Source organism: Gossypium arboreum, chromosome 9 (assembly GCF_025698485.1).
Source record: "Gossypium arboreum isolate Shixiya-1 chromosome 9, ASM2569848v2, whole genome shotgun sequence".
Classification (NCBI taxonomy): Eukaryota; Viridiplantae; Streptophyta; class Magnoliopsida; order Malvales; family Malvaceae; genus Gossypium; species Gossypium arboreum.
In genome coordinates this window covers 5,617,882-5,689,970 of record NC_069078.1, presented here as the reverse complement: position 1 = coordinate 5,689,970, position 72,089 = coordinate 5,617,882, and the positions used below count along the sequence as shown (strand labels likewise).

The 72,089-nt window shown below is 31.3% G+C and overlaps 2 protein-coding genes across 3 annotated transcripts; one reads left to right on the top strand and one right to left on the bottom strand.

The window, feature by feature from the left end:
- Positions 1-17,237: 17,237 nt before the first annotated feature.
- On the bottom strand, positions 17,238-23,409 carry LOC108456889 (ABC transporter B family member 19). 2 transcript variants are annotated; one of them, XM_017755623.2, is made up of 10 exons: positions 22,795-23,409; positions 22,648-22,702; positions 22,163-22,338; positions 21,819-22,019; positions 21,450-21,709; positions 21,038-21,354; positions 20,720-20,943; positions 19,826-20,645; positions 19,504-19,745; positions 17,238-18,660 (listed from the first exon to the last, which is right to left on the bottom strand). In XM_017755623.2, the coding sequence occupies exons 1-10, from the start codon at positions 23,038-23,040 to the stop codon at positions 17,452-17,454; spliced, it is 3,750 nt and encodes a 1,249-aa protein (XP_017611112.1). In that variant the 5' UTR covers positions 23,041-23,409; the 3' UTR covers positions 17,238-17,451. The 2 variants fall into 2 exon arrangements, with proteins under 2 accessions (XP_017611112.1, XP_052875166.1); XM_053019206.1 differs by lacking the exons at positions 22,648-22,702; positions 22,795-23,409 and adding an exon at positions 22,520-22,562.
- A 16,673-nt stretch (positions 23,410-40,082) lies between these two features.
- On the top strand, positions 40,083-40,962 carry LOC128280774 (transcription factor PRE3-like). Its single transcript, XM_053019205.1, has 2 exons — positions 40,083-40,421; positions 40,503-40,962. The coding sequence occupies exons 1-2, from the start codon at positions 40,287-40,289 to the stop codon at positions 40,647-40,649; spliced, it is 282 nt and encodes a 93-aa protein (XP_052875165.1). The 5' UTR covers positions 40,083-40,286; the 3' UTR covers positions 40,650-40,962.
- Positions 40,963-72,089: the final 31,127 nt, after the last annotated feature.

Sequence of the window (72,089 nt, the reverse complement as noted above, 5' to 3'; positions counted from 1 at the left end):
GAATGAGATCGGTTTAGCAACAAATTCACAAACTTCAACAATCAATAACATGAATAGGCATGAATAGGCTAGAATAATTACATCTATCAACTTAGTTCATTTTTATCATGCTTAATAATGTTCTGGAAAATATTCCATGCCAACTCAATCATTCATAAGCTTAAAACCAATATTAAGTCCTTTCGGAATCTTTTACTTAGAAAACATGCATATTGCTGATCATATTTAACTAAAGGTTTTTTAGAATTCATGTGAAGTAACAGGGACTGGCTAGGTTTGAAACAATTTAATCACATAAGCCTAATAGCTATTCAAGATAACAGAGCTATCTCAAGTTATTATGAACCTTTAATTTAGTCGAGCTAGGATCTAAATTAAACATGTGTTTTTCAATTATTGCGTCCATTAGTCATCGTCTAACTACAATCGCTCAACTAATTCTAATGCATTAAATTACATATGAATGACATACATGCTTGAGTTTAATTGAAAATATGAACGATTGAGGCACAGAACATCATAAACAAAATTTAAATAAACATTATTGAATTAATGCAGTCACTCTAGCTAAACAAAATTAAACTACCATTGTTGATGACAATATAACAAAACAAGTTGCAAACATGATTAAAATCAAAATAAACAAAGATAAGGGAGAATAATCTTTGATTGATTCGGCAGTCTCGCGGAATCTAATCTAAATGGCTTACTCCAATCCTTGTGTTTCCTTCTTTACAAGTTACTTCTCAAGGTGACCAGCCAAGAGAGTATATTCTTAAGGATTTGCTGGCTAAGGGAAAGGGAAAATATGGATGCTTATGTGTGGAAATAAAGAAAGCAAATGGGAAAATGAAATGAGAGTGAGAAATGAATGATGTTTTAAAGATGAGAGGTGATGGATATGAGGAATTGGAGTAGGTATTTATAGTGAAGGTTGGTAGGTGAGTTTACTAAAAATGGTGAGTAGAATCCCCTAATTTATCCACTTGCTTGGCTGGCTACACATTGTGGAAGGAAGTGGTTTTTTGGTTGCTTGATTCAAGCATGAAATCATAATAACTTAATCGAAGTTCAATATATTTTTGTAATAACTTCCTCAATCTTTAGTTTTCATCCTTATAGACTTGGACTTGTGAAAATGAGGTTCTAAAACCATATTTTTCAACACCATTGAAAATTAGGTCGTTACAAGGTACCTTACCTCCAAAGGAGAATGGTAACCAAGATGTTTGCTACTGAAGATGGTCCAAAAATAGTGTTCTAACTGCTGTGGAAGGTTATAAGCAACATAATAAAGAGATTGGGGCTAGAAAGATAAGAAATGGAAAAAGGAGTAGAGCTTTGAGGGACAACAAAGAGTAAAGAATTTCCTTTGGATTGCTAGCCATGAAAAACTCTTAACTAATTTGGAGTAGTGCAAAAGAGGTATGACGGACAACCCAATTTGTCAAATTTGTGAAGTCGCTTAATAATATATCATACACACATTAAGAGACTATAACATAGTAGATTTGGTATGTCGCAAACTCATACTCGCTTCGTATAGAACCATTTTTTAGTGCTCATCTTACTATCTTAGATCAATGATATTTTGAAGAACTAGGATGAGGAAACCGTGGAAGGGATTGTGCAGGGACTATTTTTCAATTTGGCCACTTAGAAAATTTGAGAGCAATATAGTACCATGTCGCCTAAAGAATGTAACTCTTGGTCTAATGTAACCATTTCCTATTATTTGATGCCTGATAAATGTGTGATCAAGTCAATAGAGAAGAAAGAAAGGGAACACCAAAATTGAAAGAAAGATTGGATGGAAAAATACCTTAGAAAGATAAATTAAACTAAATTCTGATAGAGCATTTTAGACTTTTACTAATAAAGCTACTACAAGGGCTGTTGTGATATGGTACAGGGTGTTGGATTGCAGGCTTTAAGCATAGTAATGGGATAAGCATTATACTTAAAGCTGAACTATGAAAAGTTTATGAGGTTCTAAAGCTTGCATGGGACAAGGAATTTCACAAAGTTATGGTGGAAGTTGATAGCAAAATGGTTTTCAATTTATTATTAGAAGTGGGAAACATTTTCTTTCTCATTTTCACGTAAGAGCTAGAGATTTATCAATAAATTTTCTCTCGAATTCTTCTTACTTTTCTCCTTAATTTTTTTATTCAATACTACTAATCTAATATGGTAAGTTCATCTTCAGTTCATTTCTTCATTTCAATTCTTTAAACACATGTTTTCACCATTTTATTCCTTTTTTCTTGTCTTTAACATTAAACATAAGGTTTGTAACACCCTAGACTCAATTCAAATGACAATCAAATAATAGTCAAATCATAGCTCAATAAAAAGAGTAGATGGTATCCTATCATTGGCATTGTATGGAATATGAAAATGGAAATGGCCATGGGTCATTTTTCTAGGACAAACAATTTTATCATTATTGGTTTAAGTAATGATCATTTTCATTGCAAAAGATACAATGGTAATCATAAGATAAAAATGGCTTGATCAAGTGAATAGATTTAACCTAAAAGGGTAACTCACGAGGGACAAGGTCATTGGACAAAAGCTTGATTTATGTAGCTTTCATAATGGTATATAATGGGGAGTTCAATCATGGTACTTTTAATGGATTGACTTCATGACTAAATAACTTTGTAATTAGTAAACGAAGAGTTAGAACTTAATAACAAATTATTTTAGCTCTAATTTTATATAGCTAATTATATATATATAGTTATGGCTTAATTACGATTGCATGATAAGAGGTGTGAATGAATGTATAAAACCAATGAGAAATAGATTGCATGTATTATTATTTTAGTAAATATATTTTCTCAAGAAGGCGAGAGATAACTTAAAATTAATTTAATTTTTTGGATTATTTTTAACTAGATGAATAAATTAAATAATTGAGCCCAAAGTGAAAATTAAATTATGTAGCCATCGTAATTTTATTTCATTTGGATAATTAAATAGGTTTGCCCATAAGTTATAATACAATAAAGTCGTCATGATCTTAATAGAACTGAAATTAAATTGTGTAAATTAATTAATTAATTCTCATTAATTAATTTGAAGGAATATTTAATTATTTTTAATTAAGTATTTAGTAATAATTTTTTATTTAAATCAAGAGAGATGACCTCGAAAACTTGAACCGATTTTGGACCGACCCAATTTAGCCCAAATGGTCATGGGTGTCCAAAGTATAGGGAGTGCTCTCTCTTAGTGTGCCACCATTGGTTTTCCTTGGGTGTCCTAATTGGACTCAAATTACCCCATTTTAATTAATTAAAAACTTTGAATGAAAATTAAACTCTTGTATAGTTTTCTCTATAAATACCCAAAGCTAATCGAAAATTATATAGTAGAAAATACTAAGGGAAACTTTGTGCATATTTAGTGATATTTTGTTTGAGTAATTTATCTTTTATTCAAATAAATTTTATTTTTTTTGAGTTGGACTTTTAGATTGGGAGCAATTATAATTGCAGTCATCCAACGGTTATAATTAGAAACTAGAAGTTAAAAATTCGGTTTTAGATTACATAAAAGTTTATGCAAGGAACTTTCTAAGAGAGTCTTGGTTTTTGTCCTATGTTCGGCTCTTTGAATAAGGGTCATTATTTAAGTAATTGTGAGTTCAAGAATAGCAGAAAAGATCAATTAGTTGGAAGCTTAAAACATTTAGACTTCAATTCAGTTTAATCAAAATGTTCATGCACATTCCTAAAAGTCTTTCACGATACAAATTTGATCTGATTGATTACTTTAATATCACAACAAAAACTCGTTTTAGACCAATTTTAAATTTTCGATCTACCAACTTTAGTATATTTTCTAAGCAATTTTCTAACAACGATGATTATTAAAAATAAAAAGGGGGTTAGGTACAGTAACAATAGGGTTTTTGAAAGGACACACTATAAGGTGTGCATATTTGGGTATTTATATCGAGATTCCTTGGTACTCTTAAGTTGTTGATTGCATGAGAGTGCTGGAAAGCCAAGTCATTTCTTCCATGTGCTTGCCTGAGGATGTTGCTGTCTTTCAAACAAAACTACTCCTCCAACCCATTTGTTGGTCCTATTTCTTGACCCATGACAGAGACTAGGGTTGATGATTACTTATTGCCTATAAATCATGCCCCAATTGGATATTTGTGAGGCTTTGCCTTCTTGGGCTTGCTAATTTCTTTGGATTTCTAGTTTTTTCTCTTCGGCTTAAGACTTAGTCTCTTGGACTTGATAATTTCTTTAGATTTGAAGCTTATTGTCTTTTGCCCGAGACTTAAGTCTCTCAAAATTAATTATGAAAAAAATTAAAATAAAATATTATTAATATATTTTGAACAACAAAATGAAGGTCTTTTTGCCACAAAACCATATTAACTTTGAAAAATCTTGCCATAATTTCTTTTTAAAATGGTGAAAAGGGAAATTTTTAAAGGAGAAATATAGGTGAATGTATCTAGCTAAACCCTCTATTATAGGGGTCAGATCAAATTAATCATTTTATTATTAAAAGGGTAAATTTAATTTATATATTATTAAAAAGAATCAAATAAGTTCAAAATTCAAAAGATTAACATTTATTGTTTAAAAATAGCATTTGTTGTTCAACATAATTATATTTTGAAAGCTTTTATTATTCTACTATGAAATATTTTGTTTGAGTCAAACTATAAATAAAAATAATATTTTTATGTCATTTTTCAAGCAATAAGGTTACGCTCGATTGGATGGAAAAAAATTTATGTTTTTCATCTTTCTAGTTTTATTTTCACTCTATTAAGTAAAGCCTAAATGTTGACTCTGTTCCAATTTACCCTTATTTGACTTTTTTTTATATAGTAGAAGGATTAGATTGATTTGTTTAATAGTAAAGGGACTAGTTTGATCCAATCCCTATAATCAGGAATAGACCTAGAGGGCTGGTAGGGGTCTCGGCCTCCCTAAAATAAATTTTTTTCATTTAGGTCCTTTATAATTTATAATTTTAGATTAGCAATGGTAAAATTTCACTTTGACCCCCCCAAAAATGATAAAATTTTGATTTAATCCTCTAAAAATTATAAAGATATATACTATTAAAATAGCAAAATTATATTTTTACTATTATAAATATATATATATAATTTAATTTGGACCCCTCCAAAAAAAATTCTGACTTCGCTCTTATCCCCTAGGTTGTATTGATGGATCGTATAATAGAAGGAATTTTAAAAATATGAGACTGAAAATTAAAAGGATTAATTATATCTAGCTAGGGCAAACTGCCCTCTCATAATAAAGACAATTCAATACAAGCCATAAACTTGATGAATACGATCCTTAATAAATATAATATATATATCACAAAATTAATCAGCCGAAAAAATTCTGCAAACTGAAGTGGCCCATATATTCTAGATAATGTCGGGTTCTTTAATAATGCATGAGAATAGAATTCGATTGTACATTTTAAATATAAATATATCTGAATAATAATAATAATAATAATAATAATAATAATAATATATACTCCACGAATAGTAATCATATAACTTTATATATTTTTATAAGATAATGAGAAAATATTAGTGAAAAATAAGGGATTATGAGTTGGTCTCCGACAGATTATGTCTTTAATTTCGCATGCATGCTCGATTTATTAGTAATAAAGCAAAGTTTAAAGTAGCTTACATATTTTCTATGGAGGATGTTTAAGAAAATAAGACACCAACTTCTTTAGTTTCTAATGCAATCTTATTTTATTAGCTTGGGTTTTCACCCTGTTGAGGTTTCTTTAAAAATTAAACTAGTTTTTTATACTTTCGTAATTATTTACATGTTTAATATTGTAATGATCCAATCATTAAATTTATTAATATAATTGTACTTGTCATGCATGTAAATTTTGAACTGATCTGATATCTTTATCATATCTGTAGTAGCCCAAATTTGACCGGGCTTAAATAAAACAAAAAGAAATAAATAAATAAATATTTATGTAACATCCATTAAAAGTCCAGTTACAAAGCCCAAACAAGAGGCCCAAAATCGAACTACCCAAAGGACCCATTACCCTATACCAGTTACAATCTTAACCCAAATAACTTTTAAACCCAAACCTAACCTAAACCTACAAAGAGACCCAAACCCAAGGCCCAAATAGCAGGGCCCAAATGACTTTCAGATAGAGTTAGAAACCCTAGCTCCTTTCTCCTCACACAAGAATAGAAGGTTCCAAGCCAAGCCTCACGACCCTTCGATTTCGTTGCCCACCGCCTTCCATCAATGCCACGATTCCAGGCCCCGAGTCACGCCGAGATCAACGCCACCGATAGACCATCGTCAAGCCCTCGTCACTACCGAATTTCTCGCAAGCACCTGCAAAAGGAAAGGAACCGCAGCAAACAAAATAAATATGGAAGGAGATAAAAAGATTTCTTCCCTAAATGTAATAACAACAGTGGCTATAAAAGCCCGAATCAAAACAATGTAAAGGATTCGACTTTTTTGACAAAAAGAGAAATACATATACTTATTCATAAAAAGGGTTCAAGCAGTTTCTTTAAGAGGTGATATACTCTTTCTTTGTTTCATTTTTCTTCGTCTTCTCTATATGCATGCAAATACCATTAAAATAAAATAAATTTACAGTCGAAATCGCGTTGAAAATCGAGATTTTGGGCCTCCAACCACCGTACGGGGAGGAGTCGGCGTGGGCGCGTGGGCGCGTGGGCGCCTGAGGTCGACGACCGGGGCTCAGCTCGACGGAGACCGGAGCCTAGATCTCTCTCTCTCCCCTCTCATTTCAGAGAGAATTTTAGTTTTTATTTTTTAAACTCGGGTTGTAAATGAATTTAAAACTAAAAGTTTGACTTATATAGCATAATTGAAACGGTACCGTTTTGGCTTAATCTAATAAGCATAAAACGATGTCGTTTCTAGGCACAGGATCCGCCCGTTGACCCGTGACCTGGGGAGGATCCGCGTGTTTTTGAAAAATGGGCAATTTGCCCGATTGATCCTCCCGTGTTTTCTGAATTTTCAGTTTGATCTTATTTTATTTCTTAATTTAGCCTAATATTCTAATTTTGTTTCAATTTGGTCCCATAAGTGATTTTTAAAACAAAATCCAGAAAACGACGTCGTTTAGGATTAGGGTAAATTGCCCAGTGAGTCCTTTGACGTTTTTAATTCTTGCAAATAAGGCCCAGAATTTTTACTATTTTGCAAATTAGCCTTATAATTTTATTCAATTTTAGCCCTTTCTTTATTATTTTAAATTTTGTTATTTTTATATATATAATTTATTTATTATAAAAAAACTATACATATATTATTATTAAAAGTACTATTTATATATTTATATAAAATTTTTATTTATCATATATTATTTTCCTATATATATTTATATTATATTTTATTATATAACATTTATTATATTTTTATTATATATTACTTATTATTTTTTATTATATGTTATGTATATCGATATTATCTGTTATGTTATTTATGTTTTATATTATTCATTATATTATTCATAATTTTAAAATTTGTAAATTATTATTTTTAAATTATATTTGTAACTCATATTATATACATATTTCACATATTAATTATTTATTTATTTATTATGTGTTATTTCATTTTAAATTGATATTTTTATATATTATATAATTATTTTATAAATTCTTTTACATACTTTTTTATTTTATATATTATTTTTAAAAAACCAATATATTTTTATTTTATATATAATTATTATTCTTTTGTGAAATTTTTGTTATTACATATTATATATTGTATATTAAATCCTATTTTAAAATTATTATTAAATATCATATTTGTATTATAAGTATATTTCGTTAACAATTACTCACTTTATTTTATATTTTATATATACTAATTCTTTTATATATTTTTATATGGTATATATCATTTATGTATTAAATGTTATTTTATAATTATTATTTGATGTTATATTTTATGAACATGTACATTGATATTATATTACTATTTTTTTATATTAAATTGTGTATCATGCATCATTTCTTGATTATTATTATCTATGTTTGTATGTTTTGCTTATTCATCTTCAATATATGCTATGTATATCTTTGTATATATGATGTTATGTAATTTTAAGCATGTATGTATCTAGTATATGATCTTTGTATTATTGCCATTGTATCGTTTAAATGCATGTTTTATTCACTTATTATTGCAATATTCTATTCCATAATGATAATGTGATTCCTCATGCATTAATTAAAAAATAAGATTCTGAAGTTTTCAAAAATAAAAAGGCAATGCTTAGTGTTTGGATGCTTCGAGAAAAGTAGTGCCCTAACTTACTGGGTTGCAACTTTTCACGTTGAGTTCGAATAGTCAAGCATCCTTCTAAGTTTTCAAAAAAAAATTCAAAATACGAGCAACTGTTTTGGAATTTCAAAGCGTTGTGTCTTAACTTACTGGATGTGGCGTTTTGTCGTTTCAAGATAGGGATTTCAAAAAAGGGCTAACTTAGTGTCAAATATCTTAAAAATATTGTGTCCTAACTTATTGGATATAATATTTTGATTTATTCGATACAAGTAAACCCTAATTTTCAAAAATCAAAAATATTAAAAGAGGATTGCATCTCAAAATTTTTAAATTTCCGACATTAAAGACATTTTGATAATCAATTAGGTACCAATTTTTTGGGTGTTATGAGGGTGCTAATCCTTCCTCGTACGTAACCGACTCCCGGACCCGTTCTTTTATTTCGTAGACCAAAACTAATGATTTTAAAACAAAATGTTTTAAAAGTGATCCAATCACACCTAAAAAGATTGGTGGCGACTCCCGTTTTCGTTTTTTAAAGTCGATTCCCATTTTCCTAAAACTCGGTTTTAAAAATGGTTTCGACAATATCTATCTAAAATACTCTATATATTGAAATTTTTTAAAACAAAATAAATAGTTAGGAGTTTTAAATTTACATCAGATTTGACATGCATGATTTACATGAACAGACCATGAAATATAACTATTGAATTGTTAAAATATTAATCATATAAATAGGTGCAAAAGTATGTAAAACTATGTTAATTTTTACACTGCGTAAATAGATCCCTTACATCGATGTAAAACTTAAGTGGTTTTACACACTTCGTAACTTTTATACGATTAATATTTTAATAATCCAATGGTTGGATTTTGTAAGATATTTGTACTTGTCATGCATGTAATTTTTAAATTGATCGGATATCTCTATCATATCAAACTCTAAAATATTGTTTATATTAATATATATTTAATGATTGAAAGTTTTTACATAAATGAATAGTTGAAAATTTTAATTTATGTCTAACTTGATATATATTATTTACGTAAATAGAATATAAAATATGTTGGACTATTCAAAAAAAATTAAAGCCACCTTTTAAAATTTTATAATGTATAAATAGGATGGATTAAAAGTAATATATTTTTAATATATTTATAATACTACTTTATTTTTCATATATATTAGAGGATCTCAAACTCATACACCCAAACGTGCACCCATCTATCTTACTATATAGGCACAACTTGCAAATCAATCCCACTTCCTTTGAGATATGGTGAATACACTTGACCAATAAAATTTAAGATAATAGATGCGATAGTTAACAATTATTTTGATGAATTTAAATGTATTAATTAAACGTAATAAATTATTTAATATGAATATAGTAAAAGGACAATTAAGATATTAGTTAACAAAATACATCATTATTAAAGTTATTGATTAAATTAGTGTCACAAATTAACCAGATACCAACTCAGATTGAAAAATTAAAAAAAAGTTACAAATGAAAAATATGAATTAATAACCTTATAAGAGAAATTTAATATTTATAAAAAAATAAACTAAAATTTACTCTTCTGCTTTTTCTCTCTAATTTTTTAATTATTTATTTACAATTTTTATTTTTATCAATAATCATTATTTTTTAAATCATAAATTAAATATTTTTTTTATCTTGGTGTGCAAAGAACTAGTATTTATAATTCACATTTCTCATCTACTTTTTTCTCCTCTTTAATTGCCCCCCAAAAAAAAAAAAACAAATTAACTTGATTAATTATTTCTAAGCTATTTTTTCCTTCTTGCTAAATATCATTGGCACAGTGCCTATTCTCTTTTCTTTTTTGGCTATATGAGAATATCCCTATTTAATATATATATATATACACACACACCCAACATTTTCTATTTTTTCACTTTTTACCTCCTTGATTTTCTAGAGTTAGATTGATGAATGAATATTTGGATTAAATATTTTGTGTATATATATTGTTATATAACTATTTTTTATTTTATATTCAAATTTATTAACAATAGTTGGACTATACTAAATATAATTAATTTTATTTTTTCTATTACATTAGAAGAATACAAAAATATCTTATACATTGATAATGAATTTTTTATTTTTTATATCTAAATTTTAGAAAAAGAAAACTAATTAGCAGTAAAGGGTTCTTTTTTTTCCTTAGTTTCTTCTTTTTGCTTGAAAGGTTTAGAATTAAGCTTAATTACTCCAAAGATTTATCACTTAACCCTCTAAGTTAGGGGTAAAGGTGGTTATGTATCGAGCTAGATTAGATTTAGATTCATTATATTCATGTATAATATCATCATTATAAATATTTTCTAAGCTCAATTGAATCCAATTTACTTCTTTTAAATTGATATTTGTGTTTGGATTTGAACAACTCGATCAGTCGAGCAAAATAAATAAAAAATAAAGAGTAGGTACACTAGTCTCCTAATGGGGAAGGAAATAAATATGTTGATTTTCATTTTAGTGTAGTAGAAAAGAAAATGGAGAACAAGGAAAAAGACACTTAGGTAAAGCTTTATTTATATAGATAAAGCTTGAGCTCATCTATACCATATATATATATATATATATATATATATATATATATATAGAATTTTGGGATTTAAAATTAATTCATTACATATTAATGGAAGCTAAAATTATTTGAAGAAATTTATTTATTTTAGCGTGAATATCTTTATTTACAATTATTTTCATTATCCTCAAAACCTCTTTTATATATATTAGTTAAAAAAAAGTAAGAAGATAATGAAAATAACAATCAATAATTGATAATCTTTGACTCTAAGAAAAGAACATTAATTTTGTTTATTATATTGTCTATGCTTAGTGCTTACACCAATTTGCATTACTCTAAAATTATCCACTAGTGTCAAAAAATGTAGTTCTTTTGTAATTTAAAGGGTGAGAAATGTATTGAAAATTTTATGGGATTTTTAAAATTAAGTAAAGAATATAATTATATTATATTTGATAAAATTAACCTTGTTTTTAAATTTATTTATTTTTAAATTGAATCTTTTAATTTTGATATTTTATTTTGTATAACTTTTATAAAAATTAAATATAACAATTTGGATATCTCATTCTTTTAACAAAAAGAGATAATTTTATTTTAAAATAAAATCAATTTAACATTTTTCAACATTAATGATATAGAAAGGATTGTATGAAACGGACGCATTATCATTTGTATCCTTTCCAATAGTTTTATGCCACATCAATTTTATCTCAATTTCGTGATTTTATCCTCAATTTCAATATTTTAATTTGGATTTGATTTTTTTCAGGATAAAATCTTGAAATTCAAGATAAGAGTACTGATGTGGCATAAAACTATTGGAAAGGGATACAGATGACGTGGCGCCACTGTTTCATACAATCCTTTCCCAATGATACATCTCTATTTAACAACAAGAAATTATTTTATAGACCCTTCCAACCACATTATTCATGGTCCTTTCCCAATTATTTAATGTCATTTCAGCAAATTTTTTCATGTCATTAACACATAATTTTGGTAGTTTTTTTTACCCTAAACCTCGAATCTTGAACTCAAAAATTTAAACCCTAAACCTAAACCTTGAACCTAAACTCAAACCAGATGTTCAAGGTTCAAGTTTAGGGTTCAAGGTTCGAGTTTGGATTTGGGATTCGAGGTTCAGGGTTCAGGTTTGAGGTTTGAGTTTAGTGTTTTGAGTTCGGGGTTTAATGTTTGAGATTCGAGTTTAGAGTTCTAGGTTCAATATTCAAGATTCAGAGTTTAGGGTTCATGGTTCGAGGTTTAAGATAAAAAAAAATTCCAAAATTATGTATCAATGACATGGAAAATTTTGCTGAAATGATATTAAATAATTGAAAACGGACCATAAATGATATGGTGGAAATGGTACATAAAATAATTTCTCATCTAACTACTTATTTTATTTAATTTTTTTAAAAATATTTAAAAAAATTACCAAATATATTTAAGAAAATATCATTTCATTGAAAATGAAAAAACTAGTTTGGAGTGATTTCACAATAGGCTAAACCCATGGCTGAGACCAGTTTGTTCCCATAACTAAGTTAGGGTAGAAGGCTGGGCTTAGCCCATATAACCTACTTGGTTGGACTTTATTTTCATGAAAGTTTTACCATTACAACATCCATACCTTTCCTCTTTAATTGGATTTTATTTAGGTAAAAACTAAATTAGAAATGAAATTTCTTAATTACATTGAATATGTTAAATAAATATATGATTTTTTATACAATACTTATTTCAACACATTGTTGTACGTAGAATAGATTGTGGCACCGAGGGATTTCTATGAGTCCTCAAAAGAGGATGCTTTCAGAAAGAATTCTTACCCAAATATTAATTGGTCGAGTATTAGCCGACGATATATATATATGAGTCCACAGTGTACTGCCATTCAAAATCAAGATATTGGGCTTGGGCTTGTCGATCGATTCAGAGCCTTTCGAACACAACCAATATCTATTCGAACTCTCTTTACTTGTAGGAGTACATCTTGGGTTTGTCAATTATGTTATGGTCGGAGCCCCACTCATGGTGACCTGGTTGAATTGAGAAAAATTATAATTAGAGAAAAATTACATTTAAACACGTTCGAACTCATCTCTTCTTTATTGTTACAATAACAATAGTATTAATCAAAATAAATAGATGAAATTATATTTTTAAATGTTGAATCAGAATTTGATTAAATATATATAATATTATAACTTGGGCTGGTTTGATTCAGTTGATATCTAGGACTTGACCCATCACTTTGACAAAAATTCAAAAACTAAACCATCAAATATCACAATACAAAATTTTGATATACACAAATTAATCGGTCATTAACTCAATTAGAGAAATGATAATAAAATCTAATTTTATATATAAATTGTAAAAATGTTTACTCTTTTATATTTTTAATTAAAATTTATAAATAAACTTATTTAAAATATTAACTACACTTTTAATCATCAAAATATCTTTTGTTAATTTGATCTTCAACTTTTTAAAAAGTCAAATCGTTTTCTTAACGAAAATGTTGACTAAAACATTATTATTTTTAACAATGTTCCGTGGTAACCCATGTGTTAGTTTATGAATACTTCATCCTAACATGACACTATTTGTTTTTTGTGTCACACCAACAAATAATTTTTACGAATACTTCATGCTAACATGACACTATTTGTTTTATGTGTCACACCAACAAATAATTTCAAATTTATAAAAATATTCAAAATAAAATAAAAGGTCCACAAAAATTCAAAAAAAAAGTACACATGGAGTGTCATTCGAGCTACCATGTTTAAAAATTTAACGTTTAAGTCAATAATTTCTGTAAGAAAACAACAATTCGAGTCTTTTTAAAAGATTGATGATCAAATACGACTATTTCTGAAAAGTTTAGGATTAAATTTAATTAAAAAAATTAATAATAATTAAATTGATAAAAAAATTATAAAGACTGAAGGCTAAAATCATTATACTAAAAAATAACAATTCGAGTCTTTTAAAAGATTGATGATCAAATACGACTATTTCTGAAAAGTTTAGGATTAAATTTAATTAAAAAATTAATAATAATCAAATTGATAAAAAAATTATAAAGACTGAAGGATAAAATCATTATAAAATTATAATATATGAAAATATGAAGAAAGAATATCCATATATAAAAAAATTTAAAATATATATACACAAAGAGACAGGCAATTATCAATGGAACATTTAATCAAATAATGGTACCAAACAAAATTCAGCCAAAATTAGGAATATAAGAGTCTTGTCTGTGATTGATAAAACATGGGTTTTGGTTGAAAGATTTGGTTGGTTTCGCTTCTAATCTTTTAAGATGACATATGCTTTTATTATAATAATACTAACCTCATGGTTTTCAGATATTGTTGCTTTAAATGTTAACAAAACCTCTCTCTCCACTTCTATTTGGGAATCATCATTGTAATAATTGGTGAACATTACGAAGTGTGAAGAACCCTCAATCATTTTCTTTCTTTTTTCTCTTGACTAAACTCACTGATTTTGAGCCATTAATGATGAGGCTTTTGGACTTTGGATGTTGATAGGTAGTCAGTGAGTTTAGTAATTTATTATTTGTGTTTTATAGGTTTATTAATGAGTAGATGTTAATTATGATTTATGGTTTCTTTTATCTATGACCAATAATGTTAAAATGACTGAAAATGAGAAGAAATTGTTAAAAGTATTGTGGAGGTCCTGTATTAGAAATTAAATTACATTTTGTTTCTTTTACTATTAATTTATGTATATTAAATTAAAAAGTAAATAATTTGTTTCATTAAAATTTTATTTATTTTTACTGTTAAAAATTAGTGTAATCGATAGAATAATTAAACAATTACATATAACGCTATACATATATCTTATGTTGATGTACATGGATCAATTTACTTGTTTATCTGATGCACAAATATTAATTTATTCAATTTTTAAAAAAAAAATACTGGAAAAATGCCGTAATTTTATTTAAAAAAAATTAAGTTAAAAGGGTTGACAGATAGGCCCCCACATCAGTGATCTTTGCCAACTTGAGAGGAAAGAAAATTCCATTAATCCTTTTCATATTGGCCAAAAAGAAAACAAAATGATATAAACAGGGACCTGAATGGGGGAAACATTGATGGGGTTCAACTGAAGCTATATCAGACAATATAACTAGCAGTAGTCAACATTTGTAGACCATAATACAACACTATAGGTTTTTTAAAACACTGTTAAAAAGTCTTACAAAGAGGACCCCCTCAAAGAATCTATACACAATACTGCATTGAATTGTTTGAGATGGCAACTATACGTGATGTTTATCATGCAGCACAATGTGAAACATTGCAGGTCATGTATGCATGTATGTATGTATGATGAAAGGCAAGGCAACCATATATGAAAATGTTTGATAGTGATGCATCATCATCATTCATCACTGCCAAATCTGAATCAAATATATGACCCCACCCCACTGTTTTTCCATGGAGGGTTGATTTTTCTTTTTCATTTCAGATTCAGACTCAGAGAACTGAAAAACCCCTCCTCCATTATATGTGTCCTTTGCCAGGCCTTTGATTGATTGCTTTTTTATCTTTTTTTCTTAAAGGGCTGAACTTAACAATATTTCTTACATTGGGACTTAAATTTTCATTTGGTTCAAGTTAGGTCTTGAATTTAGTAATTATTCTCACATTGAGACATGAATTAAGCAAATGTTCTCACATTAGGGATTGAAATTTTTTTATCTAAATTAGTCCTTGAACTTGGCAATTGTTTCTATATTGAAGCCTGAACTTGACAATTATTCTTATATTGAAGCCTGAACTTTAGGGTTTTTAAAAACTAACTTAGACAAAAAAAATTTAAACCCTAATATAGGAATAATTGCCAATTTTAGGTTTAACTTGGATAAAAAAAAATTCAAAAGTTAATGTAAAAACAATTATCAAATTCAATACCTAATTTGAATCAAATAAAAATTTAAGCCAAAATATAAGAAAAATTATCTGATAGTGATTTAAACTTTTTTTTTTACCCTACAATCTCAATATTTATGAACGGTGAAAGTTAGTGTTGCATGGGGGGGCCAACTCCCTTGAAATTTACTTGGTTTTTTTTTTTATTTTTTTCAACTTTCTGACAGATGCAAGTACAGAAAATGGACCTTTTAGTGAAATCTATAATCATTCAGATGGTAGAAGCTTACACATGCTTTATTTTGCTATTTTCAAGAAATATGGAGATGGTGACTTTTGAAAAACAAAACCAAAAAGAAAAAAACACTCAAGAATTCAAGTAGCGTACCCTACATTTACTGGTGCATGCACTCAAAAACTTGCTCATAGTTGCAGCTTAGACTTCAACTTTACACCAAATATGTTTTTTGCTTTAACAATGATTTCATTCCATGAATATGTTTGTCCTTTTTTAGCGTTAAATCACTATTTAGTATTTAAGTTGTGAATTATTTTTATATTGGACTCTCAACTTTTTTCCTAATGTAGTATCTAAATTTGAAAGTTATTTTCACATCGATGCTTGAACATATTTTTATTTAAATTAATCCTTAAACTTGATAATTGTGCTTACATTGATGTTAATAAAAGTACCATAGAGGCTTATATACGAGAAATAAGATTGCATTTAGTCTCCTCTTCTAAAAAAAAGGGCAAATTAGTTCTTATACGTTAGATCAAAGAGCAAATCGGTCATTCTATTAAAAACTCCATCCATTTCTATTGTTAAAAACCGGTCTTTGTACGTTAACATGATGTACATATGGCTCATCACGTGTAACTATCTGGATATTCCGTCAACTATACCATTTTTTAATAGTACAATTGAATGAAATTTTAACAGAAAGGATTAATTTTCTCTTTGATCTAAAGTATAGGGACTAATTTACCCATTTTTTAGTAGAGGGGGCAAAATACAATCTACCTCCTAATACGAGACCTTCATGGTAGTTTTACTCAAGGTTCGAACTTTAGATTTTTCAAAGAAATATCAAAAGCTAACTTTGGAAAAAAAATGATTTGAACCCCAATATGAGAACAATTGCCAAATTAAACTCAATACGAAAACAATTACCAAATTCAAGAAAAAAATTGACACCCCAAATATAAAAATAATTACCAAATTGAAGTCATGAATAAAAGATACATACTATTAGGAAATTGAATATGAGTAACATGGTTGGATAAAAAGAGATGCCCTCATCTAGAACAGAACAGTAGCAGCAGGCACATGCAAATAAGAAAAAAGTGGCGTCTAGAGTTTGCACTTTATAATATTATACAAAAACCAATTACAGGAAAAAAAGGGGACTTATGTTATGCACCATAGATATCAATAATTTAACATTGGAAACCCCATTGGAAATGGGGCAGTAGTACCCAAAGATACAGTCTCCATTTTAACAATATCTACAACTATCATCATTCAAAAAAGGAAAATATGAAAAACATAAAAGGTTAAAGGGTCCCAAACATAATTATACCACCCAACAAGTTGATTCAATTAAAATAAAAAATAAAAACTTTCATATGTGATGGTGTTGCAGTTGCAAGAGCCTAGAATAAGCTCCTTCCGGTCGGCTAATCAATTCGGAATGGCTGCCTTGTTCTACGATTCGCCCGTCTTGTACTACTCCAATACTGTCGACGTTTCTTATTGTCGAGAGACGGTGAGCCACAAGTACCGTCGTGCGGCCCCTCATGAGCCTTTCAAGTGCTTCTTGTAGCACACATTCTGATTCTGCGTCAAGTGCACTGGTGGCTTCATCTAGTAGTAATATTGTTGGGTCCTTAAGTACAGCCCTTGCGATGGCGATTCTTTGTTTTTGACCTCCAGAGAGTTGAACGCCTCTCTCACCAACAGGTGTTTTGTAACCATCAGGCAACGCACTAACGAAACCGTGCACGTTAGCTGCTCGAGCTGCTTCGATTACTTCAGCTTCAGTTGCTCCTTCTTTTCCATAAGTGATATTATCGAAAATGCTGGCAGCAAAGAGGGCTGGTTCTTGTTGTACCAATCCAATTTTAAGCCTAAGAGACTTCAAGTTCAATCTCCGGATATCTTTTCCATCGATCATAACCTTTCCGGCTGTTGGATCGTAGAATCGTTCAATCAATGCAATGACTGAACTCTTGCCAGAGCCACTAGCTCCAACAAGTGCTTGGCTTTGGCCAGCACGGATTCGAAGGTTAAAGTCTTTAAACACACTAACATCAGGTCGCGAAGGATATGCAAAATCAACATGACGGAGTTCAATTTCTCCACGAATTGTTTCAACCGGTTCTGCCTCTGGATCATCTGGGTCAATCCTAGTTGAACGATCTAGAATCGAGAACACTGAACCAACAGCTTCACCACCCCTAACGATCTCGGGAGCGAGACTAACAGTTTCCGCCACAGAATTCGCAGTAACCACCAATACCACAAAAACCTTAATCACCTTGGAGAAGGTCGAAACACCTTCGCTAACAAGGTGAGCTCCATACCAGAGTATGAGAGCTTCCGAAGCATAAAGTGCAAGCTGAGACAAGCCAAAAAGGAGACCCGATGTTTGGCTGCGACGAAGGCTTCGCATCTGCGGAACTCGGAGTTCGTAGCAAAACAGTGAAAGGATCTTGTTCTGTGCATTGAATGCTGCAACCGTTCGAATATTGCTTACACCTTCACCTGCAATCATGCTTGTCTTTGCATGCGCCTTCGCCGTGTCACCAGCAAACCCTTTGAGTGAAAGTTGCTGCAGGGCAAAATAAAACAGAATCAATTGTACTGTACAAATATCTACATTACTCGGTCTTGAACATGCATACGGCCACGGACATACATAATTTTCGCTTTTCGAATTTTACAGCGTCGGAAAAGGTTTGTTAAGGTGAAAATGTCAGTAAATATGCAAAATCCTACACATATTATTTACATGGAAATTTTCTTACTATTTGGCACTGCCATAAAACACTGTTCTACTGTCAAAAAATACTGACACACTGTATAAAAAAACAAAACAAAAGATTAAAAAAAACCCAAAAAAGACATAAAAAGATGATGAATTATATAAATGATCACGGGGGCAAGAATCTCTTGAAACTATATCATGTATATTTGGTGGTATCTGCTATACAACAAAAGCTCAGGTTCCAAGGAAAAAAAAACCAGAAGCCATTAAAAAAAAAACTGATTTACACTGTAATATTGCAGTGTCGGTGCATTATTTATATACATATCTATAAAAATGATAGAGAAACTACACAAAGTTTGAAATTTTGACTTAAGGGAATACAACCAAGGGAAAAATATATATAATAGTTTATAACCTCGAGAAACTGAGCTACTGCTATAGCAAGAACACTTTCTCAGAAGTATGGAATCTTGATTTTTTTATTCACCACTGATTATAGTCATTGGGGTAATGTTAATATTATATATATACATAAAAGTAGATTCATCAAACTTGGAGGAAGCATGTGCAGTGAAATGGAGATGAGCCATGTCGGATTTTTTTATAATAACCCATATGACCCCCTAGTGGACGTATATAGGTCAAAAATGGTGGAATGGAATCAATGTGTGAGATTATTTTTACCTGAGCGAAGTTTGCGAGGACTAGAAGAGGGAAGGTACCGAGGATGAGAAGAGAGACCCTCCATTCGACTATGAAGGCGACAATGAATGAAGTGAGAAGTGAAGTCATGTTTTGTAGTATCACAGAGATCCTTTCGGCTATCGCGGATTTTACATCAGCTGCATCGGTTGCCAATTTGGCTGCAAGAAGGCTTGAATTGTGCTCTTCCTCGTCAAACCATCCGACTTCATTCCTTAGAATTGCTGAGTTGAGAAGAAAAACACCATAAAATTAATAAAAGATAGGCAATGGAAAGGGGACTTGTAGTTGAAAATATATATACCTCCAAGCATCATCCGCCTCACTCGTGTTGTGAGGTTTTCTCCCATAATACTGAAGAAATAATGTTGAATCAAATACGCAACGACAGCATATAGACCAGCTCCGATGTAGATGAAAACGTATTCTTTTGTCTTTCTTTCCATAGAGGTAGGATTTGTATAGTAAAAGACTTCGATCATATTGCTCATCACAATGGCAAAAGTTGGTCCTATAAAACCGGAAAGCACGGAACCAATGGCTCCCATGATTGAATAGGGCCATTCGGGAGCATTTAGCTTGAGAAGCCGGCAGAAATAGCCATCCGGTGCTGGGTTTTTACGTTCTGTTTCAGCATTTGATATCATCTCTATCCGGCCATCAGCACCGGTACTGTAAGAATAGCTCAAGTTTCGCAAACTGCCAGACCGGAGGCTTAAGGACTTAGTTGACAGTGAATGACTTAGACGTGTTGAACGTGAACGGCGAGTTGATGGATTAGCAAAGTCTCTATTTCCGACCATTTCTTGGAACCTGATTAACGAAGCATACGCCCCTGCCTTTGCAATCAACTCTTCATGTGTTCCAGTCTCAACAACTTGCCCTTGTTGTATAACAGCTATAGAATCAACATTCCTTATGGTGGAGAGTCGATGAGCAACAACTACAGTTGTTCTCCCGACCATTAGCCGGTCAAGAGCTTCCTGAACAATACTCTCAGAGCCTGCATCGAGTGCGCTTGTTGCTTCATCAAGGAGCAAGATCTTCGGATTCTTCAACATGGCTCTAGCAATCGCAATTCTTTGTTTTTGGCCACCAGAGAGTTGGACTCCTCGCTCTCCCACCTGAATTTCGAGACAAATTAATACAAAATACAAATTCAAATTTCGACTAGATTCTTAAACTTGAGGAGACCAACCTGCGTGTTATATCCATTAGGGAGTAGGGTAATAAAGCAGTGAGCATTTGCAGCACAAGCAGCAGCTTCCACTTCATCCATTGTTGCCTCGGGTTTTCCATATAGTATGTTCTCAAGGATGGTAGTCGCAAAGAGAGCAGGTTCTTGATTTACCAGTCCAATCTGATCACGTAACCATTTAAGTTGCAGTGTCTTTATGTCAACATTATCCAACAAAACCTGCCCTGTTTATCCAAAACAAAAAACATAAACATGAACTCTAAAATCCAAGGAGCAAACATTTTCATTTTTCAAACACGACAGAAGTCTCTTGATTACCCTGGTTAGGATCATAGAACCTCTCTATCAGAGAGACAACAGTACTCTTCCCAGAGCCGCTACCACCAACAACTGCAAGTGTCTTTCCTGCTGGAAAGAAAATCGAGAAATTGCTAAAGATGATAACATCCGGTCTCGATGGGTAGCTGAAAGTCACTTCCTTGAATTCTATATTGCCATTAACTTCCTCCAGTACTTTCCCGTCCAAATGGTCTTGAATTATGGAGGGTTTTTGGTTGATAATCTCCATCAGTTTGTAACCAGCTGCTTTTCCTTTACTAAATGCCCCAAGATTTGAAAATGACTGACCCAAACTCCTGCAATAGTAATTTTTTTCGAACAATATAATTCCCGGTAAAGCTTAATCTTTAATGGCGTCTAACAATAAGATAACATGAGCTTGAGATCTTACATGCCACCAACAATGGCTGAGAAAATAGCCGTAAATGCCTTGCCGCCATCACTCTGTCCATTCCGGATGAAAACACCAGCGTACCAGAAAACAAGCGCCCAAGACATACAAGCAATGCCATACGTGCACCCGAGCCCTAAACCCTTAGCCATTCCAGCCTTGTATCCGAGTTTAAGTGTGTTCTGTATTGCATCTGAATAAGAATTAAGGGCCTTACTCTCGCCAACATATGAGTACACGGTACGAACTTGTGCGATGGCCTGTTGATGTGATTAATTACTTAGACAAAAGCCTTACATTGTAGTATGAGACAATCGAAACATGTAGACAAGTAGTTTATAATCCAGAACACAATCAAAACATGCTCACCTGCTCGGCAATTATGCCGGCATTCGCATAGGATTCCCTGCTCTTCGAAGTGAGGCCGGTCAACGTATACGCGTATAAGCCGCCGGCAAAGGCAATTCCAGGGATCACTGCCACACTCAGTAAGGCTAACCTCCATGCTGACACAAAACCAACCACTAAACCAGCCAAGAATGTTGACAGATAATGTATAAAGTTCCCTACCTAAAATTTCAGACAAAACAAACCATTAATGAACTATGTGATCTATCCTTAAAACTCTCAAAGAAAAACCTTATTTCATCCAAACTGTCCCCAATAAACCCAGATTAGCAAATGAAACAATTAAAGAGAAAAATAGAAGCTACCTTCTCACTGATGGCATCTTGAACAAGTAGAGTATCAGTGGAAACACTAAAAACAATATCCCCAGTTCTTGCATCGGTGTCAAAGAACCCAACATCTTGTTTCAAAACAGCTTCCAAATACTTCGTTCTCAATGTGCTTACTTGTCTTTCCCCAGTGTACATCCAACATGCAATCTCTGTAAAATCGAAAAAAAATTACTTGTTACAGTGAAAGAGATGGGACTATAGAAGAAGATAATGTTGAATATTAAAATATAATTGAAAGTGAGGGTTTTTGGTAAAAGGGTGTTAAGATTGACAAGTGAAGAAAAACAAAAGGACAAAGAGACAGGCTTTTAAGACCATGTGGGCACGCACCCATCGGTCCGTTTTGGTTTAAACTGGGCTACTACACTGCACGAGTCACTTGTGAACCATGATGCATCCATTCCTATCAAAGATTTGCATACATTTAAAACAAAAAGGGAAGAAAAAAAATTATATACCTGCATATGATGATAGGCAGACAATAAGACCAAGATACACAAAATAGAGTGCATACTGCATTAAACAAGGAGAAAAAAAGAAAGTTAACAGATCTTAGATCTAAAAAAAGTTGGTAAAATTCTTGGTCTTTAAAAAAAAAAGTGAACCTTGGCAACTTCATGAGTCATTTTGGGCAAATCAGATTGGTTTTTGCCAAAGCCATTAACCATTTCACCAAATAATAAGAAGAAAACAGGCATTGAAGAACCATGGATGATAGCTCCTAAGCTACCAGTGATCATCAACAAATAATCATATTTGTCAGCAAAAGTGAAAAGTTGGTAAAATGGCAAGCTTTGTTCTTTCTTCTTTTCTGCTTCAGGGACTGCTTTTGTTTCAGTTGGTTCAGCCATTTTTTTTGTAAACTCAAAAGAACAAAGCTAAAGAAGAAGAAAGGAAGAGGTTGGATGAATTGAGTTGAGTTTGATTCAAAAGCAACTGAGTTGAAGAATAGCCATTGAAAGAAAGAAAGAAAATCTCTTAAGGGTGAAAGAAGAAATAAGAGATCTAAAGAGTAAAGACTGTTTTTTTGCTTCTTTATCTTTCTTCCCTTTTTCAAGGTCTCGAAAACCTGACAATGTCGTTTTTGAGTTCGAGAACTAAGGTGAAGAGAAGGGGAAAAAAAGAGGAAAAGTAAAGGGCAAAGCAGCATAAAAAGAGTGCTTGAATGAGTGTATATATAAAGAGAGAAACTGTAAAGTTATGTAGTGAGAAGGGTAGAGAATGCATGTGTTAGACTCTTGGTCAAACCTATTGCATTTTTTAAATCAATATTTTGTTTTAATTTCATCAAATATCAAGTTTTATCCAAAAATAAATAAATAAATTAGTCGTTATCCGTTAAATTGAATAAATTAATTTTTAAAAATTAGTTTTTGCATGTTAGCACGAGATAGATATTACGTACCATATGTAATTATCTAATTATTCCGTTAACTACATTGGTTTTAACAGCAGAAATGATCAATTTACTTTTTTATCCAACATACAATAGCTAATTTGTCCATTTTTTTCAATAGAAAGACTGAAATTCAATCTAACTTCTAAGATTAAGATATTAAGTAATTTTTTTCATATTAATATTCTAAATTCATATTTAGTCTTAATATAACTCATTTATTGATACTTTTGAACAAATATTTACCTCAATATCATATAGGTCTGAATAAAATTAGATTTTGATCGTAAAATAGATAAAGACAGTTATAATTGATGTAATTGTCAATTTAAATGTTAGATATATATTCATATATGAAATGACAAGTCAAATTGTAAACTTGAATTTGATGTATTAATCAAAAATAGATGCAAATAAAATCTATCTGAGTTATTTTATTTTATTTTTAACATATAAAATTCAAGTTCTTCATGTTCTATACATATTTGAGTCTGGTATTTATGCAAATTTAATTATATATTTTAATATATATGTTATGAGATTTTGAATTGGTACACTCATATTTACAATTTGATTATAGTTTTAATATATAATTTACAGGTATTTAAATTGATATTTAATGTTGAATTGATTAAATTAAAAAATTAATATGATATTAATAGTTTAATCCCGAATAGTTTAAATTACCATTGGGTTTTACTATTTCAATAGAAAAATTGCCAAACTATGTTGAGGAATTTAAATCAAAATAATAATTGAGGATTCAAAATCTGGTCAACAATAAATGTAGCAAAAGATGCCATTTTGCCAAAAAAAAAAATGGAAGTAAGTTTGATGATACTAGAAATTTTATTTTTTTAGGAATTAATAAAATCAAGTCATGTGATCAATTTTTAAATATATATATATAATGGTGATTTAATTATTTAATTTTGTTTTTTCTCATTAACTGGCTATGAGCAATAGTTTCAAATTGGTATGATAGTAACTTTAACTCTCTGTAATTATAAATTATATTAATTTAATATTGATTCAAAAAATTAACTCTCAACATTTGCATATCATTTTTTTTGCACTTTTAATTTTTTATGATATTGAAGATTAATTTTAAATTAACGAGAAAATATGAAAATTATTATTTTGAATTATTGGATGTTTCCATTTTTTTTGTATATTCCAATCAAATTTAGTTGATAATTTTATTTTTAACTTTTTAGGTAAAAATGCCAAAAGAAAAGCAAAATTGTAAAAGAAAATTTAAATTACACTATATGTAAATATTAAGAGTTAGATCTTTTAGAATTAAGACTAAATTGATATAATATAAAATACTGAGGGTTAAAGTTGCAACTATATCAATTTAAAAATATCACTGTTAATCAATTATTGACAAAAAATAAAATTAAATAATTTAATAACTATTTTATAATTTTTATAATTAAATGATTACGAATATATTTTACCATTAAAAATAATATAATATTAATATAATAAAAACTAAGCAAAACTTGATATCTAAGACAAATTTTACACTTTTAACAATTCATACAAAGTTGTAAGAATTTTATTGGTCCTTTGCTTTTCTTAAAAAAAAAAAAACACACATTATGTAATCTATAATCATCACTGTTATTTCTCTTTTTCCTTTTTTTTTTTTTTCATTTTTTTCTGGTTATCTGTGTAGAGCTTTTCGTCTTGTGATTTCTGAATTTCATTGAAAAAAGAAGACTTTGTGAGTAAAATTTGCAGAGAAGCTCTTTCATTCACTGACATTTTGCATGTGTCAATGGCAGCCTCTTTCTTTTTTATGTATATATTTTTGGTTCTGAGGATTTTCAGACATATATTATTTTGTTTTTTTTAAAACAGTACATTTTGTCCTATGGTATTTTGTTTGTTTGCTACTTGGGGTATTTATTTCAATGTGTTATCAACTAGATTTTGTGACCCAAGTCTTAGATTTTAGCATTAAGGCTCATCTCTTTATTTTTTCCAATCTAATTTATGATTTTTCGAATTATATTTTACCCATAATTTTATATTTTTATTAGTGTTAAAATTCGGTAAATTAGGAATGTTGGAATTCGAATACTAAGTGGCATGCATGTGACTATATGTACCTAGTGACCTAAATTCAAAATTTTATGTTTTTTTTTTACAAAAATAAAAATAACTCTTCTCAAGGAACTAACTTATTAGCACCCATTTAATAAAATTTCAAATATTTTTCTAAAAAATATATAAATAAATATCCAAACATGGGTTTGAAATATATTTTTAAACATTTTATTTAAATTATTAGATTATTATTTTTTTAAATTATGTTAATAAGCTCTAAGTAATGATTTAACAATCGATATAATAAATTAATACTCATCAACAAGTAAAAAATACATTAACTCTAAATTAATTTAACAATTAATATCGAAAACTAAATAAAAACTGTTGAATTTCGATTCATAAATTTATAATATTCCATAAAAAACCTAAATTATAGACAATTAAAATAAATAAATTATATTTAACATCAGAACAAGCAAATTCAAAGGAAAACAATAGTTTTGCTGAAAGTCCAACGGTTCACAATAAAGTCAGCCATCATTAATTCTGAGCAATACATTGAAGATTATTTATATATAAAATTGGATGTTCATAATAAATTGCTAGGTCCATTCTTGTATCAATAATGCTTCTGTTTTGCCTATTTTCTAAAATTATTCCAAATTCAATCTCTTTTCTTTTTCGAGGAAACAAAATTACTATTTTTACATTTATTTTATGTAAAAGGGATTCCAATATTGGTAAAATAATTTCAAAATTCCATTTTTTTAAAAATCTTGACTTGTGGAATGGTTATTTTAACTGTCAATCGTATGACAGTGAATTTATTTTCGTACTTCCTATACACGTTCAATTATACTATGGGAATTGCCCATATTATTTTCAAAACCGAATTCATTGTATTGGTTTAAAATAAGGAGTCAAATTAGTTAAACTAATTTGACCGATTAAAATTGACGGTTTAATCAATTCGATTATAAAAATTTTTAGATGGCAATGCTCAATTATTTTAATTAGGGAAGAGCAATTTTTATTAAGACAAATAAAAAATAACTAAATTGATGAGTTGAGCGGTTTTTAGTTTTGAGTTTAATTTTATTAATTATTTCAGTCAATTATTAATTTTAAAATTTTAAATTGATCCGACTAAAAAATTAACTTATTTTAATATTTTTCAATTATACAGTCCTAATAACTTAGTCCAAAATTATGGTTGATTAAATTAATTTAATAAAAAATGATAATAAATACTCTCTCTTAATCTTAACGACAAAAAACCGATAATACTTTACTTTTTTTCTTCTTAAAATGATAAAATTATAATTTAATCCCGATAAGAATTAATTGAAATTCCTAATTATTCCAACAGTTAGTTTCTCATTCTCTGTTGTCTGCTACACCATTTTCATGTGTGAAAAGTTTTATGTTCCCAATAATGATTACTTTTATTAATTTTGTTTTTGGCTAAAGAACATAGCCTGGGAAATGCAACATAGATAATTAATAATGAAAATATATTAAATAAAAAAAAAAACATGTGTGATGATAATGACTAGCAATGCAACAACAATTTTTTCTATATAGATGATTGATAAGAAATCAAATTGGTAACACACTACGCCATAATTTAGTCTTTGTAAGTGGGTTTCCCAGTCAAACTTACATTATTTTCAAACTCAATAAATTTTGATTTAATTCAATTTAGTATATTCTTTTTAATAAAATCATAAGATAATATTTAAAATTATATATAATCTTTTTTCATTTCATAAATAGAAAGATAATACGTTCCAGCGCACTTAAACCCACGTCTTCATGCATCATTAGCAATAATACTCATGTTAATTAAGTTAAAACTTAGTCAATAGATAAAAATAGAAATTTAGCAAAAGGTTGTCACTGTTGTACCAATGGATATATGATTTTTATTTTGGTAATTACACTCATTAATATATATTTATAGTTTCATTTCTAAATTTTTAATAAAATATATTTTAATATGCATGTAAATATATCATAGAAGAGGGAGTATGTAAGGAGCTTTGATTCCTTTCAAAATGGAAAATTGCTATTTAGTCTCATAAATAGTGAAAATATAAGTTAATATTTTTGAAAATGATTTTTTTGTTTAGTTCATTTATAAATATAAAATTATAAGTTAATACAGTAAGAAAATTACATTTTAACTCTCAATTTTTAAGAGAAAAATAATTTAAATTTTTAAATGGTCCCAAACTTACCACCATACTTTTAGCATCATGAATCATTCAATTCAATAAAAACTTGAATTAATTGAGTTGGTTAAGCTTAATTCCCTTATTTTTCAGAGGAGGATAAAACTCTAACAGTAACGCGATTAATATCATTCGAGTCCAGACTACATCTGGGGCGATGAATACTCTGACCATCATATCAACATATACGGGATTTAGAGTATAACTTCTTGTAAAACATTTTCTTTAAAAAACGAAACTTGCAAAAGAAATTTAAGGATAGAGGAGATGGATCCTTTTAAGAATGAAAGCAAAATAATAACTAGGGTAGGAAAAATTGGCATTGTGAGAGGAAAGTAGGTAAGGTGGCTAAATCAAATAAGTAAGGATCTTAATTTGGATCCTCTTTTTATGTGTGTATATATATATATATGTAATGCACAGATGAAAATCCAACTCTCCATCACTATCTTGTTTGGCTCAAAAGTGAAACCCTCCAAATATATTCTCAGAAATCGTGCTTCAAAGTCACATCCATTGCTTAATCCATAAATCATTTAGCTACCCTTTTTTTTTCTTAATCAAAATCAAATCATTTTGTTTGTAAATTATTTTTTAAAATTCGGATATTAAAATTTTGTTATCAGTATCTCAACATCAGTTAGTCATTTATATATATTGAGGGAAGAAGATAAGGTGGAACGAGAAAGAAATTAAAGTGATCTAGTAGAGGTTAATCTACTTGTAGAGATTGAGATCTAGATTAAAAACAAGAAAACAAATTGATCGAAAAGATAAATGCTTAGAATAATTCTAGAGTATAAAAAGGATCGATCCCTTTTTCATAGTTTTTCAAGTTATTTATAAAAAAAAATTTAATCGTTCATTGGTATGATATTGGCTAGATAAGTATTAATCTTGTCAAACGCGTAATGAATACTCATAAACAGATATTATGAGATTCTATCAAAATGATATAATTAAGTTTAAATAGACTTCTTATTGTCTTAAAAGCGTGTTCATATTAAAATAAAGTTCTCTTATGAACATAGGTGGTAGGTTCCATTTAAAGTGGGTCGGATGGTTGTGCTTAGAATGTCAATGTAGAGTTAACAATACCTTTTGGGCTTGACACGTGTCATTCTGGCGAAGGGGTATAACATATTTATATATATTAAATTTTTGTTTAATTTATATTTTTATTAAAAATATTTATGTGTTTGGAAAATCATTCAGTAATTAAATTTGGGTGTACTTATTTGTAATTACACATTTGTATCATATTTGGCCACTAACATTTACATATTTTGTCAAAATGGCCGTAATTGTATTTTTTAGCTTTTTTTTACTATCAAACTTTGTTTTTTTTTTTTTTCCAAATTGCTTTTTTTTTTAACAAATTTGATGAAAGTAAAGTTAAAAAATTAATGGGATGATGCGAAATTTCATATTAAAAAAATAATAGATGATACGGAATTTCATATGTGGAATATTAACGAGATGTAATTTATTACTTAGATAACATAATAAAATAATTACATGTGAAAAATAATAAAATAAATAATTCATAAAGTTAAAAATAACTCTTAATTTAGAGAAAATAACTTAATTGTCTAAAAAATTTCAAAATGAAAGCATACGTTTGTTTACTAAGAGGTTTCAAAAGAAAATTAATAAATCAAACCGAAAATACTGAATGTGTGTATTTATTTTGAAACTTTTTTAGATAATTACATTTATTTTCTTAAATTAAGAGTTTTTTTAATTTCATGTATGATTTTTTATTTTATTATTTTTCACATGTAATTATCTTATTGGGTTACCTAAGTAATAAATTACATCTCATTAACAAGATTCTACATATGAAATTCCACATTATCCCGTTAACTTTTTTAACGGTACTTCCACTAAATCCATTAGAAAAAGCAGTTTGAAAAAAAAAATTGATAGCTAAAAAAGACCATTTTAATAAAATATATAAACATTAGTAGTCAAATTTATCATTAATCTAAAAATTACAAAATATGTAGTATAGATATTGCTAGCTTGCTTTGTTGGGTTAGAGCAGAGCAGAAGCAGGCTTGGGTGTTTCAAGCCCATTGTTAGAGTGAAGCCCTGAACCAGGTGGTTTGAAGAAAGGGGTCAAACATGGGCAACCTTGTATTAACAAAGACAGGGGAATCCCATGGTAGTGTTTTATTATTTAAACTCACATGCTTTATTTCCATAACCAGACTGTAAAATAAGAAGCAATTAACACCTGTCTTAATCATAATCCCTTTACTTGTTTTGTGGGTTAAACAGGTAATCTCTGTTTCAAAGTTGTATATATTATATATTTGTTTTGCTGATAATAAATAAATAATTCAGTCAACAGTCTAAAGGTTTAAGTTTCATAAAGTTTTCGGCTTCAAAAGTGTCTTTTGCTTCAAATTTCGTATAATTGTAGGGTTTGGTTTAACCCCACTTAAATCTCAACATTTACAATATCTTTTATAATAAAATAATTTTAATTCACATTTTAGTTCTTAAACTTTATTATTCTTTTATTTTAGTCCTTAAAATTCTTTTTGGCTCACTTCTGTCTTTAATATTATTAGACATTCTTAATTTAGGCTTGGTTTAGATGGACGGTGAATTTACTTCCGACAATGTTAAAAACAGTGTTGACGGTGAGGTTAATTATTATAGTGGTGAGATTGGACATTGTGTGATATTAGAAACAATGGTGAGGTTTGTGTTTGGATTTAAACGCAATTGTAGCGATAATGTGAGAATAAAAATGACTATTAACGATATTAGATTAGAAATGATAGATAATAGAAGTTTTTAAAATTATTTTACTTTTACAAAATTATTAAAATATGTGAAATTATAAATTCATTTAATTAAATATGTTTATTAAAATTTTATTTTTAATTAATTAATACTAATTTTATAATTTTAATATACATACTTACTACTTTTTTTAAAAAAATCAGCAATACGAACACACATTAGATACAAAAGTTTAAAATTGTAAAAAAATTGTAAAAAAAAAAATTGACTAGGGTTGCTTTTTTTTCATTGAAGCTTTCAATTGGAGTTTCAGTGAGATAAGGCTTTCCAAACGTGCCTTACCATTGGCGTTCCAAACACCTAAAAACTCCAGTAAAAAGGCAGAATTCCTTAAGATTTGATCATATTAGTGTTAATTGGTAATCCAAAGGAAGCCTTAGTCTTTTAAACATTAAAAACTAATGCAGAGATATTAGCCAATCATACATTGCCATGTGTCTCATGAAGATAGCATTGCGACGTCATCATCTAAAAAACTTTAAAAAATTTTAAAACATGAAAAAATAAAAAAATGACAATAAAATATTTAAAAATTAATACATTAAAATTTATCCTCGGTGATATCTTTTCAAGGGACAACTATTTCATATTCAAGCTCTAGGAAATGTGATTTTTAGAATTTTAAAATATTAAAGTTTTTAATAATTTTTAAATTCTAGTTAATTTTAGTAAAATTTTAGGTTTAAATATGTAAAAAATCCTCAAACTTCTTCAAAAAAGGCAAATAAACCTCTGCTTCTTTTCCCCACTCAATTGGGTGCTTGAATTACTAAAATATATCAAAAAGACCATTTAACTGTTAACTTTAATTGTTGACCGTTAAAGTTAACTATCCCTAATTTTTTTCAGTTAAAGCCATCATATGTCACAACCATGGCGTGACATGTGGCAAAAGAGATAAAAAAAATAAAAGTCAATAAAAGTTTATAAGAATTATTAAATTTTAATTAAAATATATAAAATATATAGAAATATAGAAAAAGTTATAAAACTTTATAAAGTCTTAAAAAATTATAAAAATGTAAAGAAATATAAAATTTATAAAAAATTATAAAAATTATCGTATCCTATTATCGTGTCTCTACAATATGCCCAAACTTATCATAATCAACCCAATGTTTCCTTGGTTTTGCTTACCTTTCTCCTCCTATTTATATTCAATCTTTTATTGCTGGCTTTGTTTATCAAACCAATTTCTACCCCAACTTAAGATATATAAGAAAAAGTGGGCCTCTTTGTAGCTATTGCTGCATTTTGTCACACCATAGCATACACTATTTGATTCCTTGTGCTATTTCCTTATCAATGTTTGTAATGATTTATGGTGAATATGTATGTATGTAACACTCCTCATAACAGCAACTCCCAGAGCAGTTTCGGTGCAAAAAACTTCATCGACTTCTATCAATTCATTCACTGATATAGCTCTTTTCTCTGCTTGATTTTATAATTTTTTTACAATATTTTTACTATTTTATTAAAAATTATAAATTTTATATATTACTATATATTTTATAATTTTACAATTTTTATAAGTTCTTTATGATTTTTTTATAAATTTTGTGATTTTTTTATAATTTTTATATTTTTAATAAAATTTAAATATTTTCTATAATGTTTTTAATATTTTTTATAACTTTTATATATTTGATCATTTCTCGCCACTTATCACACCATATTGTGACATGTGATGACTTTAATTGAAAAAAGAACCTGGGACCGTTAACTTTAATAGTCAACGATTTGATTGTTAAAGTTAATAGTCAAAAAGCATTTTTTATATATTTTGGTAGTTCAAATACCAAATAGAGTACAAAAAAAAAAAAAACTAAAGGCTTAATTGCTTTTCTCGAAAAAGTTCAAAGGTTTTTACACCCATAAGCTAATTTTTTATATTTTTTGTAAAGTTATAATTTTTCTATTTTTAATAATTCTTTTTACTTTTAAATAATTTTTGTATTTTTTTTGTAAGTTTTAAAGATTTTTAAGGTTTTTTTTCAAAAGATTATATCATTGTTTGACACATAGCAGCATATGTTTGGCTTGATATCTTAGTCGATATTTTAACGTCCCAAGGATTGAACCTAAAGCATCTGATAACATTAGAGACTAAACTGAGAATATCTAATAACGTTAGGACCGAAATCAGTAAAAAACTTTTAAGAACTGAAGTGGAAATAGCGATATATTTTAGGGACTAAACTGTGCATAAACCTTTAAAAAAATTATCAACTTCTTGAATTAATAAAGAAATGATAGTATCAAACAAAGCCTAACTACCTTAGGGCTTGAACTAATCCTTAACTAGTATAATTTTGTTGCTATATGATAAACCTGGTTTATTTATTGTCTTGTTATATTATATAATAAACCTTAAACTAACCCATCAAATTGTCATATGATTTGTTGTTTGGTCTTTAATATATTTTGAGTTCTTATCTAAGTAGTTAACATGTATAAGTCAAGCATCTTAGGACTTGTACTAACCCTTAATTTGTGTAAATTAGACTTACATATAAACCTTAAACTATGTATATATAACATATATTATCAATGCTTTGTTGTTGTCTAATATTTTAATTTTCTTTAAATATATTGATAATGTTATGACTCGACCCAATATATGTTATTACATATAAATGATGTACTTTACAAAATGGACATCAATTAATTTGTATCACAGTTTAAATTAACATGTGGGACATGAGTCGAGTTGTGACAGGCAATTGGTATGTTTCCTTTGGCCCTTCAATGGCTCCAAACTTAGGGTTAAAAAGGGTTTTATTATTATTAAAGATATTATAGAAACAAACCCATGTTTGTTTGGGAGGCATAAGGGCTTATCAATGAAATAAAGTTGCTTGTGGTTGTATTGTAGGCTCTTTTGGGAACATTAGATCCATTTTGGTAAGAAATTTGGTCCTAGTTTATGTTTTTTTAAATAACAATTTGTACTTATGTTAGCATGTGGTATGCTTTTCTTCAAATAATTAGAGGTTTTTAAGTTTTATCATCAAATATTGTAGTTTATGGCTTGGATCAATATGTTCTATCTAACCCTACAAAAAGTTAATCAATCAAAGATAAAAGAATCATTACTATCAATCATTACAATGTAAAAATAGATGATTAATAATTGAAATACATTCAACTTAAAATTAAATAAAATTCACGATAATAAAATGTAAAATTCTATTACTCATAAAGTGATTTTAACTGATTGGATTATGAATTTTGAACACCGATGAATAGTTTTATCCAATAAAATTCCAATAAATTTATTTGGTAAAATATAAAATTAATTTAATCACTAAAATAATTAAAATAAATTCACCTTTTAAATCACTAATATATATATTTAAAAAACTCAACAATCTATATGCCACACATGCTAAGTGTAACTAAAAAATGGGGTATTGATGATAGGTACAAATAAATTTCATTATAAAATCATGGCTTCATAATAAAATATTATTGAAGCTAGGAATGGTATATTATATACAGCAGAAAGAAAGTAATGGTGCAATGGACCACATTAATTTTAGGAGTCAAGTGGTCTAAACTACTTATGGTCTAAAAGCTTCATATTTATTTTATTATTATTTAAATATATTACCTAAAAGTTTATGGACCATATTTGTGTGTCTTGGTAGTGTGTATTTAGCCATAACTTTGCATAAAATAAAATAAAATTGATGACTATCTCATTTGCTTAGCAATAATCCCAAGTTTCCAACTAATTATGATGATCACTAATTTTGTCGGTTTACAAAAATTTTCATAATTTTATGAGTTAATTACACAATACATTCTTAATTTACAAAATTTATACTAAATTGTTCTCAAACTGTAAAATGTTTTGGTTATATTCTTAAACTATTAATGTTATATCAATTATGCTCTTCCATTTTTAAAATCATTAGTTTAATTGTTAAATGAAATGTCAAATTTACAAATAAATCCTAAATGTTCTGTCTTATCAAAACTTAATTTCAGGGTTTATTGAACCATAATCAAAACCAAAATTTGGGGAAGGAAAAAGGAAAGAAAAAAACATATTGATGAAAGTACAAAAATAGTAATAATAATGAGGCAAATCCTCCTGAAATGAAAAGAATGATCACTCTTAAGTCTCCAACTACTGACACATTTCACACTTTTAATTATGTGTTTAATTATGGTAGCCACTGTATAATGGAAAGAAAATATTTTGGGTACAATTGTAAGTTAGATATTTAATATTAAAGGATAAAATAAAATTATAAATTATTGAAATAATTAAAATTAAAATTTTTATTTAAGAAAAAACTTAAATTATCTATATAATTATATATAGAAGGATGGTTAATTTATAACATAATGCTGTTTTTTGTATTGACATGGTTGGATCTCAATTTGGAGATAAGTATTGGATCAATTGAACCAGATTAAAACATTAGTTAATTTGATTTTTATTTTAAAAATATTAATAATTTATTTAATCGAACCGTATAAACTAATTACCAATCTAATTTCTGAAATCTCTAAATCTTAATCTTCAATTATACTAGTAAATAAATAAAAGGAATGGGCTGGGGATCCTCAGCTGTCATAATCTTTAAACTTTTTGGGGTTTGATTTTTAAATTATTATTACTTTTTTTATCAGAAAATTATTATTACCTTTAATAACAGCAAATAATGAGTAATCATCCAACTATATATAATTGACTTTTTGACATGTGAAAAATAAAAGCTCCTTTTTGGGTAATTCTCATCATTGGTTATCACTCTAAAGATTTTGTTTATTGGTTGGTATGAAAATAAATTCATTATTTGCTCCTTTTAGGAAGGAAGAATAAATTGCATTATTTAAATATGATATAATTCTTTGAATTACATCAAAATTTATAAAATATGTATTAATTTAATTATTATTAATGTATTAAAATTTATATTAGTTATATTATGAATATCAAATAAAATGATTATTTGACTTAACAAGATTAAACTTATCCAAAGATGAGACTATCCTCTCAATATTTAAAAGGTTAGGATAAAAATATTAGATCCATTACAATATGGGCCTCCTACATTTAAAGCCCAAATTGGGTCTAACCCATCTCTATTTCTTAATTTATAATATATTATTCTTATATATTATGTAAGTTATATCATATGAAAATGAAATATATAATATAATGTAAAATTTTAATAACATGCTAAGTTTTTTTTTTGATACCATGTCTAATCTTACCTATAACCTACTTTAAAATCTTAAATTGAAGAAGAAACGAATATAAATACACTCAAACCTACGTCTTCCTAATTGTTGCAATAGTAATCCACTCTCTTTGAGCAAAAGTTGATTTTTGTATAAATTTTATTTTCCTTTTTATTGTGATTGGAAAATTTTTAGGTTAAAATTGGTTAATTTTTAGTTTTGGTTCCTTAACTCTGCTAAAAATTGAAATTTCGTCTTTCTACGCTATAATTAATCATTTGTTCAAATTGTTAACACCATTAACTATTCATGCTATTTTAGTTAACATTATTTTTTGAAAAGATTCTATCACACGCATATGCATGTGAAAATCATAAATTTATAGTACAAATGTGTGTTTAAAAATAAAATACAATAAATAATGAAAAGTATTGCTTAAAACTAATTAATAATAATAATGATGAAATATATACGATGTTAATATTTTTAAAAATAGATTAAAATTTATCATTGTGTTATCATCAATCTTGAGTCGGTGTCAAGTTAACTTGTGAGACCAAATCAATCAATTACATTAATATATATAATTAATGGAGGTAATAAAGTGTGCATAATAAAAATTAAAATGTATAAAAATATTAAAATAAAACTTTGGTTGAGTGGTAAATTAAAAGTTTTATTAATACAATTGATTCAAATTCAAATCCTATCATTTGTATTTTTATTGTCTTTTAAATAAAAAGACTAAATTACCCTCAAATAATATAATTTATTTTGATTAAAGAAAGACATTTCCGTAATTTTTCTAATCAAGTTGGTGACTTGATTAATGGTAATTTACTTGACGTGTAAATTTTTATTGGATTAAGTTGTTTAATTGGATTTTTCTTTAAAAAAAACACCCTTAAACATTTTATAAAAGTAGAGAAATCAAATGATATCAAATTAAAGTATATGGTAAACAATATTAGTACGTAGTTATTCGATTATGGTTTTTTTTCTTTTTTTGGTCATCAACAATTAATAAATTTCTTTTTTTGTCAACTAACAATGAAAAGTTACAAAATGATCTCAACTATTCAATTTTGTCTTTTTTGTCACCAGTTGGCTAATGTAAAAAATGAAACACCAAAAAACTATGAGAGTTGGGTGATAAAAAAAGGACAAAATTGAATCGTTGAATGACTATTTTGTAATTTTTCATAGTTGAGTGACTAAAAAAGAAAAAAATCATAGTTGGGTGATTACTAATGTAATTTACCCTAAACTAAAAGGACTATATCTTAAATATTAATATAGTATATATAGGGCCAAAACAGAATTTTACCTTAGAAGTTGTGTTTACCTTAACATAATATTAACTGGTAATGATTTTTACATTTTGAACATCGATATTTTATTATATTTTTGAAAATAATAAAATATATATCTTTAAATCACTGAACAGAGAGACTTAACAAAGTATTGAAAGCTTTATGAAGCATTCCAGCAGCATAGTAAAGTCATATTATTAAACTTTCTGCAACCCCCTTTAGTTATTACAGATTAAGGCCGAGATAAAGTATAAAACATTCATGGAAATGGACCTAAAAAGCAAAAGGATCATCCCCAAAATATGCTATAATATTTACCTTTTCTTTTTCTTATTTATTTATTAAAAAAAATGCTCGCTACTAATGGTAATTATTAAGCATGGCCATAAATGATAAACCCTAGGCAAGGCCGCAAAGTTATTAAGCTGCATGCTTTTCCAGTCCACCCCCGTGCTCTCTTCCCATGCACTTAGGTTCTGACTTTAATCACCAAAAATCATTGTTTCCTGATAATTTTGAATATGATAATATCATACATTTAATAATCTTTATATTTATACAATTAATACAAGAATGTATATACAAATTGATATCCTACCAAAAGATTAGAGTGGCCTATTACATGGGACGCATGCACTGAATTTTAGACCCTAACATGCAAAGGCACTAATGGGTAGTGCCCTTGAAAACACTGATTTTGGACCCAAAGCTCACTTTGGGTCTTTGGGGGTATTGAAAGTGGGTTTATAGTTTCATGTTAGGCTCAAAATCCAATTTTCTTCATGCTTAAATCTCGATTTTCTATAATTACATTCGCCTTCATCTATGTGGAACCAAGTATTAATGGAGGTTAGGAGCCAACGGTAAAAGTATCATATTCTATGTAAAAAACGGATAACTTAGTATTTATATGTTAGAGAATAACATAAACTAGTTTTCTATTAAAAAAATAATCTATTTTTACTATTAAAAATTGGTCCGTGTACATTAACATAAGATATACGTTACACACTATGTGCCACTGTCTAGTTATTTTATTATCCACATTAGTTTTTGATATTATAAAGGGATGATATTTTTAACAAAAATGACCAATTTACTCATCTAACATATAGGAACGAATTTTCTCCTTTTTTGTTTAAACGATAAGGTAAAATGTAATTTAACTGTTAATACAGTGCTTCGTACTCACCCTAAGCAGATCACTAATGGGGAAGAAGTTGCTGCCAATAACTCTGAAATGTGAGTCATTTTAACGCAGTAAACAAGCAAAGAGTGGTGGGTAAGTAACATAACGAAACAGTACCGACCCATCGGGTTTCAAGGAATTTTGGTGTGCCACTGCCATGCATGCTAGCTGTTGGCGATGGGAGGATATGCTCTGGTCTTTGCTCTCTTCTTCTTGACAGGCCAGCAATATATAGCAAGAAATAAAACCTTTCCCCTCAGGTTTCTAAATCTATTTTTAAGCCTTAAAACATTGTGGATGGCTATGTGGACAAAGGGTTCAAATATGACTTCTAACACTACAAGTGTATGCCTTGCCATTTCTTCACAAGGTGAGTGAGTTTACTGAAGCTACCTAGAAAGAACTTGGCTATTATTCAGCAGAATCTGTAAGTACTAAACTTATATATATATATATACACAAGTTTTAATGAATCTTTTGCTTTATGTTTGGTGGAGTGTTTTTTTTTTTTTTTTAAACTTTATGTTTGCAATTGATGTTGCTTGAACTTGCAAACAAATATATATTTCCTTATTTTACTAATTTCATGGTCCTCAAAAAGTTGTAGCAAATTGAGCATCAAAAAGAAGAAACAAACAAACAAACAATGAATGATCAATATGAAGCAACAAGGACAATGTGTGTGAGAGAGACAAATAGAATTAATGATGAACCTCATGGGAGACAAAATTATCAGATTTTCAAGCTTTAGTTTTACACTTCCAACTCTTTTGTTATCTCAGATACCATCTAGAATTTCAAGATTCACTACTCAATTATTATTATTGCCACCATTCTTCCCAACAACACCAAACCTATTGTTAATTGTTCTGAAATATGAATTCTTAAAGAATTAAATATGTTAAAACTCGAATTTCATATTTATATAACTTGGAATGATTAGAAGTTAAGGTATTCCTAACAAGGTAAAACAATCATGAAGGACTTTATATAAGGAGTCAGATTGCATTTGACCTCTCTACTAAAAATTAAAAGTAAATTAATTTTTACGCATTAGATCAAAGAATAAATTAGTCCTTGAAAATTCCTTCAATTTATAAATTTTAAAACTAATCCTTGTATGTTTGCATAAAATATACATGGCACGCCATCTATAACTATTTGGTTATTCGATAATTACACCAATTCTTAATAGTAGAAATGAATGAAAATTTTAACAGAAAATACAAATTTACTTTTTAATCTATTATATAAGTACTAATTTTTTTTTGCGTAAATAATACTTTTAACTTCCTAACAACTACCTCATAAACTTAAAAAGTTGTTAAATCCAAATTTCTAATTTTATTACCATATTCTTACTCACCGACCAACACCCTATTAATTATTTCACTTTAAACCCCCTATCAGTAGCTTATTGACCATAGGATTGGGGGGTGGTGGTGTTAATAAATCAAGTAAAACTCCACTAGTTATGGAGAAAGGATTATAATGCTTCATAAATTTCCATCATTTAGTCAATTGCATACGCATGCATGTTCATCATGTTATTGACTCAAAGACAAACAACAACCTTTCACCAACAAAAAAAAAAAAAGAAAAAAGAAAAAGACAACCAGCAACCTCTAAGGAAAATCCCTATAATTCCTCAACACAAATCAGTTCTGCTGATTTTGGACAAATGGGCCTAACTCATGTCCCTAAATTTATGCTTTCCCATCAAATATTCGATTTATACGATGTCAATACAAATATTTTTATATATAAACACTATATTAGTCTACTACTCTATACACCATCTATATAAACACTTGTTGTTTTCAGTTGCTAAATACACCATCGAAAAACTCTATAACTAAACATCAACCTCTCCCTTTGCACCACAATGTCTAGCAAGAGATCAAGTGGAAGAAGCAACGAAAGATCAAGTGGCAGCAGAAGCAATGAAAGCGAAGATTTTAGCCTCAGACTTAGAGAACTTTTATCAACTAACAAGAAGAAGAAAAGAAATGCAGCAAAGGTAAGATTTGGTTCATTTTAAATGCTAATCCATATTTCTCGCGTTGCGATCATTATTTAAATTCTTGGTGACATGTTGCAGCTTCTGGATGAGACATGCAATCACATTAAGAAGCTGAATGGAGAGGTTGATGATTTAAGCAATCGGATATCAGAGTTATTGAATTCATCAGAGACTGAAAGCAGCAATATTAATGCAAACATCCTCAGACAATTTCTACAGCAATAATCACTGCCATTTTTGTTCCTTCACTAAATATATATATATATATATATATATATATATGCTTCAAGTATTGTAATATATAATTTATATACACATTTCAGTTTGTTTATTTGAGTTGTTCCGGGATATTGTTGGCATCCAAGAGAACAGGTTCTTTATTTTGGTTTTATTTTGCTTTTCTTTTTATCTTCCATCACTCTTTAGGGTTTGTTGGACGATGATAAGTTTTGGGTTTCAAAGAATTTATTATTATAATATATTTTTCTTGATTTTTATGTGTGATTATATAGATATTGGCAAGAGATATTCACCGTTATTAGTGTTCCAATAATTAAGGATTAACAAATTAAATTCTTTGACTTATTCGGACTTTTTGTGCTAATTCATACAAAATCAAGTCATTGTCCATGAGTCTTTTTCAATATTTGTTTTGCATGGTTAAAAAATTATTTTAGTCCTTAAATTTACATTTTTTTTGTCAAATCACATAAAATAAATAAAAATAATAATGTTTTTTTTTAATTTTATTAACATTGTATACACGTAGATTACCACGTAAATGTCGATGTTTTATCTACGTGACAACCTACACGTATATCACATCAGCAAAGTTAACAAAAAAAAATACAAATTCAAGGGCTAAAAGGGGTCAAAAATTAAATGGAGGGCTAAAATGACTCTTTTTATAAAGTTGGAGGGTCAAAAAAATTATTATGCCTATTTGTTTTCAAAGTTTTAAGCAGGGACAGCATCATTATATTTTATGTTCTCATTAATTACACTTATGGAAGCCAAAATCTATAATAATTAGCTAGGATTATTACTAATCTAAACCTAAAATTACTTACAAATTAAGATTAGCAAACTGTTTAATATTTAATATATACTGTTAACTAAACAATTACATCTATTGAATTTTATAAATAATTTGTATCTAATTTTTAAATTTTTAAAATAATTTTCTTAAAATCCAATCCACAATTTTTAAAACTTTTGAAAGAATTTTAAAGAATTAAAGATAGAGTGGTAGACCGACAGAGTTTCAATAATGACATTCGTACTTACTAAATAAACAAGATTATGATGTAGCAACTAAACCAGTAGATTATGTTTTGAAAAGACTAATTAGTAGTAGATTTAGAACTCAAAAAAAATGAGTATCAATGATTATATATTTTAATTTTATATAACAACTTATTTGATTACCCATTGGATAATTTTTATTAACTGAAATTGATATATTTCATTATTTAATTTTTAAATAAGTTTAATAATTTAGATTAAAAATCATCTGATAGAAAATTTTAATAAAAATTTGAGAATAATATTTAATAATCGCTTAATAAATTTTATTTATTTAATTTTTAAAATAATATTATCACATTTTCCATTAACTTATCATCTACTTCTTCATTCTCTTCTTTGTCCGCTATTTTTTTTTTTTAGAATTATAAAGATAGACTTTGAAAGAACATTGTATATATCTCTATAGATAAATAAAAATATGTACTTTTCTTTTTCTTATTATTTGCTCTTTTATTATTTATTTCACAATATACTATCAATACTATACTTATATTTTTTTTCACTATTCTCAAATCATACCACATATCCGATCTTTCTTTTTCATTGTTCTCTTTTCTAAACAATTTTGGAAAGAAAAAAAAAGCCAAAAATTCACATCTCCCTTAACCATTTGACCACTATAATAACCATTTGACCACTATAATCTGTTGAAAATTTTTTATCAATCTATTTATAAAATAATTTTTCATCAAAAGAAAATACTAAGAGTGAGACTCAAACACCAACCTTTTGGTAGCTCCAGCCTCCACAACCTTTTACCGCTCAAGCACTTAAAATTTTGATCTTTCTTTAGAAAAGAAAAAAATATTATTATTTTAAAGTTTTTTTAATTCGAAATTTTTTTATTAAATTATATTATACGTGATATTTGACGATTAAATTCTAATAATTAAATATACTTGAAATTTAACTAAATTTGTTGATAGAGAGTATTATTAATTTGCACTTTTGATTAAGTGAAATTTGATAATGATATAGATGGGTGCGGATTAAGATTGTAAAGTTTGTCCAAGTCGCAAATTTAAATTAGGGCTCTAGACTTTTGAAAAGAAATTTAAATTTTGATACAACCTGAAACGCAATCGAACACAATCAAATTCAAGTTAGATAAAATAATTAAAATAAACAAATAAGATAAATAAAATAGAACAATAAATCAAAAATTGGAGCAATAAGGAAGAAAACAAAGAACATAGATGGAAAAGATAGAACGTGGTATGTAGAAGTCCTAAGAGACTTTGAAAACAAGAAGAATCCACAACCCCCTTTCAAGCAACTCTAATTTCCCCTCCAAGAAAGAAAACTTGGCAAGAAAAAAATTGAAGATGATCCACACAATTTGAAAATATTGTTTAAACTCTTCTAAAAGAGAACTTAAGAGAAATTCTTGGAAAGAAAAACTTAAAGAGAATTTATTAACTCAAAAGAGAAGTTGTTGAATAGTAATAAAATTGACTTGTATACAATGTAAAGACCTTTATATAGGTTAGCTAAATAAATCTAAATAAAATTTTTAAGTATAATAGAACTCTAATTAAGCTAAACAAGAAGTAGTTTTAAATTGAATTTTCTTATAGGCATAAAACTCATAAATAACTTAAAATACTTAATAATTATAAAAAATTGGAATAAAAATAATAAAATAATAAGAGCTGATAAATAAAATATTGAGCTCATATATAATAAAAATTAAGCCTAAAATCCAAACTAAATATGATTCAAACTCAAATTAAAAGCATGAAACTCGTAATTCCCGTCATAATCCCTTCCAGAAATTCTGATCGCACAATCTTCACTAAAACAGTCATAACTTGAGCTCCTGATCTCAAAATCGAGTGATTCAAAGTGCTTTTCAAAGCTAAGAGATAGATCTTCGAACGCCATAAAAACATCTTAACTAAGAAATGCCTAGATCCCATCCAAAAAGTCACCGCAAGTCTGCTGATTCCCCAAACATAAAAATTGGCAGCTTCAGTGAACCAAATTTAATAAATTTCACCCATTTCCTGCATGTATCATTCCTTGTTTCCTCAAAAAGATTCCTCCTCATATATTGCCTTTGATTGAATCTTTGTTTGATTTGTTTGGCCTTTGATCTTATTGTTGGGTCTTGAGGTAGTGTAAGCCCATTACATCTATGGGTTTGAAATTGGGCCTTGATACTTGCATTAGAGAAGATCTAATTGAGTTTTATTGACTTTTTATTATTGAATGGTTGGATTATATTTTTTAAATTGAATTATAAATTATAAATAATTGATTAGAGCATCATAAGATTTTATTATAACATATATGTCTGTATTAAAATTTGGTACAATGTGTATCGGATAACTTTCAAACATCATAAGAGAAAATTTTGATTGTTTGATAAATGATTTTACCATTAATTTATAAATGCTACTATGATAACAAAGTTTTTTTAGTGCTTATAATAGTGCTCTTGATAATAGCCAAGGTGATGACGATGATGTTCTTCAGGTATATTTTACTATGATTTATTTTATTATAGCATGTTTACTATAATTAGAGACTAATCATGAAAAATACATGAACAAATAGATTTTGAATTGAAATTCATGCTTGTTTGTGATGGTAGTTGGTAAGATTACGAGAATGTAAGATTACAAGGTAGAATGTTTGATATATTAGTGTAACAACACATACCTGACTATATCATCGAGTCCAAGTTAGGGATGCAACATTCGTTGCCAGAACAACTACGCTTCAATTTAACCAAGTAAATGTGTAATTAATCATAATACTTATTCACAATATGTTATACATTCATTTTCGAGTCTTTTACGAGCTTGCGAAAGCTCTTACGGTGACTCAAGGTTGCACACTGTAAAAATTTTAAAATATTGGATTGATGTTGGGACTTCGGAGGTTCCTTGCCACAATGTGACCGCATGTTTCCAAATGGTACAAATTGTACCAATGCACAATGGCCTAACAAGTTGGCCAAATTCATATTCAACTTGTTTTTAACGTAACAGGTACATCCAATACCTCAAATAATACATTAAATGTTTCATCACTAAACAATTCATCAAATTAACCATTCAATTCAAGAACAAACCTTATGATACAATACCATTCTACCATTTGAATCATTCAAACTTTAGGCATTATATATACATATATGCAAACTTAACCTTTCAAATATTATACCAATTTTAATTACACAACTCATGTCATGCCTCGATTTTTACTGTTATGTTATGTACGTTTGATAATATAATACAGTTAAACTGCCAATCAAATATATATGGTCAAGCCACTAATTATGCAGATCATTAACTGCCAGTACAAAATCTTCCTTCTTTAGCATCAACCCAAGTCCCATGCATTGTGTCATGGCATGCATATGCAGAATCAGAGTAATAAGCATGTAAGACATGTTATCTTTCAATAACAAAATCAATAACCATGAGAATCCATGTTTTGTAAAACAAACTTTTCGAACCATAATAGATCATATCAGATTTTTCATGAAGTCACATGCACGGTTATAAAATAGAATCAGTAAAAATCAGTCTAACATGTTCAGATATCGTATATTCTTCATCAACAGAGCAACACAGAGGCGTACCAACAAACTTAACAAAATACAGATCGTACTTGATAATTTGCACACATAGATAATAGCACATTACATTTTGACGGGTCCTACTCACTTAGGTTCAAACATAATAAATACACGTACAAATCACAAGTTGTTCATTATCAGTCTTAGAGCATCAGATAGTCCTCTTACGATTAAATTCAGATCATAAATACATTGTGGAGGTTAGTACTCATTTTGGGCAACACTCATGGCCTCAAAAATAAGATTTGGATCCTATTCATATGCTACATGGCCTGGACACACGCCCATGTCCTTGCCCGTGTGAGCCTGGGCACACGCCCATGTCGTCCACCCGTGTGGTTCTAAATCATAAACAGTGATTTACACGACCTGAACACACGGCCATGTCCTTGCTCGTGTGGCTCACACGGGCCTGGGCACACGTCTATGTCCCTAGCTGTGTGGTTCCAAAACATAAACAGTGAGTTACAAAGCTTGGACACACGCCCATATCCCTGGCCGTGTGGTGCGACAGTCCTATTTTTCAACGATTAAAAACGTAAAAAAAGAGGGGTTTCGCCACCCACCTGATACAGACTCGATGCAGGAGCAACAATGATGAATTCCTATCCCTAAATGACAAGCAATTGTCCAACAAATAGTTAACTCGCAGTCAAATTGCTAAAAACTAACATTCTAAAATCAAAGTTATGTCGAAGACTTGAATCAAACTTACCAGTCAGCGAATTGAACTAAAAGGAGAAGTCATATCCCGTATAGAATCAACGTAATGTAACATATAAAAAAGAAATGAACTTGAAACTGTGAAATCGAAATGGTGAAGAAAGAAACCAAAAGTAACGTTAGAAAAAAAAAACAACGAAAACCATGAACGACAAAGGAAGTTTTTGTTTTGGGGGAATTTTAACTAAAATAAACTACCCCACAAGGCAGTTCAACAAAAACATTTCCATAGCTTTTACCGAGACTCAAACACAGGACCAAAAGGTAGGGCTCATTCTTGATATCAATTGCACACAATTAACTTATAAACTACACATTACAAGGTAAGGATTTAAGCAAAATAACAAAATTTCCAAAAACAGGATTTAAACCCAGAACCTCACACACATAACCAAAACACTTAACTACTGAACCAAACCAATTTACTTGACAAAAATTTCCAAAGTCTAAACTCAAAACTGAGGGATTTCTTTTAACCCGATTTTTGGAGTGTTACATTATTCATGACGCTTTTGAATCGTCACAAAATAGTCAAACAATTCGTGACGTTTTGAATAGAATTTTTTGTGATGTTTTTAAATGTTAAAAAAGAGGCAATCAATCACAAACAATGTGTCACATTTTGGATAGCATTTTCCGTGACGTTTTTAAATGCCACAAAAGAGGCAATCAATCTATGATACTTTTGATTGGTTAACGTGATGCTTTAAAAAGTCACAAAATAAGCTACTTTTTATGATGTTTTTACTTTTTGTGACGTTTGAAAAAAGTCACAGAAAATATATATTTTCGTGACGTTTTCAAAGTGTCACAACTTTTAGCTACGATTTTTTTGTGACACTTTCTTACTTTTCGCAAAAAATATCACAGAAGGTTAAAACTGCTTTTTGTGACAATTTTTCTAGTGTTTTTGTGACGTTTTCTAGTGTTTATAACGTTTTTGAAATGCCACGAAAGGTCATTTCTGGTGTATTGAATCATTTGTTAACAATCAAATCAGTTAATGAAAATTTTCATTATTGGAAGGGCCTAATTGATTTTTTTTAATTTTTTTTTATCATTGAAGGCTCAATTATGTGCATTCTTAAGGGCTTACTTGGTTTTTTAAAAACTTTATACTAAGGACATTTTTTCCCCTTAAGCCTAAATATAATAAATATTTTCAATATTAAAAATAATAAAGTAAAATTTATCAAATGTCAATTTAGTAATATAATAAATAACAAAAGCTATTTTTCTGAATTTAAAAGTTTTTCAAACTCGTATCTTATATATATGTGTATATATTCTTGATAATAATTCAAACAAATAAAATCTATATACATACCATTTAACCATAAATATTACATACAAATAAACAAAAAAATAGTACATACAAATTATATACAAATCATATAATAATATTAATTATGTTTTAAAATTTTATATATTATATAACATATAGTAAACACTTTTTCAGTTATATCATATACAATATTTCTATTGAAAAAATATTTATGTAAAATTTCTGAAAACGAATTTATGTTGTGTAATCATCGTGTAAAAGTGAAATTAATTATAAAACATCAAAATTATTTGAATTTATTTAAGTCCGTCAAACTCTACTCGATAGAATCTAAGAAAATTTGAGCCCAAGTTACTCCAAATACGAAGACAATCTAAATTGAGCCCACTAGAATCCGCCCATTTGCATGCAAAAATAGAAAATCAATTCAACAATGATAATTTCCGAACTCCCATAAGACCTCATTACATTTAAATGTGAATTCTTAAGCCTTTATACATCAATTATAATTTTTATAATATTGGTTGAAGTATTATTTTTTCCACGTGTTTTAGTCATTGGTTAATTATAAACTAATTATAATTGATAAATTTTAATCACTTACATGACTTGTTTGTAACAAAGAGAAAAGAAGAAAAATTTTTCGCTTTTTTTGAAGAGGTCTTATTTTTACAAGACTATTTACTTATCTTTCTCATTTCATGTTTAAATTTTTCCTAATTATTTTTATTTTATGTCTAACTATTTTTAACATATGTATTAAATTAGTAGCCAAACTTAGTATAATTTATAATTATGATTTGAAAATATTGCTGGCGTGAAAATGAAGATATTTGACGTTGATTGATATAATCCTGAATTACATTTTTAAAAGTTTAATTATTGGATTGGAAATAATTTTTGGTTTTAATTTACTTTATTTATGTTATATTTGATATTTTATTAGTACAAATGTTTTGTGAGAAAAATTTCAAACACACAAACGAAATTTGAATAGCAAATGAAGAAATAGGATAAGGCTTTAAGGTGTGTATCAAGTCACTATCTTTAAGGTTATATTTGCCCTATCTATATTCGGTATGCAAAAGAGTTTCAAACAAATTAACCTTAAGGATACAATGAAGCCGATAACTATTTGCGTTTTGCACTGATGATAATAGTCTACTGAACACTGAGCAATGTATAACAAGAAACTCAATTTCTACAAAGGATTTCTCCAGTAATACTTTATAGAATAATCTAATAATATTAAAAAATGGAGGAAGGAAAAAAATAATTTTAGAATTTGTTGATATGATTTTCAAATGATCTCATTCCTATTTATAGGAATTTTCATGTCTCTTTATAGAAATATCTTTCAATAGGTATCTTTCAATAAAAATATCTTTTAAAAAAGCCTATGATTATTCATTTAATTTTATAACTATTCAAGTAATATTGTTTGAATAGTTATAATTCTTCTAAAAAATCAAATGGTATAACTTTTGACTAATGACTAAAAGATTTATCTTTTAATTAATTACACCTATTTATTTATAGTTATTGAAACGCTATAAATATTTGAAAATATTTCAATAATTTTAAAATTAAAGTAAATTGCACTTATTTGAACTATTTTTTATAGTAATATTTTTAAATTTCATACTCAAATTATTAATGAAATCGTGAACCAAATAATTCAAGTATTAAATGATAAATATAACATTATTCAAGTTAATACACAATTTAGTTTGTACTTATACGAGACAAAATCTTTATAACCGACTACAAACGAACGATGGGTCATTTACAACCCATTAAAGCATTTAGCTAAGAAAAAATTACTTTGGATTCAGCCCATATTTAATAAATAAAAAATTGACCCAAATCCATGTATGTACTTTTCTTTTGGTGAAAAAGGGGTACAAAATTTGATACATAACTAGTCTATGGGCAATGCCCCAACAATAAACAGTATAAACAACTAGCTAGGATAGAACACACACATAGTAAGTCATGCATCCAGAGAAGAGTGAGTACTTTCCAATTGCGTCAAAGCATTCGCACATTTGTTTCTTTCACGAAAAATGTGCATCAAAATGCTAGAACTCATAGAACGGAAGAGTATCCCTCATTCACCAACCAAGGAGACAATAAAATATTAGTGTTTAATTTAGCCCGTCCCGACGAAAGGGGTTTCCACAAAACTGGAGTGAAATCAGGAAGGTCCAATCTTTTTGTAGGAGGAGAAAGTATAATAAATTCGCCAGCACTAGTAATGCTCTCTTAAGGGTCTATCTTTGGAAAAAAAAGACTAACGCATTTCGGCAGAGCCGAATTTCCCATAAAGTGTAAGTAAAAATTATGAACCAAGGGATCAGAAGATTTTGGATCCAACCTTTGGAGTTGACATTACCTTCAATCCTATCTTCTCAATTACCGAGAGATGGTGTAAATCAGCAGTGGGAAAATATAGTAGTCCATAGTTGTTGGTAGTACAACACTCCCAAAACAGATGGATGATGGATTCTTGGTCACTGGAGAAAAAAGTTCAATGGTCAACTAGATTTATGCCCCGACGAGCCATGAAGTTTCTAGTGGGGAGGGCTTGTTTCCCACATTACCATAGAAAGAATTTTAGCTTCAAGGGAAGTTTAGCTTTCCAAACCCAGAGGTTGGAGTTTGCACCAAGAGGATTACCAAGGGAAGAATCATTAAGCATCAGTATGAAGGAATAAGTACTTAAATGATCCTGATTTTGATGGACCACGACAAATGAAGCCAGTATCCGGGTTGCGAGAAGATACAGGTACACTTAGAAAAGTATCAACCACATCTTATGATAATTGGTACGAGATCGAAGGAAAGCTACTATTCAACCAATTACTACGGACTTGTTCAAACGACCAAGATTTCTCAAAGGGTGTCAGAGGACCTTGAACTAAGTTGTGTAGGGTGGCCTCTTCCTATCTAATTATCATACCAAAAATTGACAGATTTGCTATATCTAATAACCTTTAACCTAGACTCAAGAATATGGCTAATCTTTCTTAGCGAAGAGCAAATCGAGGATATGTTTTTTAGACGGAGCAAACTTCTAGGATCAAGGAGATATCTAGAAGTAAGAACTTTGGTCCAAATCATGTCTTTCTCTTGGATTAATCTCCACCCTAACCTAATCAAAGGGCTTGATTTTTAACCTTTGCTCTTGGTATACCCAAACCTCCGGAAGCTTTAGGTTGTCTTACCAACTCTCACATAACAAGGTGACCATGACTAGCATAATCATTGCCTCCCTAAAGAAAGTTTATCCTAATACGATCTAGGTGATTATGAATACTAGTGGGGAGTGTACAACATTGCATGAAATAGTTCGAAATGGTAACCATTTTAGATTGAATGAAAACCAATCTTCAGTAGGGGATAGGAATTTTGCTTTCCAAGACTCAGTTTATTCCATACCTTATCAATAAACTCATAGTCATTCATAGAGATTCTTTTAGAATGTATTGGGAATCCGAGATATCTCCCTAAATTTGACACTTCCTATATCCTTAACTCATAAGAGACACTTGCCTTGTGAAAGGTGAAATATTTTGGAGAGAAAATTACTCGTGATTTACTAAAATTTATAGTTTGATTGGTGTAACGCCCTCAACCCGATCTGATTCGCAGGATCCGGATCTTGGGTGTTACCACACACAAATCTCAACAAAAATCATTTCTACTAAATATAAATACATTAAACTTATATAAAGACTTAGACTCAGCAGCTAAAATAATATTTAGAAATACAAATATTATATAACTTTACAATATATCCTTTCTACAACTACATCTGGACGGTTACAAAATTTACGAAATGAATTTCTACATTACGCCACTCTCACAACATTGTATAAATAATAATCCAATACACCTCTTAATTGGCATATTCTTAGAATTGTCCCTCCAAACGCAAACTCAACGTTAATACCTGAAACATAAAGACATCATAAATAAGTTCAAAGGAACTTAGTGAGAGTTGAAATAAAGTATCTTGACGAATACTTGTAAAACTGAAAGATCATTCAAGCCAATTGTTCTTTTAATTCATTTACTTGTTTGGGCGAATACTATTACAATTTTGGACTTACGCTTATACGCCATTTACTAAACTTCTACTCTTATTTGTTCTTTACAATATTGAACTGAATTGTAATCTTTTCATTCTTTTCAGTACTGTTCTCTAGCTTATTACTCCAACAAAGATATTTTTACAGTCTATTACATATAGATAATATCTCTTCATATACACTTCTTTCAGAATGGCGGTTTACAATTTTAAATCTTGGGCGTACACTTTCACGTTTGGCGGATACCTATACAATTCATATATTGTCAACTCTCAATCAAATACCGTTTAGTTCAGTCTCAACGCTTGCTGTATACAGACAAAACATTATTCGAAGTAAAGTATCAATATGTCCTGAATGATGAAACTATTGAGAAATGTGCCCATATTGTAGTAAACATGTAACTATTTTCTATTTATTTGAATGATAAATAAATAAAGTTAACTTCACATTTCACTATTATGTCTTTTAAAATTTCTTTCAAACATGATTCTCTAAATAGATAAGCAAAGGTTAGTGATTCAATCGAATCCTAGGAAGGTGAGTAACCAAAGCATTAGGATATTGTAATCTTACACTCAGGTTCACAAATGTGTAATCGATCCGCTATTGGATGAGACCAGAGATATTACAAAGATTAAACCAAGTAAACTTCGAGCCATTAAACCCAATATCAATCAAGTTATAGTGATTAAGACAGTCTTGAAAATCTCTAGTCCTGGTATTGGAAGGTGGGAGACCCCTGAGTTCTGCAGAACTACCAATGGCCTCATTAAAGTCTCTAGTAACAAGCCAGGGTAGATTATGATTATCCTCTACATCTTTAAGATTTTGCCATAGAAGTATACGTTCACTTAATCTAGGGCTAGCATAATAAAAGATAAAATCCATTGAGAATTAAAATGATGTTGTTTTATATATTACTTTTGTTGGCTAGTGTAGAAGCCCAAATTGCCCGGGCCCGATTATATCAAAACTCAACCAAACCTCTAAACCCACTAAAACCCTTAACCCATGACCCATTTACATCTACCCAAACCCATTACAAAACCCAAATATTAAACCCAATTCAAAAGCCCATTAAGCCCTCCCCCCCAAAAAAAACCTAACCCAAAAAAAAAAAGAAAAACCTAACCCCCCCAAAAAAAAACCAAGAAACCCTAGCCACCTAACCACTTTCCCACTTGCCCCATTTTTCCTCCCATTTTTGATATCCATTGTCTACCACCACCACCTACAAAATAGAAAAAGAAATGATAGAAAATCATGTAAAAGATGGCTATAAAAAGGCATTCAAAATTATGTAAGGGGGGGATTTTACAAAGATTGAAAAAAAAAACACAAAAATCCCTTCAAATTTTGAACACAAAAGAAACATCAATAAAAAGGTTGCATCTTTTTCTTTTTTCCTCTTCTTTCGAATCTTTTTTTTCTTTTTTTATGTTATTTTTTTTTCTTTCTTTATATATGCATATATTGTTAAAAAAAATTTTACCTTTTCCGGTCACCAGTAGGTGGTGGTGATGTGGTCGACGCATTTACGCAAAGCGATTAATTGATTGACCGGACCGACCCCCTTGGCCGGATTTCCTTCCCCTCTCTCTTCTTTCCCCTTCTTTTTTAGGTATTTTATATATATTATGTATATATTTTTAATGCCATTAGTTATATATTTCCTATGTATATATTCTTAAATACTACTATATATACATATATATATATATATATATATATTTAAATACCATATTGTGTATATATTATTATTACAAATTATTACTATTGCTAGTATTATTATAACTATTATTATATTAGTGTATATTTTATGTACATATGTATATATATATATTTTGTACATATCATTATTTTATATTATTGTTGTAAATTTTTATGTATATATTTTTTATGTACGTTTCCTAATATTTTCTTTTATTGTAGATATTATTATTATTATTATTACATACTTTTATTATATGCATATATATATATATGTATTTTTATGTACATATTATTATTTTATATTATTATTACCAAATATATCATTTTTCCTATTTTATTATTAGTACATGATTTGTTTTTATTTTGTAAATATCATTATTATTGTTATTCTAATATTCTAGTATTCCATGTTAATATTTTTCATTAATGATATCATTTTTTTAAATCCTTTATCTATTTTAATTTCTCACTTTAGGAATATTTTTCTCATGTTTTAATTAATTTCAAAAATAAGGCAATGTACCGATTTAATATTAAGCCATCGATTTCATCGCTATGTTGGGTGAAATTAAATTAAACTATTAAAAAACAGGACACCCTTTCTAAAAAAAATCGAAAACTAAAATTCTCATTTTCAATCGGATCACGATTAAATATTATATTGAACTCGTATTTTGAAAATCAAGTCAACACATGTTTATGAGATACCAATTTTGGGCGCGAGGGTGCTAATACCTTCCTCGCAGAATCGACTCGAACCCCAATTTTTCTCTGGACTTTCACGTAGACCTAAATTTGGCCTTCTTTTTATTTTAAAATAATTTTATTAGGTGTCCGATCACACCTATAAAAAAGGATCGGTGGCGACTCCCTTTGTTAATAAAATCGAAAGTTGGTTTTCAAATGTTTAATAAATCGCCACAATTAGCAACCAAGCGAAACTAAAATTTTTTTTTTTACGTCGCTACAGCTGGCGACTCTACTGGGGACCAGATTTTTGAGAGTCGTGTCTGGAATTAAACTCGTGTTGTTAAGATTTTCAAAGTTCCTTGTTCAAATTAACATTTGGTCGTGATCCTCAAATTTTCGTTTTCAAAAGGTCATGCATTCGCATTATGTTGTAAATATTTTTTTTAACTCGTTTTTATCCTTTTGTTTTTCAGCTTTAAATTTTTATGGTTTTACTTTTGGTTTAGTTTTTAAATAAAACGTAAAGGTTTGTGAGTTTCTCCCCACACACCGGGCACTTGCATTTTCGCATAACATGAGCTCTCTACCCGGGCTCCGTCCGTTTAAGTGAAAGTAAACGCTACGCCTTCGTGAGTTAACTCGTCCCTCCGCATAGGCTAGTGAATACTTTCGGGTTACATATGACTTATGCTTCCTTGAGTTAACTTGTCCCTCCGCATAGGCATAAGTAAATGTAATCCCTCGAATTGAACTCGTGAGCCTGTGATAGGCTATGACCGAGGCTCCATGCTAATCTTAGCAAATGATAGTACGGGCAATTCGAGTACCTATCTAGAACCAAAACCGCATATAATGAACCATACGAGCCACCTAACTAGAGCCATGCCGAACCTCTGTCCATTTAGTAGTCCCCAAAATAAGTGCACGGGAGGAATGCCTCTTGCCTTTTGCATTTTCACTTTCTATATAAGAGGATTGGGTCTGTTTAATAAACTAGGTCGGGTAGTTCGATTTGTTGAAGTTCTCTATGTTTTGCCTGTATTAAATTACTAATCAAGTTTGTTTGTCTTTATTTTATTGTTTTTCATCATGCATTATAGGCATCATATTAGGAAGGTGTTGACTAAAGATCGGTTGCCAAAAAACGGGTTTCCAATGGAAGAGTTAATTATACCAACAACAGAGAAAAATGCTGTGGTCCGGGACTGGTTTCTTAGAACTCAGGAAGGAAAAGGGGATAGTCTAGTGGAGGGATGTATTGCCAATCTGCCCGAATACGTAACAGTGAATATTCGCCAAAACAACCTCGAAGATTTGGTTTGGATTTGGAATCAATGGGACTCGGACACTAGGGGCATATTCGTTGAGAGATATGGGGACATAGCCAACTTGATTGCTGTCAACATAGATAAGCATTTGATTCAAGCCATGATCAGGTTTTGGGATCCGGCCTATCAGTGTTTTACTTTCAACCAGGAAGACATGACCCCGACTATAGAAGAATACGCCGCTTTGCTTCGTGTTGATAATGTGCAACCGTATAAGATATATGTGAAGGAGACCAAACCGATGACCTTCAAGAAAAAGTTAATGAGGTTGACAGACATGACCGACACGTGGGCTGAAAAACAGATAAAGAAGAAGAATGAAACCATTTGCATTCCATGGTCTTCCCTACGAGATTTGGTTCTGAACCATCTCGACATACTGAAAAGGGTAAATCTATTCGCTTTGGCTATTTACGGTTTGGTTATCTTCTCGAAAGTTCTCGGACACCTTGAAGTTGCAGTAGTGGATTTCTTCGAAAAGTTAAAACAAGGAATCAACCCTGTCCCGACTATCCTAGCCGAGACCTTCAGATCCCTGAACAGTTGTAGAAAAATAGGGAAAGGGCGCTTCATTGGATGCGCGCAGTTACTAAATGTCTGGATTTTGAGTCATTTCTGGAAAGTAGAGCGTACCCCGTTCCATATGTTTTCTAAAACATTCTCCCCGTTGGAAGCTTATCTCAAGAAAGAATGGCCAAAAGAGGTCACTGAGGAACATTGGGTCTCAGTTTTTCAGAACCTTCGTGCCGAGGATATAACGTGGAGAGCTCCGTGGATTCGCCCTTCAGTTCTGTTGTACAGGGTCGGAGATCAAGACTGGGTGCCTTTACTCGGGTTATGGGGAGGAGTTGGATATGCCCCATTTTTAGTCCAAAGGCAATTTTCTTCACGATAATTCATACCCGCCACCGGAGGGCTAGCGCAATCTGAGTTTGCTTTCATGGGTGAGGGATATATGAAAAGGGTCCGAGACACTGCAAAATCTTGGAAGAAAGTTCATTTAATGGAATTGGCCCTATATGCTGATACCCTAACCCAAGATTATGACCTATGGAGGAAGCAACGGGTAAATAGTCAGTAGATTTCGTCAACAAGTTACACTGTCCAGAATCCTTTCTCGGAGGAAATGCCGTTTGAGCTTAAAATGGCAAGACAAGAATTTGAACGAGAAAAGGCCAAGATGTCTTGGGACCTTAGTGCCCTTCAAGAAGAAAACTACCAGTTGAAGATAGATGTCCAGATTGAAAGATCTAGAACCGAGAAAGTGCAAAAAGAGGCTGAAGTCGTAAGAAATGATTTGAGAGATCTTCACCTAGAAAATAAGAAATTAAGAGGCACAATAAAGAACAGTGGGCTGGGTAAGTCGTCGGCAGAGTGGAAAGAAGAGATAAGTAACATCAAAGATGGAATGGAATTTTGGAAAGGAAAAGCCAAGAAAGAGGAAGAAAAGGCTGCGCGGGCTACGATGGAGCTAAGAAAAAAGAACGCCGAATGTGAAGCTATGTCTGCTGAGGTAATGACTGGTCGATCTAAACATCAAGAGCTAAAAGAAAGGATACGGGATTTAGAAGGTATGCTGAAAGATCGTCAACAGCAATTAGATACTCTATTGAAAGATTTGGAAGAAAAGAGTAATCAATATGATAGAGACGTTCATGCTTACGAAGAGGGTCTCCAGGAAAAAGAAATGCAACTTAACTATTTGATCAATGAGATTCGTAGGGTAGCCATGCACGTGTTACAATTATCAAATGAAGCGGAGGATCTGAGTTGCCAATTCCCGCCAAGCCAACGATCGAGCATATCGGAATTCTTAGAGCGAGTAAAGAAATATGGAAATATAGCTAGGAAGTTTGTGTAATAGTTGAATAGGAGACGACAAAATGTTTTGTAATGAACTCTTTTGATGAATGAAATGCCTAAATAGGGGCTATCTTGAAATCAACACCAATTTTTTACATTCCTTGCATAACTAACATTTTGACATTCATGCATTCATTCATACATTGCATATCCCATACTCGGTCGCTGAAGATAAAATATATAATTCGCAGTTGTAATACCACAAGACTGGAACCACATCATCCGTATAAAACGCGCCAACAAGCTAGAGTAATGGAGGCTGAATTCAATGAGAGAATTGAAAGGATAGAAAGGGCTCAAAAGGAATTACAAGAGTAACTGGCCAAATAGCAACAAGAAATGAGAAACCTAATGGTGAGATCTCAAGAGGAATCACTCGAGCAAAGAGATCAGATGGCCAAAATGATGGAAATGATGACAACTTTGGTCAAAAGAAAAGGACCCGTGCAGAACCCCGATGTTATGGAACCTCAGTCAAGAATTTACCACGATCAGGATCCATTCTATCCCCCGGGATTCACTCCACCACCCGCATATACAACACAAAGAGGGTATATTCAAGGGGAACCCACAGTCTTGGAACAACGACCTATGCCACCTGCTCCACCCACTAATCTGGGCAAGGAATATTAAATGTCAAACCAGGGGCAAGCCCTGGCGATCCACTAGTTCGAGATCCGGACGACCAAGCAGAGGTAGCCAAGTTGAAATTGGATAATCATGATGCAAAATATAGAAGTCTAGAGGAAAGACTCAAAGAAATAGAAGACACTGAAGTCTTCTCCGCACTAGGTGCCAAAGAACTCAGTTTGGTACCTGATCTAATCTTGCCTCCGAAATTCAAGGCGCCTGATTTTGAAAAGTATGATGGGATAAGGTGCCCAAAAGCACGTCTCATCATGTTCTATCGAAAAATGACCGGTTATGTGAACGAGGATAAGCTATTCATACATTGCTTTCAAGATAGTCTAACAGGGTCAGCTCTTCGATGGTACAACCAACTTAGTAGAGAAAAGATTTGATCCTGGAAGGACTTGGCGTCTGCATTCTACGAGCAGTACAAGCATGTATTAGACATGGTGCCAGACCGGATGACCTTGCAAATGATGGAGAAAAAGCCATCAGAGACCTTCAGACAGTATGCGCAGAGATGGAGAGACGTCTTGGCCCAAGTGGAACCCCCACTAACAAAAACGGAGATAACCATTCTCTTTATCAACACCTTAAAGGCGCCGTTTTATGACAAACTAGTGAGAAGTGCCACGAAGGAGTTTGCGGATATTGTAATATCTGGTGAGCTCATAGAGAATGCCGTCAAGAGCGATAGAATAGAAGGTTCAGAAGGTTCAAAAAGGGCAGCGCCTATGAAGAAGAAAGAACCAGAAGCTCATATGGTGGGAATGGGAAACCGTTATGCCCCTAATCCATATCCAAATCAACCCCGACCTCGAAATTATCCACCTCCAAATTTCTATTATCCTCCTCAAACCTCTTATTACCAAGCACCACCTCATTCCTATCCCCTTTACGCCACGAACAATCAAAGACCCGTCACCTCATTCCCACAAAACACGGTACCCGCTCAAAGCCAAACCAGAAATGAACCAAGACTAGCAAGGCCTAATCCCGAGAGACCGCAGTTTACTCCCATCCCTGTGTCGTATGGGGAATTGTACCCAAAACTTTTGGAGAAACAACTAATTTTTCCCCATTACATGGCACCCCTTAAACCTCCATACCCGAAATGGTACGATCCAAACGCTAGTTGTGCATACCATGCCAGGAACCAGGGGGATTCTACTGAGAACTGTCTTGCTTTCAAGAGGAGAGTTCAAGGGCTCATTGATGCAGGCATTTTGCGATTTGATGGTCTTGGCAGATGCAGTGCGGAATCCATTCCCAATCCACACCGAAGGGAATGTGAGCGCAGTAGGAGAGGAGGACAAACGACAAAGTAGAAGATGGGTTACTGAAATAAAAACACCTCTGCAGAGAATATGGGAGGTACTAGTTGAAAAAGGGTTGCTCTGTCGTTTTAATGGAATATTTGAAGGAAAAGATGCAAAAGGTCACAGTTTTTGTGAGTTCTATGGCATTGAAGGGCACGACATTCAGTCCTGCAAGGAATTCAGAAATTTACTGCAAAATATGATGGATAACAAGGAGATTGGGATTTTTTGTAAAGCCAAAGAGGCCGATAGTGGAGAAATATGTGCCTCTGACAATCAATCATCAGGTTTCCCGTATAGTGCCGACCGACTGTTAATAATTTATTATGACACGAAGAAGGAGCCGGTGAAACCAAAAATGATAATCAAAGTACCATCTCCTTTCCCTTATAAGGACAATAAAGCAGTATCGTGGAAGTACAATGTCAATATCATCGCACCTGAAGGGGAAAAGCCCGAAGCCACAACTGAAGACATTGGGGAAGTAGGTCATTTTAGCCGCAGTGGGCGTTGTTATTCGAAAGAAGTCGAACTAGTAAAAAAGAATAGTGATTGGAAGCAAAAAGGGAAAGCAGTGATGCACGAAGTCGAAGTCGAGCAAGAAATTCCACCCGTGCAAGAAACCAAAAAGCCTGTGAATGAGGAAGAAGCTCAGGAATTCTTGAAATTTATCAAGTCAATGAGTATAGTGTGGTGGAACAATTGAGTAAGCGACCAGACGGATCTCGCTTTATCTCTCTTGTTAAATTCAGAGCCACACCGGAATACTTTATTGAAGGTGTTAAATCAAGCTTATGTGGCCAACAACATATCCGTTGAGAAGCTTGATAGGTGGGTAAATAATCTAAATGCGGACAATTTCATCTCTTTTAGTGATGATGAGATACCGCCAAATGGTAGAGGCTCGGTGAAAGCGCTACATATCACGACTCGCTGCAAGGGCTACATAATACCGAACGTACTCATCGATAATGGGTCAGCGTTAAATGTTATGCCATTGGCCACGCTTTCTAAAATATCGATGGATTTGTCCTACTTAAGGCCCTGTCATTCCACGGTAAGGGCATTCGACGGGACGAGGCGCGAAGTCATGGGAAAGACCGAAATCCCTTTAGAAGTGGGCCCTTACATTTATGATGTCGAGTCCCAAGTCATGGACATCACACCCTCTTATAACTGCATTTTGGGAAGACCCTGGATCCATTCTGCTAGAGCAGTCCCATCATCCCTCCATCAAAAGGTGAAATTTATCATGGACGGTTGTTTGGTCACTGTCGAGGGAGAAGAAGACATTGTCGCATCTGTCTCTGCCGATGCACCGTACTTGGAAGTAAACAAAACGCATTGGAATATTCCTTCCGATCCCTTGAATTCGTCAATGCCACTTTTGTTGTTGAGGGAAACAGAATTTCGGTGCCAAAACTGTCGAGAAATACTAGAATGGGTGTCAAATTGACCGTAGGAAGGGGAGCTCGAGCGAAAAGAGGTTTAGAGAGATATCTGTAAGGAATAGTCTGGGCTTTAAATCCAATGCACCACAGGGCCCGATACGGTTTGGGGTTCTAGCCTGACATGCGTCAAAGAAGAAGACAGTGAAAAAAAGATCAGGAAAGAAGGATTGCAAGAACTTTAGGCCGAGAACCAGAATGGGAACCAATAGAGTACCCTCCTTAATCAAAAACATTTACATCTGCGGGAATGATGTACCCTGGACAAGATGGTCCACGAAACACGCTATGGTTAATTGAAAAGGGTCTTCAAAATGTCAGTATAAATGTTATTGACAAAGGGGCTGGTGCAAGTAAAGACGTCTCAAGGATACGCCCTTGTCCCCCTGGTTTCATGTTGAACAATTGGACTGCCGAGAAGCTTCTTGTAGTTTATAAGTCTTCAAAGTAATGCCAAACATTAACCTTCTATTGTTTCCTTAGATATAATAGAATTCTTTTGTAAGAGCGTGCATTCGCTCTTTATCATTCAAATGAATATCAATGAAGATGCATTTTGTCACGATTTTTTTTCGCATTATCGCTAATTTCATAATCATTTTCTCATTTCATAGCCTATACTCACATTTGCCTCATTGCCATGACATGACATTTCTTTGTTGGTTCCAATACTTGGATGCCCTTCTATAGCTTCCTTTTCCATTCAACTTTCAGGTGCTCAGATATTGACGACATGAATAAGCCCGTTACGAATCTTGAAATTGATTTTGAGAAGGCTATTTGCTTAGGAGAATTTGAAGCCGAAGAAAATGTTGAAGATTACGTCTCGTCTCCTGAATTGTTAAGAATGGTGGAACAAGAGGATAAACAGATTTTGCCTCACGAAGAATCTGTGGAAACAATAAATTTGGGCACTGAAGAGAGGAAACAAGAAGTGAAGATTGAGACTTCTATTTCAGAGAGTACCAGGCATAGTTTGATCACTTTACTTCACGAATACAAAGATGTTTTCGCATGGTCATACCAGGACATGCCAGGGCTAGATGAAGATTTAGTGGTCCATAAGCTCCCATTAAAGCCAGAATGCAAGCCCATCCAGCAAAAATTAAGACGGATGAGACCCAAAATGCTGTTGAAAATAAAGAGGAAGTCAAGAAGCAATTTGATCTTTGGCTTCCTACAAGCCTCAAATATCCGAATGGGTGGCTAACATAGTCCCGGTACCAAAGAAAGATGGCAAAGTACGGATGTGCGTGGATTACCGTGACCTGAATCGAGCAAGCCCAAAAGATAATTTTCCCTTGCCACATATTAACACGTTGGTGGACAACACAGCAAAACATTCATTGTTTTCTTTCATGGATGGATTCTCGGGGTATAATCAGATCAAGATAGCCCCTGAGGATATGGAGAAAACTACCTTCATAACAATGTGGGGAACGTTCTGCTACAAGGTGATGCCATTCGGGTTAAAGAATGCTGGGGCAACATATCAGAGGGCTATGGTAACGTTATTCCATGACATGATGTATAAAGAAATAGAGGTCTACGTCGACGACATGATTACTAAATCCCGAGGGGAAGAAGAGCATGTAGTGAACCTTAAGAAGTTGTTCGAAAGGCTGAGAAAGTTTCAGCTAAAGCTTAATCCAGCCAAATGTACATTTAGGGCTACCTCGGGAAAGTTGCTAGGCTTCATTGTCAGTGAAAGAGGTATCGAAGTTGATCCAGATAAAATAAAAGCCATCCAAGAATTACCACCTCCGCGCACGGAAAAAGAAGTTAGAGGATTTTTAGGGAGATTAAACTACATCGCCCAATTTATCGCTCAACTTACCAACCAATACGACCCAATCTTTCGGCTTCTTCGAAAACATAACCCGGGAGAATGGAACGAGGAATGCCAGGTGGCCTTTGATAAAATAAAGCAATATTTGTCTAGTCCTCCGGTGCTAGTACCACCAACTCCGGGAAGACCATTGATATTGTATTTAAGCGTGTTTGAAAATTCAATGGGTTGCGTCTTTGAAACACGACGAGTCAGGAAAGAAAGAAAAGGCGATCTACTACCTCAGTAAAAAGTTCACTGAATATGAGGTAAAATATTCGTCCAATGAAAAATACTATTGCGCTCTGGTTTGGGTAGCTCGGAGACTCAGACAATATATGTTGTATCATACGACATGGCTAATTTCAAAGCTAGACCCAATAAAATACATGATGGAATCACCGGCACTCTCAGGAAGAATGGCACGATGACAGATCCTCCTATCAGAATATGACATTGCCTATGTAACTCAGAAGTCGATAAAAGGGAGCACAATAGCTGATTTCTTAGCGACTCGAATGACGGAAGAATATGAGCCTTTGAAATTTGATTTCTCAGACGAAGACTTAATGTGCATCACAGAAATGGAATCCGAGTCATCAAAAGAGAAGTCATAGAAGATGTGCTTTGATGGTGCGTCAAATGCTTTAGGGCATGGAATTGGAGTAATCCTGGTATCACCAGACGGGAATCATTATCCGTTCACTGCAAGACTGAATTTCTTCTGTACCAATAACATAGCAGAATATAAGGCCTGTATCATGGGACTTCGTACAGCTATTGAACGAAACATTGAAATCTTAGAGGTGTACGGGGAATCAGCCCTAGTGGTTTACCAAATCCGTGGAGAGTGGGAAGTGAGGGACCCAAAATTGATTAAGTACAGTGATTTAGTAGCTGAATTGATCAAAGAATTCAAAGAAATAACTTTTCATTACTTCCCGCGAGAAGAAAACCAATTGGCTGATGCCCTGGCCACCTTGGCTTCAATGTTCAAAGCAAGTAAAGAAGCAGAAATAATGCCCTTCAAATGAGCATATATGAAGTCCCTGCACATTGTTTCAGCATTGAGAAAGAGCCAGATGGGCAGCCATGGTTCCATGATATCTTAGAATACATCAAGAATCAAAGGTATCCCGAGCAAGCAAACGAGAATGACAAAAGAACAATCAGAAGAATGGTAGCGGGATTCGCGGGACACATGCCAATGGTTTCACTATGGCCAGGAAGATTATGAGACTCGGATATTACTGGCTGATGATGGAAAGCGACTGCATTAATTTCACACAAAAATGCCACAAATGTCAAATTTATGGTGATAAAATTCATGTAGCCTCTTTACCCCTTCACGTCATGACTTCTCCGTGGCCTTTTTCTATGTGGGGCATGGATGTTATAGGGCTAATTTCTCCAAAAGCTTCTAATGGACACCGATTTATTTTTGTGGTTATTGATTACTTCACAAAATGGATAGAAGCCGCATCATTTGCCAATGTGACGAAGACTGCGGTTTGCAGGTTTTTGAAAAAGGAAATCATTTGTCGATATGGTTTGTCTGAAAGAATCATTTCAGATAACGCCTTGAATTTGAACAATAAGATGATGAAAGAAGTGTGTGAGCAATTCCAAATAAAGCATCATAACTCATCGCCTTATTGCCCAAAGATGAATGGAGCTATTGAAGCGGCCAACAAGAATATTAAGAAGATTATTGGAAAAATGACCGAGACATATAAAGACTGGCACGAGAAGCTACCATTTGCTTTGTATGCATATCGTACATCTGTGCGGACATCTACGGGAGCAACCCCTTTCTCTCTGGTATATGGAATAGAAGCTGTGCTACCTATCGAGGTTGAGATCCCCTCTCTACGAGTCTTAATGGAATCGAAACTAGAAGAAGTAGAATGGGTTCGAGCTCGATATGATCAATTAAACCTCATCGAAGAAAAACGTCTAAAGGCAATTTGTCACGGACAGATGTACCAGAAGAGAATGATCGCGGCCCATGACAAGAAAGTACGACCAAGAGAATTCCACGAAGGAAAACTTGTGCTGAGAAAGATTCTCCCAATACAAAAGGACTTCCGAGGAAAATGGGCCCCAAATTGGGAAGAACCATACGCCGTAAAGAAAGCATTCTTGGGTGGAGCTTTGATTCTCACTGAGATGGATGGGAAGGAGTTACCAAATCCAGTGAATTTAGATGCTGTGAAGAAATATTATGCTTAAAAAAAAGGAAAATCAAGATGAAAACCCGAAAAAAGGCATCTTAAAAAAAAGAAAAGAAAAAAGAAAAAAGAAAAAGAGAGGGATCAAGGTGAAAACCTGAAAAAAGCGTCTTGATTAACACAAAAGATTAGGATGAAAACCCGAAAGGGCATTCTAATGAAGCAAAGCTGGCTTAAAGAGCAAGGAATTTTGAGCGATGGGTCAAGCGGTGAGGCTCTGATATTTGAAGCATTTCGAAAGCTCAAATCTTCTATGCAAGAAGCGCTCGAAAAGATTTTGATTAAGGAATGAGGAAGAGTTCATGTGTTGAATATCTAGAGCATTTGTATCCGTTGAATCGATCCTTTCTTTCTTTTGACATTTTTACTCTCATTGGTTAACTTGCTTTGTTTGCCACATTTGAAATAGATGAATATGAAATATCATTTTGTCCCTATCGACCTTTTCATGCATCTCATTATGTGTTTATTTACATGATAAATGGTGAAATGGCATACTCTAAACAAAAGAAATGTTAAGCATTACTTGGATGAAAATTTGATAAGCACAAGAGTCTCAAAGTAAGAACAAAGTTCAATCAGGGGCAGAAGAGTGATATCTGAGAAACGTCGATTACTCGTGAAGCTTGAAGATAGGTATAAGGCCTGAAGAGAAAGTCGAGAATCAAAGCAATGAACACAGATCCTCAACAATCGTGGCTAAATGGACATCCGACAAACATGCTTAAGGAGCACTGCATAATCATGTAGGCATAAAAGCATTTAAGACAAACATGTGCATATCATGATAACATCATACATAACATATACAGGTACTCCAGCAGAGCAAGAAATCTTGAATGAGAGTCGTACTGAATCAAAGGAAAAGACACCCGAGTTCTACCAAAGGACAGATTTTGGTATTTTGATGTTTTTAATTCATGCTTTTCAAGGAAAATCAACTCATATTGCGAGAGATGAGTTGAGCCTCAAGACACGATGAGGTATTTTTAATTTTTGTTTTCAAAATCGACTCATATTGCGAGAAGTGAGTTGAGCCTCGGGGCATGCCGAGGTATTTTTAGTTTATGTTTTAAATTGATTTATATTGCGAGAGGTGAGTTAAGCCTTTTAATTTTTGTTTTTCAAAATCAGCCCATATTGCGAAAGGTGAGTTGAGCCTCGGGGCACGCTGAGGTATTTTCAATTTTTGTGTTCTAATATCAACTCATATTGCGAGAGGTGAGTTGAGCCTCAGGACACGATGAGGTAATTTCAATTTCTGTTTGTCAAGAATCAACTCATATTGCGAGAGGTGGGTTGAACCTTTTAATTTCTACTTTTTCAAAATCAGCTCATATTGCGAGAGGTGAGTTGAGCCTCGGGGCACGCTGAGGTATTTTCAATTTTTGTGTTTTAATTTCAACTCATATTGCGAGAGGTGAGTTGAGCCTCAGGTCGCACGCCGAGGTATTTTTAATTAAGACTTTCAATTTCTGTCTTTCAAAAAATCAACTCATATTGCGAGAGGTGAGTTGAGCCTCAAGTCACACCGAGGTATTTTCCATTTCTTTTTTCATTATTATGTTTTTGAAAGAATCAACTCATATTGCGAGAAGTGGGTTGAACCTTTTAATTTCTACTTTTTCAAAATCAGCTCATATTGCGAGAGGTGAGTTGAGCCTCAGGTCACGCTGAGGTATTTTCAATTTCTGTTTTCAATTTATGTTGTTCAAGAATCAACTCATATTGCGAGAGGTGGGTTGAACCTTTTAATTTCTACTTTTTCAAAAATCAGCTCATATTGCGAGAGGTGAGTTGAGCCTCGGTTCACATGCTGAGGTATTTTCAATTTCTGTCTTTCAAAAAAAATTCAACTCATATTGCGAGAAATGAGTTGAGCCTCAAGACACGTTGAGGTAATTTCAATTTCTGTTTTCAAAATTCAACTCATATTGCGAGAAATGAGTTGAGCCTCAAGACACGTTGAGGTAATTTCAATTTCTGTTCAAAATGAGTTGAGCCTCAAGACACGCTGAGGTAATTTCAATTTCTGTTTTCAAAATTCAACTCATTTTGCGAGAAATTAGTTGAGCCTCAAGACATGCTGAGGTATTTTCAATTTTGTTTTTCAAAAAAATCAACTCATATTGTGAGAAATGAGTTGAGCCTCAAGACATGCTGAGGTATTTTCAATTTCTGTCTTTCAAAAAAATCAACTCATATTACGAGAGGTGAGTTGAGCCTCGTGACACTGTTGAGGTAATTTCAATTCTGTTGTCAAAAAATCAACTCGTATTGAGAGGCGAGTTGAGCCTCGAGTCACACGCCGAGGTATTTTCAATTTCCGTTTTCAATTTACGCCTTTCAAAAAAAATCAACTCATATTGCGAGAGGTGAGTTGAGCCTTGGCTCACGACCGAGCTATTTTCAATTTCTATCTTTCAAAAAATCAACTCATATTGCGAGAGGTGAGTTGAGCTTTAGATCACCTGCTCGAGGTATTTTTTCAATTTATATTTTTCAAAAAATCAACTCACATTGCGAGATGTGAGTTGAGCCTCGTGTCACATGTCGAGGTATTTTCAAAATCTATTTTTCAAATTCATTTTCAAAATCAACTCATATTGCGAGAAGTGAGTTGAGCCTTGGCTCACGTCTTGAGCTATTTTCAATTCTGTTTTTTTCAAAAAATTCAACTCATATTATGAGAGGTGAGTTGAGCTTTTAATTCTGCGAGAGTTGAGTTGAGTCTTTTAATTTCGTTTTTCAAAAATCAACTCATATTGCGAGAGGTGAGTTGAACCTCCAGATCACATATCGAGGTATTTTCAAAATCGCTTTTCAAGTTAAGTTTCAAAAATCAACTCATATTGCGAGAGGTGAGTTGAGCCTTAGTTCACGCTAATGAGCTATTTTCAATTTCTGTTTTAATGTCTGCTTTTTAGAGAGTCAATTCATATCGCGAAAAATGAGTTGAGCTCGGGATCACATGCCGAGTAAAGAATAAAGATTGAAGCGATTGAAGGCGTCGATTCGTCTCCTTAAAGTTACAGATGGAGTTGATCGAGGGCATCGATCTTGCCTTTACGAGTCGTGAAGAAGACCAAAACCTTATCTCACCGGCGATAGAAGAGCATATTGAAGTTGTAGATCTTATCTTTCGAGTTACGATGAAGCGGATCGAAGCCACAAATCTCATATCCTTGAAGTTACATTGGAACAGATTGAAGCTACAAGGCATATCTCGAATTTGCGATGGATTGAACCAAAGCTACAAGATGCGGTGGATGAAAAGGACTAACTAAACAAGAAGAGTTCCAAAGCAAGTCAAGACCTAGCAAGACCGGCAAGTTTGGTCTCCTTGAAAGTCTTTGCTCTATTACCGTTGCGACAATGAGCAAAGAGGGCAATTGTAGAAGCCCAAATTGCCCGGCCCGATTATATCAAAACCCAACCAAACCTCTAAACCCACTAAAACCCTTAACCCATGACCCATTTACATCTACCCAAACCCATTACAAAACCCAAATATTAAACCCAATTCAAAAGCCCATTAAGCCCTCCCCCCCGAAAAAAACCTAACCAAAAAAAAAAGAAGAAAAAAACCTAACCCAAAAAAAAAAAAGAAAAACCTAACCCCCCCAAAAAAAACCAAGAAACCCTAGCCACCTAACCACTTTCCCACTTGCCCCATTTTTCCTCCCATTTTTGATATCCATTGTCTACCACCACCACCTACAAAATAGAAAAAGAAATAATAGAAAATCATGTAAAAGATGGCTATAAAAAGCCATTCAAAATTATGTAAGGGGGGGATTTTACAAAGATTGAAATTTTGAACACAAAAATCCCTTCAAATTTTGAACACAAAAGAAACATCAATAAAAAGGTTGCATCTTTTTCTTTTTTCCTCTTCTTTCGATTCTTTTTTTTCTTTTTTTTGTGTTATTTTTTTCTTTCTTTATATATGCATATATTGTTAAAAAAAATTTTACCTTTTCCGGCCACCGTAGGCGGTGGTAACTGTCAATCGACGACGGCGGTGGCGGTGGTGGTCGACATTACGGCGACTGACAAACGATCGACCGGTGACCATCCCCCCCTTGGCGGATTCCTTCCCCTTCTCTCTTCTTTCCCCTTCTTTTTTAGGTATTTTATATATATTATGTATATATTTTTAATGCCATTAGTTATATATTTCCTATGTATATATTCTTAAATACTATTATATATACATATATATATATATTTTAAATACCATATTGTGTATATATTATTATTACAAATTATTACTATTGCTAGTATTATTATAACTATTATTATATTAGTGTATATTTTATGTACATATGTATATATATATATTTTTGTACATATCATTATTTTATATTATTGTTGTAAATTTTTATGTATATATTTTTTATGTACGTTTCCTAATATTTACTTTTATTGTAGATATTATTATTATTATTACATACTTTTATTATATGCATATATATATATGTATTTTTATGTACATATTATTATTTTATATTATTATTACCAAATATATCATTTTTCCTATTTTATTATTAGTACATGATTTGTTTTTATTTTGTAAATATCATTATTATTGTTATTCTAATATTCTAGTATTCCATGTTAATATTTTTCATTAATGATATCATTTTTTTTGCGTCCTTTATCTATTTTAATTTCTCACTTTAGGAATATTTTTCTCATGTTTTAATTAATTTCAAAAATAAGGCAATGTACCGATTTAATATTAAGCCATCGATTTCATCGCTATGTTGGGTGAAATTAAATAAACTTGTGTTAAAAACAGGACACCCTTTCTAAAAAAATCGAAAACTAAAATTCTCATTTTCAATCGGATCACGATTAAATATTATATTGAACTCGTATTTTTGAAAATCAAGGCAACACATGTTTATGAGATACCAATTTTGGGCGTTATGAGGTGCTAATACCTTCTTCACAGAATCGACTCCGAACCCCAATTTTTCTCTGGACTTTCACGTAGACCTAAATTTGGCCTTCTTTTGTTTTAAAATAATTTTATTAGGTGTCCGATCACACCTATAAAAAGGATCGATGGCGACTCCTTTGTTAATAAAATCGAAAGTTGGTTTTCAAATGTTTAATAAATCGCCACAATTAGCGACCAAGCGAAACTAAAATTTTTTTTTTACGTCGCTACAGCTAGAAAATAATAATATAAAGTGTCATCAAATATTGATAAGTTAAAATTGTACGAGTTATTATTTAATAATACCCAATTAAACGAATTTGATGGTAAACTATAATTGTATAAATTTATGTAGTAAAAGAATCAATTATATATATGCACTAGTTGTTAGAACCGTAAATAATATCTAATTTAAATTAGAATTGTAAACTAGGATCTATCATGTCAAATCATCGAGAATAAATCATGAACAAAACTAGAAGCGGAAGCATACTTGAATTTATTGATTTTTTGAAATCTACGCATCTTGGGGTTTTGATCTTCCAAATTAGCATACAAGTAATCTAGAGAACCTAGCTCTTTTTTTTTTAAAGATGGGATGTTAGAAAAGTTAGATTGTTGTGTAATTTGGGGACCATAACCCTAATATATATAACTTTGGCACATTAGCCCTAGTTCCTAATCATCCCATCATCAATTAGAAATTAGTTACTAGATTATCTACATATATTCAACCCATACTTTATTTAATAATTAAAGCCCAATAAACTTTAACCAAATTAAATCACTTTTAATTTGGGCTAACCTATTATGATAGTAAATAATAACATGTAATTACCCTTATTATATATGTAATGTCCATTGGACCCTACCAAAATCTTGAAGTCTTAAACTGATGGGCGATCAGATAGCAAGGAATAAGGTGAGGATGGTATTCTTTGACAATATACCGAAAAACATGCATTGGAAAGGTTTATGGACATTATTCAGCTTTCATGGGGAAGTTATAGACGCTTTCATACCAGTCAAGAGAAACAAAGCAGGTAAAAGATAAGGAGGAGGATGCGTAGAGGGCGATAGACAGGCTCGATGGTTTCGTGCTGCTAGGTAAGAAGATATAGGTGAAGATGGCCAGGTTCAGAGGGAACAGAAAAGTTTGGAGAAAAATAAATAAAAACGAACCTTCATGTCATAAACAAGAAAGACAGTTGAGAACGGTGGAGCAATAGAAGGAGGTTGTGAGCACATCAGATAGCAAAGAGCTGAATGATACAAAAATTGTTGTTGGTCATGTCGATAATGAACAACTATGGAAACTGCAACGATGCCTGATAGGGGAAACGACGACTCTTTGCAATCTCAATAGCTTAACTAAGAGAATTACGAACATGGGTCTAGGAGAATTAATTATTAAAAAGATCCAGGGTAGATACTTCCTGATAGAGGTTCCAGATGAAGAGTTGATAGATATTCTAAAATAAAGAGAATGGGCATATTTTAAAGAGTTCTTCATTAAGGTTGAGCCTTGGACAGAAAAGTTCCAAGTTTCGGATAGAGCAGTGTGGATTGAAATTGCAGGAATTCCCCTTCATTGCTGGAACTACCAAACGACTAGGAGAGTGGTCGAAATTTGGGGAGAGCTTGTCGCAATGGGTGAAAATTTCTCAATGATGCACAATTTTGAGAAGATGGACGTACTGATAATCACAAAACAGGTTAAAAGGATTGACGAGGTTATAAAAATAGAGGTCAGTAAAGAAAATTTCTAGATTCATATTACTGAAAGAGAGATGGTGGAAAATTTGAAGGAATATTACAAAAAGAATAGAGATCAAAAGGGGAGAGAAGAGGAAACATCATCTGAAAAAGAATCGGTAACAAAAACGGTGCCCGAAACATCATCGGAAGGGAGTCAAAGAGATGGAATTGTAGAAGTTATTAAACAGACCTCGAAAATAAAAGAAGGGGGAGTGGGACGCAGGTTTTGTCGGATGAAGGATTTATTGAGGATCACAATTTACAAGGAAACGTGTTGAGTATTCCTGGTGCAGGAGAGACAAATGCAACATTATCTGTCAACATAATTTCAGATTTACATAATATGGGCCTGGGGTTGGAATTGGAGCAGCTCAATATATTGGAGACCCAATGCGAAGAAGTATATGGTTTGGGCCAGGTCTCAAATGATGGAGCAGAGAACATTGTTTCGGGGGCCAATATAGAAAGGCAATATGCAAACCAATTAAGTTGTGCTGATACGAAAGGAAGCCCAAAGTCTAAACAAAATCAAAATACGTCATCTGATTCAAAGAGCCAGACGGGAATGATTTTTTCATCGAAGATTGAAGGGGATATCATTCAAATCAGGCCAAGCAAAAGAAAGAAAAAAGCTCTTAACAAAAAAATCAGGTCTATGCGTGAGATTCAAGACACAACATTCACATCAAAAGAGAAGCTGGAGAGGGACAGAGGACTAAGGAAATAGAAAGGAAAGGGGATTTTGAGACTTGATAACAGTGTCACAAATTTATCTCTTTTGAACTCCGATATCAGCAATAGAAGAAGAGTTCTGTTAGGAGAAGCGAAAAAGACTTGGGAGGTAGGGAAAAAACTAGGTTTCAGTGTGCATAGTGATGATGAACAGATCATTAGAGAAATCATGAAG

Coding starts and splice junctions, on each gene's coding strand:
- LOC108456889 (XM_017755623.2), bottom strand. CDS start 23,040: ATGGCTGAACCAACTGAAACAAAAGCAGTCCCTGAAGCAGAAAAGAAG. Junction 21,710..21,818: donor CCGGCATAATTGCCGAGCAG/GTGAGCATGTTT, acceptor TCACATCAACAG/GCCATCGCACAAGTTCGTAC. Junction 19,746..19,825: donor GAGGCGGATGATGCTTGGAG/GTATATATATTT, acceptor TTCTCAACTCAG/CAATTCTAAGGAATGAAGTC.
- LOC128280774 (XM_053019205.1), top strand. CDS start 40,287: ATGTCTAGCAAGAGATCAAGTGGAAGAAGCAACGAAAGATCAAGTGGC. Junction 40,422..40,502: donor AGAAAAGAAATGCAGCAAAG/GTAAGATTTGGT, acceptor GACATGTTGCAG/CTTCTGGATGAGACATGCAA.